The sequence below is a fragment of the Silene latifolia genome, chromosome 9 (assembly GCF_048544455.1).
Source record: "Silene latifolia isolate original U9 population chromosome 9, ASM4854445v1, whole genome shotgun sequence".
Classification (NCBI taxonomy): Eukaryota; Viridiplantae; Streptophyta; class Magnoliopsida; order Caryophyllales; family Caryophyllaceae; genus Silene; species Silene latifolia.
This window is the reverse complement of record NC_133534.1, coordinates 26,169,423-26,241,511: the sequence shown is the minus strand read 5'-3', so window position 1 is coordinate 26,241,511 and position 72,089 is coordinate 26,169,423. Positions and strand designations below refer to the sequence as shown.

Genomic DNA, 72,089 nt, shown 5'->3' with positions numbered 1-72,089 from the left:
GGTCCCTACCCGCAGATGTGGATGTATGACAGGGGAACTGAACCAGGTGGAGATGACCAGTAGCCTAGATACGAAAGATGAGTTAAGAACAAGTGCTTAGATACGCCTAGCCTCCTACAAGCAGTCATAAGCCAGAAGTTACAACAAGAACGTAAAAATTAGGCTACTGGAGGTAGGGGGCCTGGTTCTCCAAAAGGTATTTAAAAATACCACAAAGCTGGTAAATTCGCCCACAAATGGGAAGGTTAATACCAAGTGAAGAGTGTTGTTGGTTGTGGTGCATATAAACTAATGACCATGCAAGGCCAATTTATCGACAAACTATGGAACATTTTTCACCAGAAGAAGTATCATATTTGACCAAGTATGGAGATCTTATTTCACAGAGGAAGTTTTAATAGTCCAAAACTCCATAAAAGGGGGGTAGTAGACATACTACCAGTTCTTTATTTTTAAACCTATGTAGTTTGAATTTCTTTACTTCCTTTACTTTTTTAAAACCTGCTACCCTAGTTGCGAGTTCTGTGGCTTCCTGGGTCCATGGTTGCTCTGCAACCCCATGAGATAGCACCAGGTATCCTACGTTGCTCTGCTGGAATTTTTATTTTTGATTTAGGTTTTTTGGAAGAAAGACTCTGAGCTCTAGCCTCCATTACTCATTAGGCATTTTACATACAAGCAAGACTTACTCCTGAACACGGGCTGGCAAGGCGCATGACACTCCAACATGCCCAACCTAATTCCTGAATCAGGCACCCTCACGAGGCGGGCAGACACGAAAGGTGCGTCCTGCAACACTCCAGTGATCCTAGAATGATGATAAACTTACCTAAGGTACGTACTCGTTGGCCTAAAACATCATGAACACACCCTGCGTCATGAACAAGGTTAAGTAGTCAATAACACACTCTGCTCCCCGAGCAAAACATGAACACAATGTTCAGAAGTCAAAATTCCTCCCTTAGGCAGACATGACGATGTTTCAAAACGCTAAATTCTGCCCCCTAAGTAGGATACCGCATGCCATTCAAAAGTCTAAACATGCCCCCTAGCCAGACACGACAAAATTTAAAGTTAAAATTTGCCTCCTAGGCAGAAACAACAAACCAAAGAGTTTAGAATTTTTACAAACCTGCGCCACACAGGGCCAAGTCCCAAAAAAATGGATACATATAAAAAATAACAATTAAAAGAGGCCTAATCTACGACTACCCTCTCAACTTCTTCTACTCCCCCCAATAGGCTCTGGTTGACTCTCTGTTGCAGGAACAGGACCTGGTCCTACAGCAGCAACCTCCTGTCCATTGATAGCTTCCTCCATCACAACATCTTCAGCCATCACCGAAGAGTTGACTTCACCAACTTCAGGCATCATAAGGCTAAGGTATGGACAATAGGAAAGAGATTCTTCAGCTGTCTCTCTTCCTCCTCCGGATCCTGGAAAGTGAGTGCCCCCTCTATAGCTGCCCGTATGCCATTGACCTTGCCTTGCCAGATGGCGTGAGCGGCAATTTTGGTGGGCATTTCAATCTGCTTTCTGATCTTCAATTAATCCCTAGAGAGACTGTCAGTTAACTGCCTACACACCTCTTGGGTGTGAGCCATCTGGTCAGCATCCACATGCTCTTGTTTCTTAGCATGGTTCACCTTCAAGCCAACCACCTGCGTCCTCAGGTGAGCTCGCTGCCTCTCCAAATCAGCAGAAGTGGCAGCCAATTCCTTGTTCTTGTAATGAGTAGCCAGGCTCTAAGTTCGAGTCCTCCTCATCACCTTCCTGATGTAAAGGGCAGATTGCAGCGTCAGGGAAGCAGAAGGATAGAGGATCAGAAAAAGGCAAACAAGTTCTAGAGAGAAAAGAGTTAATGAAGCTGTCAAGCAGAAAACTTACTATGAAGCGTTTGCCACATCAACTTTAGCCATATGCTCAGGGGCAAATCCATCATACCCCTAGACATACTCGGGGAATAGGAGTTGGTCCATGTCAGGCCAGAAAGAAACTCGCTCGAGATTGCCAAACTCTTCAGAGAAATAGAAGGTGAGGCCTTTCTCGCCAGCACCGGGGCTGGATGGAGGAGTTGGTGGGTGACACGACAAAGGCATGACCTTAATTGGATGGGTAGAAGGGCGAGTAGCATGAGAGCTGGAGGTAGTGGGAACAGTTTGGGAGCCAAGTTCAGGTGCCTGCGTTTGACATTAGTAGGGGTGGAAGGACTTCCAGCAGCCCTTTTCTTTACACTTTGAAGAATAACCTCAAAGCGATCGGCCTTAGAATTTCTTGAAGACCAGATGATAGGAGTCAAAATCCTTCAAAGATTCTAGCCAACATTGGGGTATTGTCAGGCGTCCAATCACCAAGCAATTAATCAACAACAAAAAGGGAATGCAGAAGTCGTAAGCTTACAAGAAGACATTGTGCGTGAGGATTTCTGAGGATTTAAAGAGGTGACAGGAGAGAAACCAGGGAGCAGAACAGAAAACTTTCTTTATTTAGCAGGAATGCAGTGTAACTTCTCAAGAGAAGCATCCTCGTCTCCCAATGCCTTTGGGTTTCTAGGTCATGCACACAAATGAAAGGTAAGATGGGTAAAGAAAGAAGATCGGGAACGACAACAAGATGACTTACTCTTCTCCAGGATCCATATGTCAAAGATATAATCAGCAGGAACGCTGATTGAGTCCACCTTGACATAGAATAACTACTGAGACCACCTCACGTCCTTTGACTTGGACACCGGCTTTAATAAATCCTCAGAACTGCCCCAAGTCATGTAAGAGTACTGGCCCTTACCAAGGGAGTGAACCTCAAACTTGTGGGATAAATCCTCAAGACCAATGTTGACACCCATTGACTGATTCATAGCAAGAGCAGAAAGGAGTACTCTCCAAGCATATGGGGATAGTTGGCTCTTGGGGGAGATAATTCAAGTAAAGGAATTCCCGAACCATCACAGGAAAAGGAAAGCGAAGAATATACTTGAACGGGTACTGGTACATGCACACCCGTTCGTTTCTATAGCCATCAGCCTTCTTGCCCAAAGTAGTGATATGAATCTTTATCCCATTGCTAAGACCAAGACAATCCTTAGTCCTTGGAATGTCATCGATCAGTGGTAAGGGTGGAGTCGCAATTAAGAGGGTATTTCAAAAGATTTTGGGACGAAAAATACATGTTCAAGGGAAGAAGAAGAGGCTTGGCGAGCTTTACCCAAATGTACGGAGACGAAATTAAAATTGACTAATCAAGAAGGTGGGTTACCTGAAGCTGGGAATTGAAGAGCCAGCAAGAATGACGATGACCAGAAGATGGAAAGAACGAAGAAAAAAGGAAAAGCTGAAGGGTTTTGGGAATTTTTTGGGGTTTAAAGAATAATGGAGGAGAGAGGGAGAAAGTTGAGCGGTTGGGGTTTAAGTAGGAGAGAAAGAGAGAAACAGAAGGGATGTGAGGCAATTAATTAGGAAAGTGGAAGAATTAGTAGGGAGTGGTTGGAGTAATGATGAGTGTGTGGAAAGCCGAGCAAAAGACTACGACAAATCAGTCAGTTAATTTTCCGCTCGTCATTTTGAAGCGTGTCTCGTAAGAAATTAGGGGCAAACTGTTTGGGCCCTATTTTGCGTATTCGGCCAATAAAAAGAAGCTGAACTAAGAGCTTAATAAGCTCGCTTATTTAACAAAGGAGGTGGTTTACGGGTCACGGGTAGCAGGTCACGGGGAGCTGAAGAGAAGGCCCAACAGATGGAGAACGGCTACCTTGAAGAGCAAGTAAGCTAAACTCTATTAGGGTTAGGCCTAATATAAGGCGGAGGAAGGCAAGAGAAAAGGATTCATTCACAATACACACCAACTACCCTAGTGCTAGTAATAAGAGCCGATTTTCCCACATTGTACTCGTGACCTAATAAGATTATTTCTAGTGAACATTTTTGAAGGATTCCATCTACTTTCCGCGGTTGTTTTCCACGTTAGGTTTTCTGCGTCACCAAATATCTCGTGTCAAATCTCTATTTACGTTCATTACTTCTTGCATTATGTACATCCAAACGCATGCAAATCAGAAAATAAACATATTAGACCGCTTTTACCCCAAATTAATTTATCTGGTAAAATATACCAAAACACAACTACTCCAACATATGCATGGTATACATATAGATATATGGACAAATAAAAAGGATATAAGAATGTTTACCAAGTTTCAAACCAATCACAAACATATATAACCTGTAGGGATTTTTGGTATAGATCACACACATAATAATAAATATAAGAATCGGGAAAATAACAAGGACACAATATTTACGAGGTTCGCCAACTTGGCTACTTCCTCACCATAGTCCACACTAGGAATTTTATTGATCACTCAATATGAGGATAAAAATTACATAGCTTTTTTCATCCTTTTATAGCTAAATACCAAGCTATAACTCTTATGTAACTTTACTATATTCAATACCTTATCAATGTAGGAGTAAGTTATGGGTAAGTTAGTAACTCATCCACATTATGTTTCAATAAGAAACATCTACTCCATAATGGAGGGACTTAATTCTAACAATCTGCCACCTCTCGACAATTATGGAGGTAATACCAAAACTTACATTCGTCACCTAATGCAACCATGTTCCGCTCATGCCTCACGCAAGTGTCCAGCCGAGGTACTACCCAATCTCGACCCTTTAACATTCAAATTTGTTCCCACCGGCAACCATACTTGTCAGGCTCCATTCATCGTTTTCCGGGCGTGCACTCCCACCTAAACGAAATACCCTTACATGCCTGACTAGAACTTCTTGAATTTTTGCACACATTTCAGCGTGCCAGTTTCACCTTGTGCGTTCTCGGACCACCTTCTGCCTTCAAGCCACCGATTTTACTCCCACGGTGCTTAATGGAAGGCCCACTATGCATAGTTTTCGGATCCCACAACAAGTCTCGTGAAACAACTTCATTCTTCATCCCTCCCGCAGTTACACTACACATGTCACTACACCCTACACTGGTGTACAAAGTTCCACTCTTAGTCCCACGAGCTACAGCCATAGCTTCCTTGACTATTTTCCAGGAACTTTCCTCAAAGACAACCTTGTAGACTGCTTCATTGAGCTTTCCAACAAATGTCAATTTTTTTTTTCAAGTTCGGGATGAACATGACATCCGTTAGCTCCCACCTACCCCTAATCGAGGTCCGGATTTTTACTTCACATCTTCCTATAATCAGCATCGCCTTACTATTTACCAAGTAAGTAATACCACACCTTTCACCAATAAACTTATGAAAGGATTTTTTTTATATGGATACGTGTGAAATGATATACCAGAGTCTATCACTCAAGACTCAATAGGATCTTCGACATTCACTGCCAAATGATCACCTTCATCCTCCACACCTAGTGCTTGTCTATCCAATTTTCCCCATCCTTCCGTTTCCATGGAATCCGGCTTAGAGCCTTCTAAAGGAAGATATAGATTCTTTGAATACAAATAATAACCTCTTTGCATTTTACAGAAACAAAATATTTCCTCTCGAATATATCACACAAAATTTTGTCTCCTACCATTATTGTGAATTTTAGTGGATCACTCTTCCCTCACCCGCCCAACCGGGCTCTGATACCAGTTTGTAGGGATTTTTGGTATAGACCACACACATAATAATAAATACAAGAATCGGGAAAATAACAAGGACACGATATTTACGAGGTTCATCAACTTGGCTACATCCTCACCATAGTCCGCACTAGGAATTTTATTGATCACTCAATGTGAGGATAAAAATTACATAGCATTTGTCATCCTTTTATAGCTAAATAACAAGCTATAACTCTTATGTAACTTTACTATATTCAATACCTTATCAATGTAGGAGTAAGTTATGGGTAAGTTAGTAACTCATCCACATTATGTTTCAATAAGAAACATCTACTCCATAATGGAGGGAGTTAATTCTAACATAACCGATACACACATGCAAACTCAAGCAAATATACTGCAACCCCGTTGGGGCCATGCAACCCGATACGGGTCGTAACTTTACACTTCATAACACCAATAGGAGACATAGTATATTATGCGAACACTTAAAAAATGTACTTGAAACATGATAAGTTCATTTATCATAACCATATCGATTTTTTAACCCACGAACTCGACAATTCCGATTATATAAGCGTACACTTTGTACTCCCTTACTACATTATATCGATATCAAGCTCAAACTGACTTTGACATGAAAACCCGCATACAATTAAATGCTTTATGATCAAAATCACTAACAATTATACTAGTTCTCATTAGAGCAATCAGCTGGCCCAAAATGGAGCAATGAATTCTCTAAATCATATACAATGCGTTTATTCGCTTGTTGTACACTTCCCAAATACGTGACACCCTGGTTGTCGTCGTCGAAATTACTCTCAAGGAATTGCATGCAAACCATGTCCTTACCGCTCCTTGTGATTGTTTTAAAGAACGATTCTCTAACACCAACTACAAAATCAGCATTGTTTTCAAAATGGAAAGTGATCTTCGGAAGGGCTATAGTCTTCGGTAACTTGTAACGTTGGTAACAAAGATCGAAATTGATCAGTTCGCGAGGAGGTGCTCTCATCTTTCGCCAATTACCATTGTTATGATCTTTTATAAATGTTATTACCGCATCTTTTACGACGTCAAAGGCTTCCGTGACGATCCATGATGTTGCGGTGCCTGATTAATGTCAAGAGTGTCATATATACTGATTAGTATTGTTTCATTATGTTTAACTTTAAAATTTCCTTAATAAAATTTGTTTTATCGTTGTGGTTGATTGGTTGAATGCAATTTCTTAGTCGTATACCTGAATCGATAACACATCCACCAGTCCCATCAGTTTTTATTTCGAAAATTCTAGGGTCAAGTGGAAGTCTTTGAGTATCTACGGAGATGCCCTGTAAATGCAAGTAATATGCCCCTTGTTCCTCATACTTATAAATTGGCGTAGCCTGCATTTGTAACACTGGTTGCGGTATAACATCGTTCCCAAATCGAAGATACATTGGTGAACTTTCTGGGCTAAATATTGGTTGTAAGCAATATGAAAACTTTCCATTAAACATCAATTTTGTTTGCTCCATGAATCCATAATAGCCATTACTCATACCCATAATCCCGCTTATCTTATTGTTGGGGATATGTTCTGTAAAATAACATTTTTGGTTAGCATTGAAAATAACATCTAACATATGTTAATTTTCTACTCATTATTGAATTCAAATCCCATTAATTCAATAACTACTAATAGACGCTCACGATGAAGTAACTAATCCTATTAAAATTTTAAAATTAAGAGGTATAACAATTTAAGCATGTGTTAAAATAAGTGCATTTTACCAAATAAGTCAAATGTCATCTATATAAAAATTACAATTTTATTGCTATGAAAAATATTAAAAGAAAAATTAAACAAAAAAGTTTAGTACCTTCACGAAAGTTTTGCATATCAAACCCGCAGCCAAAAATAACATTATCGATTGTACGACTACTTTCACCTTGAGACGCAAAAGTGAAATCTTCCATAGCCACGATAGCCGATACTTTGGAGCCTTCAAAGTACTCCATATCGATTACACACTTATTACCCTGACATACACTGCCAGGTGGGCACTCTGCGCAGGGAAATGGTTGATAAGTTGCTGATTGAGAAGCGGGAAACTTAGGGCCGACTTGCTCAAAACAATGAATACACCCTTCGCATTGTGTCCATGTAAGTTGACTTCCAGTATCCAAATCCAGGTAATATGTTCTGCTTATTGGGTGCTCATCTAAGAAGGTGCCGATTCCTACTTGTACTAAATATGAAAATGATTGAGTACTTAGTTTAGGTCTTATTAAACCTTCATTAGGGCTTAAAGATGCCACACGCGACCTTCTAAAGGACTTTACTCTAGCAGTAGACATTTCAATGTACATTTTCATTCTCTCGTTATTGGTTAAGTTTGCGCGATACAAAGGCGATTTTGAAGAGTCTCTATGAATCATTTCAAGGATGAGGCCATTTGAGATTTTGTTAGCATAGATTGTCGTACTTAATAAAACAACAACCAACAAAGAGTGTAGCATTATTTGATTAACCATTAATTTTTTTTTGGTGTTTTTTTTTGTTACCAAGGCTTTAATCTAGTTCAAGAACATACTGATATTGTAGTAGGTTTTGATACAAAATTAAATCATACCATAGCAAACAAGGAAGGGTATATCGAGATACAATTCCTGCTACATATAGATCTAGAATGAATGGTAAGAAATCAGGAAATGATCATATTTACAAATTTATGATGTTAGCTTCCTACCAAAAAAAAGAAATATTTAATCCGTCTAATTTAATCCAATGTATCCATTTAGTTTTGGATGATTTTTTAAGTGATACTTTGACCTTATTTTTCTTCTTTTATGCATAGATTTGTTTTCGCAAAAAAAAAAAAAAGATAATATTTTGGAAGATATTTTCATAACAAAACTAAATATATAGATTTTATCATTCAAAGTCAAGCTTTTCAAAACTTTCCATTGAATTGGAGGGAGTAGAAAATAATTGTGACATTAGTTGTATTATCTTCAATATCTTGTCATCTTAATTCTTTATTAAACGTTAATTACTTGAACGTAACCTTAAAACAATTCATAAATCACTGTCACTGAATATATTAGTCTTGGAACCAAATAGTTGTGCCCTCTCGATATAATTTTTGTAAGACTACAACAAGGTAAAAAAAACGAGAGAAGAAAGTAAGAAAATAAATATTAGTATAATTAACTTACAAATTCTTAAATTTTAAAACTATCAATTGTAGCAAATAATTGATAAGATGAATGAGAAGTTTTTCGAAACACAAATTCTCATTATAGACGACGCATATCCGTCTATAGTTAATTAGCTATAAACGGACTAAATATCCACCCATTTTAAAGTTTGCTTTCAAGTGTGATAGATGCTCAATTGGATTGCTGTTGTAGATGAGTATATCATCATAGTATATTACAGCAAATCTCCTAAGGCAAGGCCTTAGCACCTCAGTCATTAGCCTCATTAAAGTGCTTGGGGCATTAGATAGACCAAATGGCATGACAAGCCATGCTTGGTCTTAAAAGTTGTTTTCCACTCATCACCTTCTCTTATCCTCACTTGATGATAGCCTTACCTGAGATCTATCTTAGAAAAGATCTTGGCTCCACTGAGCTCATCTAGCATGTCATCCAGTCTTGAAATGGAGAACCTATACTTGACTGTGATGTTGTTTATAGCCCTGCTATTAGTACACACCCTCCAGGTTCCATCATTCTTTGGCACCAGTAAAGCAGGCACTGCACATGGACTTAGTGACTCCCTCACAAAGCTTTTTGTCATCAATTCCTCAATTTGTTGCTGTAGTTCCTTGGTTACTGTGGGATCACATCTGTAAGCTGGTCTGTTTGGGAGCACATAACTAGGTACAAGATCTATGTGGTGCTCAATTCCCCTCAGAGGTGGTAATCCACTAGGCAACTCATCTGGAAAAACGTCTTTGTATCTCTAAATCAGAGGCTCCGCCTCTGTAAGCACATCAGTGCTCTCCTCATTGTTGATTTCTCTTGATAGCATAACTATCACAAGTTGTTCTTGCTTTATTTATTTGACCATGACTGCCTCATGTAGAAATAGCACTCCATTTACCTCCTCATGCATGTTAGGACTTCCATAGTCTCTTTGATTGGGTGGCAAGAGCGTTAGGGTGACTTTCTTGCCATTATGCTTGAAACTGTAAACATTATCTTTGCCCTGGTGAGTGGTGTTTGTATCAAACTCCCATGGCCTCTATAGCATCAGGTGGCATGCATCAATAGGGACCACATCACACAACACTTCATCTTTGTATACCTTTCTAATTGAAAAAGAAACAATGCATTCCTTATCAACCTTTACCTTAGAGCCCTTGTTCAACCACCTTAATCTGTTTAGACTTGGATGATCTTGGGTGGGTAAGCTCAACTTGCTAACCATAGTGGTGGAAGCTACATTAGTACAGTTGCCTCCATTAATGATCATATTACACACTCTCCCTTAAACAATGTATCTGCTCCTGAAGATTAGGGATCTTTGATCAGCTTCTAGAGGAGCTGGTTGAGAGTGTATGACCCTCCATAGGACCAAATTGTGACTTGTGTTAGGGTGGGTTACAATTTGTCCCTGGTCTGTCCCCACCTCAGTTTCCACTTCCTCTAGGACTAGTGTCTCATCTTTCTCATACTCAACTAGCCCTTACCTTTCCCACTCTTCAATGTCCATAGTTGTGAGAGCCCTATTAGATGGATAGTTCTTCTTGAAATGGTCAAAACCTTGGCACTGAAAACATTTGATTTTATCCCTGGATAGAGGTGGGTTAGCTTTAGGATACATGGATGCTTTTTCTTTGTCTCATGTGGGTAGGGTTGTTGGTATAGGTGTTTTAGTGATTCTAACACCAGTATAAGGTTTGAATGCTGGCTTGGTGGGGAATTTAGGTGTTACAGGTTTCACTTTTACCAACTTCTCAATCCTCAAAGTCAAATTGACAGCTTCATCAAATGACCAAATTTGTTGTATCCTTACTCTACTAGCAATCTTAGGATCTAAACCCTCAACAAACCTATCAATCTTTTGCTCAGGCTTTTCAGTGACCTCACATTGCAGGGTTAGTTATTCAAAGCTCTTAAGATAGGCTTCTACAGCTAGCTGGTCTTGCTTCAACTGAGTCAACTTAATAAATATATCCTAGGTGTAGTCTTTGGCTATAAATTTCTCTTTTATTTCTTTTTCAAGTTAGCCCAAGACCTGATTAGTTCTTTACCATCTCTAATCCTCTGGTGTTTCATGCTTTCATACCAAAGAGATGCTGTGATACCCCCATATACCAAGGAGCCTTCACAAGACCTTCTCTAGCATATAAGTGCATCACCATTTCGGTTGCCCGAGGACAGTAATAATTAAATGTCGATAAAAGAACAATTAAGTTACATTATAGCGATTAACAAAACTAAGATACATATATAAAGATACAAGTCAAACTACTGTCATCTATGTGGACTACTTCTGCCGTGACTCGTGAAAGACTCCTCCCGCCAAGCACCCAGCTAACATCCAGATCACAACCTCCTAAGACTGACTGCTCACCATAAGGGATCACGGCAGACACAACACAAACAAACAACAAGACAAACCACACAAGGTCGGTAACTGCAGGAACACACCAATAACCATAGATACAATACAGGCACAATAGAGCATACACACATCACATATCCTCCAACCAATCTCCGTTACCGACTATCCACTGGACCAGCCCTGTCAGTGGGGGACCGCAGTCGTTCCCACCTAAGCCCCGCTCATCATACCGAACGATAAACCCATGTCCATTAATGTGCACATCCCCTCCCGTGGCGGGTTCCACAGAGGGTGAACAACGGGCGTGAGGCCACTCCCGCAAGTGACTCCACTTAGCCGAGGACGCACCTCGAGAACCATAGACAAACAATCACAATCAGCTGCACCACAACAATGATAAACGAACAACACAACACCAACCAATTACCACAATCAATCAACCACACCGACACTACAACAACCAAACCACATCAAAAGACACTCTAGACACTCAACAGTATTGAGTAGGCGAACCTACTTTAGTGCACCGCAACGATTCTGCGTCCGATCACATGATACCAATCAACCAAGCAACACACCTAAACAAACAGTACAACCATAGAAGACACTCCAATAAGTTGCACCCAAGATTAATCCCAAAAATTCCTACTAATATTAACTAGATATGTAGTAGAAATGTTCCCTTAATAATACTAATATTTCTATTATTACTACTTCTAGTAATAGATTGATGTGTATTAGTATTTGTGAGAGATTTTAGCAATTGCATGTGAGGAGGAACTTTAGAGGAAACAAGCAAAAACTTCAACCAACAAAAATGAGCAACAAAATGCCCATTTAATAGGCACAAAACCGGTGGCCTTATGGCATGGGGAAATCTCTCCCATTTGTTTTTACTTGTTTGTAAAGTATAGGTAGAGTAGTGTAAGAATAGGTATAGTTTAAAGCTAGTATGTAGTGTCACAATCATGCTTTAATTAAAAACCAACAAAGACAAAAGAGCATCTTTTGCTCTTCCATTTGGCCGAAATATTGGACCCATTTTGGTCCATTTTTGCCTTTTGTCATTTGTCCCACAAATGCTTATAAGTCATATGCTTAACTATCTTACATAATTAATTATTAATGTAATCATTTAACACTTAAATATTATAATTAATAATATAATATACACTCCACTTTTTGAGTAGTATACTACCATTATATCAACATATAATGGGTCCCATAATTACTAGTTAGTTAAAATTACAACTTCTTGTAACTTTAAATAATTAATTACCTCTATCTCAAAACTTATATAATACCTCAACTAATTTAGTAATTTAACACTTAATTACTAAATTAAATCTTATTTAATCACATTACAATAAGACGCAAAATTGCACTCCCATAATTAAGGAATTAACTAATCTGTATCGCATACAATTAATTAAATATCTATTTGGGCCTCATCCTATAGGTGTGACCTAAAGGGATCAACTGACCATCAACGTCACACGACAGTAATGTCAAACTCTAGTTAGCCAATCATTACCGATAAATGACGATCAGTCGACTATATAAAGAATCATCTCTCACGTATTCTTAGTATGAAATTTAATTATGATATTAAATCATGTGATCGCACTATTGTCGAGTACACATTTTCCAACAATCTCCCACTTGTCCTAGACAAGTGTGCGTCACCATTTCTCTTGTCCTATTACAATCTCCCACTCAATGCAAGGTGTCTTGCAGGTCGTACTTACACTTGATCATATCTTGAGTGGTTTTCTCGATCTGGAGATTAACTGTCTGACCGGAATTATCTATCATAGATACCTTCCGAGCGTGGCCACGCATTTCCAGTTAACTACTCCTCGAGTGGCCTTGAGATTTCAAACAACCCTGACAAGGGGTGGACAATTCCTATCGCCCTATTCCCTTCGTTTAGCCACAGTCCATCATAACCCAAAATATACCCAGTTTGACCTCATTTACGAAATCGTAGAGTATAAATCAAAGCTAATCAGAAGTTGTGCCAACTTGGGCGAATAGTCTATAGTCAAAAGAATTGACTCGTAAGAATACTATAGTAGCTCTTGCCACGACCAGGCTTTATGAATTACCAGAACTCTATAAGCGGTCACTGCCCGACAGAGTGTCCCATACAGTCTGCCTATATGATCGACTAGTCATCCAATATAACTCTATGGCACTTGAACTTGCCATCAATCGCATCACACTCTAGTCACTTCAAGACGTCACCTCATATAAGTAACTAGGGGCGAATACCATGTCAATCCAGTTCACTTTAATGGGGTTCAGTTTGTCTCTACAACCCATTCGGATACGACAAGGTAGCGGGTGAGTTTAATGAAACTCAAACGATAAATGCGATTATCACATATGAATAGTCAATACACTATTACTACTTCATATCTTATAATCTTTAGTGTATTATTAACACTAGTTTATAAGCAATAAAAGCTTGGAAAATAGATATACCCGATATCCATATATTCCAACTTTATCAATTGTTATTTCCTTCAATTCAATGTTATCTCTAATAACTTGAATTCATTTCTAAGTATTTGTCTAGTCTTCTTGCTAAACTTGGGCTCTTTAACTTGAAAGATGCTCCCATTGTTATCGCATAACTTGTGATAAAGTCATTTGTAGAGGGATTCACCCTTAATCCATACATTGACGATTTTATCACAATTTACTTAGAATCCTTTTGTAGAATTTGCAATGCGCGAAACTAAAACACCTTTCTTAGTCTCTTACTCCTTTGTCAATAAGACATCCTAGGATTTCAACAAATCCCTTTAAGTTTGGAAACTAAAGTTTGTGCAACACTTCAACACCTAACTTAGTTTGTCATCCAAACATGTGAACGAATCCTTAATTCTTCTCAAGAATCTCAAGGATGTTCTTTAAGGCTTTCACAAGCCATATTGTGGGAATTATCCCTTTAATTGACTTATTGTGCTCTCAGCATATATTACATCATGGCACGTGTATCTGTTGGTATACATGATCATTCTAATGGCGGAAACATAAGAATTCGATTTCATGTGATCAACAACTTAATAGGTTCAATGAATGATTATGACTCCATCATAGTAATTCTACTTCCATCAACATGAATAGCCTATTTGACCTTGTTGTTGTACAACAGATGTGAAATATCTTATCCTCATAAGACTCTCTTCTCTATGCCAATATTCTCTCACATAGATTCAAAATCTAGAATACTTTGCATCCCATTCCAAGTCTCCCAATCACTCTTGCCAGAAGAGAGCATTGTTACATTATTCTCAATAAGTAATATGTTATCAACATATAAGACATGGAGAAACAATTCTAGCTCCCACTTAACTTCATGTATATCATGATTCTTCAATCATGTGAATAAAACAATTCACTATTATCACATGAACGAAAAGTATAATCCATTAATGCTTGCTTAACATCATTCTAAGATCACTTAAGAAAGCTACGCATAAGATGTTAGGACACTTAAATCTTTATCTAAGGTTTTGTGTTTAAAACACTTCCTTCTCTAAATTCCCACTTTAGAAAAGCGAATTCAATTTGCCATTCTTCATTAAAATGAAATGCGGCAATTCCTAACATAATTTATCTTGATCAACATCTTTATGTAAATCTTATGCATTTGTGTACTCTAAAGCTCTATTTACTTTTGAGGAGACCCTCGCCTTAAAGTAAATCTACTCTTGAGTAACAATTTTCGGATTGTAATGCTTCGGCTCGTATGTAAGAAGGTCATGATACTATCACTTTCACAAAGTAATATTCTTAAACAATAAGACATGTGCGATAAACTCCCACTGAACTATACTTCCATTCTATCTTCATAGACTATAGTTCATCTACACTCTCACTCTATAATTCTATTACTTTCACAAAGTAACATTTCAACTATAAGAGATGTTTGTGACGATTCAATCTACTCCCACTCTATCTCTCAGAAATACATCTATATTCTTGAGAGATAGTTTTGTGAGTCACAAACATATATATTTAACGGAGTATTAGAAGTTTACCTAGACTATGTATTTGCTTTCAAAAGGCCATCCTGACATGGCAGCTTGATAATATACGAGTCTTATCCATGTCATCTGTTTAATAGACTCTCTATTCTAGGTATCTCATGGTTGACCATCCGTTTAGAATAATGTGTCCATATGGTATCGTAAATTCCCTACTTGATGAGTTCAAAAACTCATTACAACTTTAATTGATCTTACATAAGTAAGTTGTTACTTTTAGTAATGATGACATAAGGAGAATCAAATTCATAGCTTCTGGACATATAATGATCCCATCATCATAATCGTCTATTTGATCAATTTAAGTTGTCTATCTAAGGTTTCTCTACGCAAGTAATTAATGATGATGTTTTTAGAACAAGTAATCATAATAAAACAAGTGACTTGGGTTGCAAACCAAGTCGCCAATATCCAAAATACAACCCGTGTTTAAAGGATACAAGCCAGTTTCCAAGTCACACAAGTGTTGGGGTTGGTGTCCTTAACAGTTAGTGCAAGGACTTGTAAACCTCTAAAAGGATCAAAGGGCATACTTTGGTATTATTATCAGTTGATCCACGTTTATCAATAACGGTTGGCTTGCTAGATAAGTTTGACGTTATTGTCATACAGATGGCGGTGATCAACTGGTCCCTAAAAGTCACACCTATAGGATACGTTCGAGAGATGTGACGGTATGAAAATACTGTCATGTAGATGCCAAATATTGACTAACCGTTAGTCAAGTTATTTGACTAAGTAATTAGTCAAATATGTGATGTTGAGATATTATATTTAATACGGATTAAATATCATGGGCTAAGGCGAATTAACCAGTTAATTCGTAAAATTAAATATACGTGATTTATATTTAATTAAATGTATATTAAAATAAATTATAAAATACTGTTTTGTCGGACACGTATTAATAATTCAGCTAACCCGCATTATTAGCTGATGCCTTAATTTCCGATAACCGATAACAGTTTATGATCAAACCGCGTCATATACATTTAGCCATTTGGGTTCGGACTACGAGTCAAAGAGAAGAGGAAATGGAAAAGCCCATTTCCTCCCCATGGACTCGGCTTGGCCGAATTAGGAGAACAAAAAGGAGAGCCTCCTCCTTCTGTGAAACCTAATGATCATTAGTGAAAGAATTGGGGTTTCAGAGATTAATTTTTCTCTCTGAAACTGAGATCTCTCATCTCGACAAAAACTCACAACAGTTCTCCCTATATTGCAAGGCAATCGGAGAACACTGTTCTAGCACAAGGGCATATCTCGGACCAAGTCTTGGGTGCAACGATTAGGAGGGAATCTGCTTAGATTTCTGATCTTTACGCCGCAATTAAAAGGACCCGAGGTTAATTTCTATACACTTATCGTTTCTATTGTTTTATCGTTTTATGACTATAAATTGCATGTAAATTTTACGTTATAGTCCTGCAATTTAAGGGGTAGTATACGGATATTAACCTACAAGTGGTATCAGAGCGAGGCCACGTAAATTTTTATATGTGTTTTTCATAAAACGATTTTTGAAACGATGTTTTTGTGCTTGAAAACCCGTGCCCAGTATACACGGCAGAATTTGTTTGAAACCGTGTCATGTATTACACGGCAATTTCATCTTTTTCGTTTTGTTTTGTTGAAACCGTGTCATGTATTACACGGTTTTATCATCTTTCTCGTTTTGGTTTTATGCATGTTGTTGTTTTATACAGAGATTATAACAATATGTCATGTTTTATCAATTATCAAATTTGTTTTGATGCGTTTTGATCAAAAATTTTAATTGATTTTATCTCGAAAATCGTTTTCACGAGGGTTTTGGTTTTTCCGAGGTTTTCACCACTTTTGCATTCGATCGAGCGTATTTCTACTCGATCGAGTGCTTTTTTTTGTCTTGTTTTTGATCGATCGAGTCCCTGTTGTACTCGATCGACCATCTCAAAACCTTTTGCTCGTCGAGTCCTTGCTTTGTACTCGATCGACCTGTTTTTCAAAACCCCTCTTTCGATCGAGTTGTCCTCGTACTCGATCGAGTAGATTTGTTGATATAGGTACTCGATCGACCACCGCATTGTCGATCGAGCACCTCTGATTAGCATACCTCTCGATCAACTTGCGATTCATCGATCGAAGCTCCCACATCCCTCGATCGAGCACTTATGTCCCTGGATCGAGGGATTTAAATCTTTTTACTGACATTGAAAATTTGTTTCTTTTGATTTAAATTTTCTTTTGGCTTTAATATGTACTTTATCCGGATATAGTACACTCGCTTAATAGTGAATCGGTTCACTCACGTACCATATAGTTGTTTTAAAGTGTCTTTAAAATGACGGATTATAATAGATTAAAATTAAATGATAGAAGCGGTTTTATCACACGAATTTTAATCATTAAAAGGTGGTTTGGATAAATTTAACATAATTACAGAATTATGTCACGAATGAATTTGTTTTAGTTGATGCTTTTTTATTTATCGTTTTGTTGAATGCCGTGAATGCCTTTTAATTACGTATTTAATTTTACAAGCGATTGTAACTTAGTGTGGCCTTAGTAGAACGTGTTACCGTAATGATGGAACACGGTCTTGGTTGTATTTTGAGATCTTGTATCTCCGTTTTGGATTTTTCACTTGTAATTACAGTTTTAATTAGAATGTAAATAGGTTTATATTTGTAATTTTAATTGTAATTTTTGAGAAGACCAAAGACGGAGACCGGATGCTCACTCCCGCTACTTGGATCAAGATGGAACATCAAGACAAGCTTTTCGGGTCCAACGGTGGATTCCAAAGTTGTATTATGTTCTTTTACTAGGATAGGCCACACTAGGACATTTTTATTTACGTTTTTGCATTCATTTATTTATTTTTCGCAACGATAATATGCATCATATTCCGCCTAAAAACCAAACCACCTAATTTATTGCATGAAAACTGACACATATAGAGGTCACGAGTTAGTTTTCATTGACATTCTCATGTCACACGTTTTAAGCCATCATCCAAATAAATTCATTCACGACAGACGCTAGTTATTCGTTCACTTAAAATGAATTATAATTTTGTTTGATGGGATCTTCCTCGTATAAACCAAAATTGAGAACGGTCTTTATAGGTCAAACTCCAATGAGTCCCTTCTTCGTCGGTAGGCATACTATGACCCCTTCTACGTCGGGTAAGTTGGAACTGATTGACCTATTTTATCTCAACACTATGGTCACTCGTACGATCCTGTGATCATGGTGGACTATAGATAGGATTTACGGAAATCTATCGACCAAGAGTTCTTCCGGAAGAATTAGCTAAACAGTTGGCTTATCAATTTACTGAAATTGAGTCTTGGGATCACTTGTATCATTCTTGAGGGAGATCAATTATGCAAGTGTGAGAGTCTACATGTTTAAAATAAATTTTAAAATAGACTTAAATCACCTCGATGAGTTGCTTATTTCGTCTTGTTTTTCTTTCTTTTTCAGTGTAGATCACGTTTTAAACTGCTAAACATCAAATGGCTGGTTCAAGTGATAACCCAATGCCAAGTGCCACTTTGGACCGTGAGTCCTGGCTTAGGATCTTCATGAATCAAATGAATCAGTCTACTCGACTGAAGAATGATGGATCCAACTTCGCGGACTGGGAGGCAGCATTACGGAATGCTTGCCGCTGCGACGAAAGCTCAAATATCTACTTGAGCCCATGCCGCCACACCCAGTTCCCACGGCTGGAGCTAACGAGATCGCTACTTATAACGATTTCGTCATGGAAGCGGGTGCGATTAAAAACGTGCTCATTTTTGCAATGGAACCCAATTTGCAGAAACGCTTCATAGCCCAAGGTGCAAACAAGATTTTCACCACGCTCACCAAGGAATTCTCGAAAGCACCGAGAATCGTGACCTATGAGCATACCACTCGCTTCTTTGATGCGAGACTCCAGAAGGGCCAACCGGTTAGCCCACACATTCTCAGCATGATTGAGAATGTCGAGAAACTGGAGACCTTTAACTGTAACATCAGCGAGAATATTGTTATCGACCGTATTCTTCACTCACTCCACGATGGTTATTCGCAATTCAGAGCGAATTACTATATGAATGATTTGAAGAAAACTCCCCATGAATCGCACTCCTCCTCGTACGGACCGAGAAGGACATGAAGTGCGGTGGGAGTTCAAAAGGATGTCCTCGTTGTGTCAAACAAAGGGAAAGGTAAGGGCAAAGCTCCGGCAAACCTAACAAATAGGTAAGGCGAAGTTCAAGAAGTCGGGTTCGGGGAAGAGTGGTCCTGGTGAGTCGAGTAACTCATCGTGGCATGACAAAGAGCAAGAGTGAAAACATGGAATGCCATCATTGCCACAAGACTGGGCATTGGAGACGCACATGTCCTGTTTATCATGAGGACTTAAAGGCGGGTCGTGTTAAACCTGTTGGTATGTCTTCTCTCTCTTCTACTTTTATTCATATGATTGAGATTAACCACGCAAGTTACGGAACTTGGGTACTTGATACTGGTTGTGGTTCTCATCTGTGTAATCATGTGCAGGGGCTCCGAAACATCGAACCCCTCGTAAAGGGTGAGGTGGACCTGCGTGTTGGGAATGGAGCAAGAGTAGCTGCCATCTCCAAGGGGACATATGTGATCCAGCTTCCAAGCGGATTTGAGTTGTCATTATATGACTGCTATTATGTACCTAGTCTTTCCAAAAACATTATTTCGGTTTAAGCGCTTGATAAACTTGGTTTTTCATTTGTAATAGAGAATAATTCTTGCATTTTCTCATTACACGATATGATTTACTGACAAGGCGTTTCCATGAATGGAATTTATGTTTTAGATCAGACCAATGAAATATTACACGTAATGAATAAAAAGTTAAAGGTTGGTGACAAAGATCAAACGTATCTATGGCACTGCCGTATGGGACACATTAATGAGAAACGCGTAAAACAGCTCATCAAACTTGGAGCTATCTCGGCCTTTGATTTTCAATCATTTGGCACGTGTGAATCATGTCTCATCGGTAAGATGACTCGGATTTCCTTCAAAGGTGTTGGAATGCGCGTTGCTGACCTATTAGGGCTCATACACACGGATGTATGTGGTCCTATGTCAATCACCGCACGAGAAGGCTATAGGTATTTCATCACTTTCACGGACGATTTGAGTAGATATGGCTATGTCTATTTAATGAAGCACAAAAGTGAATCCTTTGAGAAATTCAAGGAATACCAAAATAGGGTGCGAAACCTATTAGGTAGAAAGATTAAAACACTGCGTTCGGATCGTGGTGGCGAGTATCTTTCTCACGAGTTTGATCAACACCTGAAGGACTGTGGGATTGCCCTACAGTTAACTCCACCTGGAACACCTCAGTTGAATGGTGTGTCCGAACGGAGAAATCGAACACTACTTGATATGGTTCGATCCATGATGAGTCACACGGTTTTACCTGATTCATTATGGGGTTATGCTCTTTTGTCAGCCGCTCTAATACTTAACCGAAGTCCGTCTAAAGCTGTTGACAAGACTCCATATGAACTATGGAAGGGAACGGTCCCTAACTTGTCCTTTATACGGGTTTGGGGCTGCGAGGCTTATGTCAAGTGGAGACACGAAGATAAGCTCGGCCCGCGATCGGTCAAGACATACTTTATAGGTTATCCTAAAGGAACACGTGGTCATTACTTCTATTCGCCAACCGAACAACGCGTTTTTGTTGCGGCTAGTGCGACATTCTTAGAGAAGGAATTTCTCGAGAATGCAAAGAGTGATAGAACCTTCGACCCGTCGGAGATTCCAGAACCAAATACCGAGCAACTATTGGAGGAACCAATTCCTTCAATCCCGGTGCGTGAATATTCCCGAGGAACCTAGGAGGTCGGGAAGAGTCTCTATTCCTCCCACACGATACATCGGTATGGTCGAGGAACATGACATAGATGACGTTCTACTCTTAACGAGTAGTGAACCCGCAACATATAAAGGTGCCATGACCAGTTCGACTCAAAGCTATGGCTTGAGGCCATGCAATCCGAGATGGACTCCATGTATGAGAACAACGTGTGGGATCTTGTTGACTTACCTGCTAAGGTTCGTCCCCTTCAATGCAAATGGCTTTACAAGATAAAGCATTCTGTGGAAGGTCGGCAAGATATCTACAAAGCACGACTAGTTGCTAAAGGTTTCACCCAAGTGCCAGGTTTGCACTACGATGAGATTTTTGCACCCGTAGTTATCTTTGCGTTCCATTCGGATTATCTTAGCGATCGCCGCTTTTCATGACTATGAAATTTGGCAAATGGATGTGAAAACCGCCTTCTTAAACGGCTTTTTGGAGGAAGAGTTGTACATGGTACAACCCGAAGGTTTCATCGATCCAAAGACATCCTAAGAAAGTGTGCAAGCTTAAGCGTTCCATTTATGGACTTAAGCAAGCATCAAGGAGTTGGAATCATCGCTTCGACCAAGTGATAAAAGACAATGGATTTACTCGATCGGTCGAGGAACCATGTCTATATATCAAGTCGAGTGGGAGCAAGATTGTCTTCCTAATATTGTATGTTGACGACATACTCCCGATTGGGAATGACATACCTCTCTTAACTTCGGTGAAAGTATGGTTGAAAAACCATTTCCAGATGAAAGATCCGGGAGAGGCACAGAGAATTCTAGGCATCCGTATCTATCGAGATAGATCACGACGGATGTTATCTCTCAGTCAGGAGTCTTACATAGACAAAGTCCTAGAGAGATTCAGCATGACTAACTCCAAGAAGGGGTTCCTTCCCATGTCCCAGGGGTGCATTTGAGCAAGTCTCAGGCACCAGAGACACCGGAAGAGAAAGAGCGCATGACACGGATTCCTTATGCTTCGGCAATAGGATCAATCATGTATGCCATGATATGCACACGTCCGGACGTGGCATATGCATTGAGTATGACAAGTCGATTCCAACAAGCAAACCAGGTGAACCACATTGGTTGGCTGTCAAGAACATTCTTAAGTACCTCCGGAGGACTAAAGATTGGGTATTGACTTATGGAGGCTCTCAAAAGCTATGCGCAACCGGTTCTGCAGATGCTAGCTTCCAAACGGATCGAGATGACTCGAAATCTCGGTCGGATTCGTTTTTACTCTTAATAAATGGCGCTGATCACCGGAAGAGTTCGAAACAAACTGTTACAGCAGATTCTACGACTGAGTCCGAGTACTATGCCGCGTCTGAAGCAACAAAGGAAGCGATATGGATGCGTCAATTCTTACATGGACTATCTGTAGTGCCTAGTTCGAATGACCCGATCACCATCTATTGCGACAATAGTGGTGCCATCTTCCAAGCTAAGGAGCCAAAGTCTAGCAACAAGTCTAGACATGTACAACGGAAAGCTCATCTAATCCGGGATTACGTGGAGCAAAAGATAGTAGTGATAGAAAAGATTGCTAGAGATGATAACATAGCAGATCCTCTCACTAAAGCATTACGACAAGATAAGCATGAAGGGCACGTAAATTCCATGGGAATCAAACGTGTTACTGAGTTGTAGTACTCTTTTATGGATCAGATTCATTCTCCTTTGTACTCTATACGACATCATCGTTTTGATATTTTATATATATATTTTGTTTTTCATGTGGAATTGTACGACAATTTTGAACACCACAAAGTGAACTGAACAAACATCATATCTTGTTAGTCCTTAATTGCCCACATGAGCTGATAACTCGCAATTATTCGTGACGTTGGTTGATGGTGGGTTCAACGAGCCATAAGTCAACAGGTTGACTGACCAATCACAGAGGCGATTTATACGGATATTTCGTAGGACACAATTGTGACATCGACGTGGAGTCCTAAATGTTTTATAACATTCGTTGCCCGGTCGTGGATAGGACTTCCATGGTGATCCTAAGAGTCGATTCTTTGACTATCGATTGTCTCTTGAGACTACGGCAGATTTTGGGTGACTTTGGTTTCTTTCTCACGGTCATCCGTAACAGGGGCCAAGTAGATTTTTTCTGGTCATTTCATGCGTGCTTAGATCGGAAGGAGTCGAGTTGAAGGAAATATTCAGCCTTTATCGGTACTCGATATTTCTCGGGGCCACTCGAGGAGTCAGAATCGAAATGCATGGCCATGCTCGGATACGGATTCGTTTTATCAGTTAAGTTACTCTCTAGTCGGGGAAACCACTCTAGATACAGATCGATTGTAAAATACGACCTTTGTGGATCCAGATCTGCAAATTGTTTTACATTGAGTGGGAGAGATTTTAAATGAATATGAGAATCGGTTATCGCACCTACACTTGTTCGGACAAGTGGGAGTTTGTTGGAGCTTGTGTCCTCCAGTTAGTGCGGATAACGTCATTGCACATACACTTGTACGGACAAGTGGGAGCTTGTTGGGGTTGGTGTCCTTAACAATTAGTGCAAGGACTTATAAACCTCTAAAAGGATCAAAGGGCATACTTTTGGTATTATTATCGGTTGATCCACGTTTATCAATAACGGTTGGCTTGCTAGATAAGTTTGACGTTATTGTCATACAGATGGCGGTGATCAACTGGTCCCTAAAAGTCACACCTATAGGATACGTTCGAGAGATGTGACGGTATGAAAATACTGTCATGTAGATGCCAAAATTGACTAACCAGTTAGTCCGAGTTATTTGACTAAGTAATTAGTCAAATATGTGATGTTGAGATATTATATTTAATACGGATTAAATATCATGGGCTAAAGGCGAATTAACCAGTTAATTCGTAAAATTAAATATACGTGATTTATATTTAATTAAATGTATATTAAAATAAATTATAAAATACTTGTTTTGTCGGACACGTATTAATAATTCACTAACCCGCATTATTAGGCGATGCCTTAATTTCCGATAACCGATAACAGTTTATGATCAAACCGCGTCATATACATTTAGCCATTTGGGTTCGGACTACGAGTCAAAGAGAAGAGGAAATGGAAAAGCCCATTTCCTCCCCATGGACTCGGCTTGGCCGAATTAGGAGAACAAAAAGGAGAGCCTCCTCCTTCTGTGAAACCTAATGATCATTAGTGAAAGAATTGGGGTTTCAGAGATTAATTTTTCTCTCTGAAACTGAGATCTCTCATCTCGACAAAAACTCACAACAGTTCTCCCTATATTGCAAGGCAATCGGAGAACACTGTTCTAGCACAAGGGCATATCTCGGACCAAGTCTTGGGTGCAACGATTAGGAGGGAATCTGCTTAGATTTCTGATCTTTACGCCGCAATTAAAAGGACCCGAGGTTAATTTCTATACACTTATCGTTTCTATTGTTTTATCGTTTTATGACTATAAATTGCATGTAAATTTTACGTTATAGTCCTGCAATTTAAGGGGTAGTATACGGATATTAACCTACAACAAGCCAATCAAAATAGTTCTAAAAACTTCAAATACATCATAAAATTAAAGACAAAGCAAATAAAAGCCAAGCTTCCATTGATCCATCACCACGGTCGGCTACTCTAGCTTCCCATATGATCCTCTAGGCTTGCTTCTCCTTGCCTTTATCCTTGGTAAGAGGCCCTATTTACAATAAAAAGGGTAATCATCATAACTTGTATCAACATACCAAAGTTGAGATTGAAACATAAAAGATAGGGATAGTTATATACCTACTGGAATAACCTTTCCAGCTTTGATGTCGCCAAGGTATTTGGAACAGTTTCTCTTCCAATGCCCAACACCACAACAATAGTGGCACTTGTCCCCGGTGGGGGCACTGTACTTGGGCTTGGAGGTACTAGTTTCACAAGCTTTAGCTATATATATTCCCGGGAGTTCGCTTCTTCCCCTTCTTCCCGCCTTTCTTGAAGGTTCCCTTGCTCTTATGATTGACATTGAGCACATCTTTTGTGGTGCTAACACTTAGCCCCATGTCCCTTTCGGCTTGCACAAGCAATTTGTGCAACTCATCAAGGGAAACTTTCTTATTTTGCATATTAAAATTCACCCGGAATTGAACATATGCTTTGATTTTGTTGAGGGAATGAAGAATCCGATCAATTACGAGTTCATTGGGAATTTCCACCTTATGCATTTTCAAGGTCTCAACATGCTCCATCAACTTGAGCACATGAGAGCTCATCTTTTGGCCCTCTTTGATGTTAAGATCAAAGAATGCGGAAGCCGCCTCATATTGAATGACCCTAGGAGCTCGTGAAAACATGTTCACAAGCTTCATATAGATCTCATGAGCGGTGCTAATCTTTATAGCACTTCGTTGGAGTTCGGCCTCCATAGCAAAGATCAACACATTTTTGATCGCGGCCGACTCCTTTTGGAAAACCTCATAGGTTTGCCTAGCGGCGGGGGTGGACCTAGCATTAGGTTCGGAGGGAGATGCCTCGGTAAGGTAACGAAGCTTGTCGTCACCTTGCGCGGCCAAGCGAAGTTGCGCGTCCCAATCGGCGAAATTAGACCCATTCTTTTCTAACTTACAATGATCCATGAAGGATCGGAGCCATGACACATTGGTAAGCATGGTGGAACTAGTGGATGCGGACGTGATTGGAGTTGCTATTGCGGTTGATAAAACAAATTTGACTACAAAATAGGAAATGAAGGAATTAATTATCATCTATCGTTTTAATAATACTCGTAAATTTAACTACAAGTATTGGATTTATATAGTGACCTCCACCCAACTATATAAATGATTCCGAGATCCAAATTCATATCAAATCGGGCACGGTGATCCGATTCATCCCTTATTAATATAACTCGGTGGATTAACACTTTAATCGATTCTACTTTTAGAACTCTCGGTCGATAAAAATTACTCTAATTTTCATCTTTAGCCCGGAACACATGCGACTACGGTCAACAATACTTCCGTTGAGCTCAATCCAAATTTCGATGTAATAACATTTTACTACCCCATTTCGCCAACGTAACAAGGTTTGTATTAGGGTGAAGCCGGATTAACTCCCTTATGAAATTGGTACTTCATGGGTTCTACTATTTGGTAAGGCTATATCTCAATTATTATATGTGAGAGGTCTTGTCAATTTAATATCTATCACGTTTTAAGTGAACTAAAGCGGTGAACTACGATAATTATAATTGACACAGTCGATAACTCGATATGATATACATGTGTTGTTATGGCGATTTGGCAATGCATGCAACATATTAAAAGAAATGCAAAGCAATAAATAAAATTCCTAGTATGGCCTTTCCTAAAATAGAAAAACAAATAATCTATTACATATTCGGAAACCAACTCCTTTGGTCCCTTGGATCTTCAATTGGCACGCCTCCCAAGACACCGTCTTCGTCGGATCACCTATCCGAATGGCACCGTCTTTGAAGATGCTCCATAATTACAAATAATAATAAAAATACAAAGATATTCCTATTATACATTTGTAAAATGGAAAAACTAATAAAAATAAAAGTGATTCGAGATCACATTAAATTACAACCGAATCAATATTCTCTTTCATTACGGGTAATATCGATTAAACTAAGGCCATACTAAAATAAAATTACATAATTCAAAATTATATAAATAAAAAAACATTCAACAATTGAAATATGAAGCATTATAATATGTATCTATCATGCCAAATGATGTGCCAAATCGCCCTATTTAACTTATGTCGTACATATAACCCGGTTTTATGGGAATGCGTGATAATAACCTTTTAAAATCCCTAATTAACACTTAAATCACATCTAAGCTCAAGTTAATTATCCTAACACTTTTTAGGACTCAAAAATTAGTCATCACTAAAATTTTGACAATAATTCATCTTGATTTAATTTTATGCTCATTTTTTACCTTAAAATAATTATTTATATGAAATAAATCCAAATTAAATCATAAAAATTTCAAAATTTTAATTTTAAATTTTTGAACATTCTGGAATAAATCCATGACATTAATAATGTCAAAAATCATGGTTAACATTTTCGAATTAATTTTGAGAAAATATAGTTGCATTTTATCGGTTTTATCTCATAAAATACTTAAAAGTATCCGAAACTTAGTCCAATAATTTTTACAACTTTAGATCTAATTAGTGGGATATTTATGCAACTTAAAATAATTTTCTCAAGCCATGGAATACGTTTTAGCTAATTTTGCTAAAATAGTCACTATTTATGCCATTTTTACTCTAAAAAAAAATATTCATGTGAGGTCATATAAAATTTCCAAGGTCATAAACTTAGTTTAACTATTTTTAGCATTTTAATTTCTATTTTAGTCATAAAAATGTAATAAAATGACCAAAAATCATTAAAATGGGCAATAAATTTCCATAAATCATAAAAATGACCTAAAAACATTTTAGGACCAGAATATATAACATGCATGGTGATTTAGTGTCTTATACTTATAAATCACAAATTTTTAGTTTTATATGTTAACCTTTTAACTCGGAAAAACAATAACCGATTATGCATGCAACATCCTTATACTCTCATACCACTTGTTAGGTTCATATACCTATTATTAGACTCCTCTAATAGTGAACAAATTAACTTGTTAATTATATGTTCTTTAGATCTAGTGCATGCATAACAAAATGAAAGATTTATAAGAAAAACAATGTCCCCTTACATTGATGGTTGGTTCGAAAATATGGACACAAGTAAGGTCACCTTCCTTCACTTGTTCTTGAGCTAAATATGATGGATGATCCTCCTAAGACTCCAAGTATAGAAGACACTCCAATAAGTTGCACCCAAGATTAATCCCAAAAATTCCTACTAATATTAACTAGATATGTAGTAGAAATGTTCCCTTAATAATACTAATATTTCTATTATTACTACTTCTAGTAATAGATTGATGTGTATTAGTATTTGTGTGAGATTTTAGCAATTGCATGTGAGGAGGAACTTTAGAGGAAACAGGCAAAAAATTCAACCAACAAAAATGAGCAACAAAATGCCCATTTAATAGGCACAAAACCGGTGGCCTTATGGCATGGGGGAATCTCTCCCATTTGTTTTTACTTGTTTGTAAAGTATAGATAGAGTAGTGTAAGAATAGGTATAGTTTAAAGCTAGTATGTAGTGTCACTATCATGCTTTAATCAAAAACCAACAAAGACAAAAGAGCATCTTTTGCTCTTCCATTTGGCCGAAATATTGGACCCATTTTGGTCCATTTTTTGTCATTTGTCCCAGAAATGCTTATAAGTCATATGTTTAACTATCTTACATAATTAATTATTAATGTAATCATTTAACACTTAAATATTACAATTAATAATATAATATACACTCCACTTTTTGAGTAGTATACTACCATTATATCAACATATAATGGGTCCCATAATTACTAGTTAGTTAAAATTACAACTTCTTGTAACTTTAAATAACTAATTACCTCTACCTCAAAACTTATATAATACCTCAACTAATTTAGTAATTTAACACTTAATTACTAAATTAAATCTTATTTAATCACATTACAATAAGACGCAAAATTGCACTCCCATAATTAAGGAATTAACTCATCTGTATCGCATACAATTAATTAAATATCTATTTGGGCCTCATCCTATAGGTGTGACCTAAAGGGATCAACTGACCATCACCGTCACACGACAGTAATGTCAAACTCTAGTTAGCCAATCATTATCGATAAATGACGATCAGTCGACTATATAAAGAATCATCCCTTACGTATTCTTAGTATGAGATTTAATTATGATATTAAATCATGTGATCGCACTATTGTCGAGGACACATTTCCCAACACTTCGTCCCCGAAGTTCAACTCATCCTCTCCCGCGACACAAGACAACAAAACCAAGGTCACCACCACCGTTTATCCGACACAGGTCACATAACTGTTTAGAAATACCATCCCCTTACGTATGTTCATCAGACATTATCATCATCATTCGCCTTAGTACACAACACACAACACGACTCTCAGTTAATCACCCACTTCCTGTTTGCATCACTAAACACATACTAACCACAATAACGACTAACTCAATCATCACATGCACTCACTACACACTATTATTCAAACGTACACCAACACAAATACCAGACTATACTTTCTTTCATCACTCGTCAACAATTACCAATTACAAAACATACAAAACAACGGTCCCATCATAGATTCACAACAATACACGATTCATTCCACCCTATCACTTTAACCACGCAACAATTCTACCAAAAATACCACTATTGCTAATAACATCTAATTCTCAAACCCACATAACGAATAATTACTGAAAGTAAAGTATACAATATGCTATTTTATTAAACAATTATAAACTCTTACTCAATTGCACAATAACCACTATAGAACTATTCAAACAATTATTCACATACCTTAAAATACCACAAAAATAATGTAAAATTGTTATAATTACTTCATTTTTCCTTTGCGACATTATTCTTCCCCTCTTAAAAGGAACTTCGTCCTCAAAGTTCACCATCAAACAACTTTCCCGTCCCTCAAACCGATACATATTATACCATACTGACATTACTCACAACCACAAGGCAACCTTGACTCATACTTTTGACATTACACAAATTAACTCGTATAAATTTAAAATCACTGAAATCGTGTCCCACACCACAAGGTATACCTTAACCAACTAGCACACAAGTCATCCACTAACTGTTATATGATCACACCAATTATGCAACAACATTATAATCATTGTACACTACATCTCGAAGGTATCTTGATATAGAATACAAAATTATATAAATACCACCGAAAGTTATATAAATAACCAACCATATGCATGTTCGACTCATAACAACCACGACACTTTCTTGACATTACGTGAACATGACTCACATGATAGATATGTATATATGTATATATGTACAACCATATGCAGGTTCGACTCATAACAGCCACGACACTTTCTTGACATTACGTGAACATGACTCACATGATAGATATGTATATATGTACAACCATTGAACCTCATATAACCTGAAACAACATGCTTTATCATCTTAATTTATATGCATAGCATTGAAAATTGTATAAGTCGTACGACCACACGCAATAATATAACCACCGTTGAGGCTAAACAATGATATAAGGCACCCACGACAAGAAATAATAAAACAACACTTAAAGATATGATGATTCAACCATGTTTTAAAACGAAAAGTAGCTGTAACAGTGCTACTCGATCGAGTTGGTTAGGCACTCGATCGAGCTGGGCTTACTCGATCGAGTAGGCTGAGATGAAAACACTCCTCAAGTGTTACACCAGCAGTTACTCAATCGAGTGAGGGGCACTCGATCGAGTAGCCACAGGTCGAAAAGCCTCCGAAAACCATGTTAAAACCTAACAACTATATAAACACAAGTCGGAACACCTTCTTGACTCCAATATCCTGCATAAACAGTCACAAAGTATCCAAAATACGGCCTTATGGCCAACATACATACCAAAGTCTAATAAAGTACCACTAACAAGGACAAATACTATCCACTACAAATCCATGAAACGATAGAATAAGAAAAGGAGTATCATCAATCTGCATCCTGCTCATCCATGACCTCGTCACCACCACCACCACCAAATGTGCCTGCTCCTCCTGCATCATGACATGTGACACCACAAACACCAGCATCCGTGCCCATACGCCAAGGGGTCAAGCAATCGTAAGGATATGTCGAAGGCTCTCCCCAAGTGGACCTCTCCACGCCAAAGGAGTGAAAAACTCCGTTGTCGTCCCCAACGCCTCTCCACCACACCGGCTACGCTGCCTCTGCCCCGATGCCCTGCACATATACCATCTCGTGGAGGTTCTGGAGTGTCAAGGTAGCAGACACCCTCTCCGTGAGCTGGCTCACTCTCATCTCGGGGCTATAGAAGGGAGGATAACCAGGAAAGTGGTACTGTGGAGGTACAGGCTGCTCTGGCTGCGTCTCAGCCACCCTCTCCCTTACTCGGCATGGTCCTCTCCTCACCCTAGGCTGGACATACTTAGGTCTCACATGATCCCACTTCCTCGGCTCGGGCATCACCTCCAAGATATATGGGTCAATGAGGTACATCTGCCTCTCAGGAACCTCATCATCAGAATCGGCAGCCACTACTGCCGCCGGCAAAGGATCGGTCACTGGGAGGTGCTCAGGATCGGGTATCTTCATCCAGCTCATCCCCCAAACCCTCCAAGCTAACCCACCACCCTCAAAAGTTCTCAACCATTTATGGTCGAGGAAATACTCTCGGTCCAAGGTAAGCACCGCAGGGGTCAAAGGGGTATAGGCCGAGGAGGCCTCAAAAGTAGTCAGCCTCTGCCAACCGAGTAGCAATGGCACCACAACTCAGAAAACGAGTGTCGGAAGATTCCATCAAGGGTAAGCTGGCACATACTATGTCCGGGGCACTAATGGTGACCTTTTGAGATCGGGTGGGGTTAAGGTAGGCCGCAAGCAACATCACCTCATCTGACTTTAACTTACTCACATCCTTCCTCTCATAAAGCAGACAAGTCAAAGCACGAAGAAAGATCTTTAGGGTCACCTGTTGAACATCATTAATCAACATGTTGCTGGAGGTCGGGGTGGGTTTGCCGGTAAAATAAGGAATCAGGCTACTAGCCCCACACTCAGTCGGGATGCTCCTAAGAGCACCCTTTGCAGGTTTGGCCAAGCCGAGATGGGTGGCAAACATATCCATGGTAAGGAAGAAACTGGTGTTCATGAGGCGGAACTCAACGGTCTGTTCCACCGCATCATACTTAAAGGAACTCGTGAACTCAAGGATCAGAAAATCATAAGAGTGCTTCCGGAGGCGGTACAACCCATTCATCCCCAAAGTCTCGAAGATATGCCTAACATCGGTCTCAATCCCCAAGCCAGATAAGAGAGTTGTGTCAATACAACAGGTGGGTCTCATCTTTCGTCTATGTAAGGCAACAAAATTATCCCTTTGTGTAAAGTCCACAAAGACAACAGACGGGTACTGGGGTACTGCTGGGACCGTAGGTCCCCCACTCCCCTCTCCTACCTCGGGCTCAAAAGCCCTCTCCCTCTTGCTCTGACGGGTTCCCACAGTTGGTCTCGACATCTGTTTTGTGACACAATCTTAGATTCACATATCACATATACTTGGAAACATGTAAAACATTCATATATGATCATGGAAAAGAGTTACTACGTACACACTTTCACCAAACAATCCAGAATTTATAATTAGAACTCTCAAATTTATCATCAGACGATCTCACAGCTGTAAAAATTTATAACAAAGTTAACATCAATTAACAATACAACCATTAATTTTGAGAATTAAACCTTGAAATTAGCTTCACTAATAGACCAACTTCTCAAGAATGTAAGACGAATTTCAGTTTGGGGCACTTTTAAGACGGAGTTTTAAGGCAAAATTTTGAGTAAAAACCATCAAAATTAACTCTAAACATGATATATACAACATATATTACCCAATTTTCCCCCTTTTATATACAAAAAACATCCAAAATTCAATTCAAAATCTCAAACCCTAGAAATTTCGACACATATTCTCCCCCAAATTAATTCGGTTTTTGCATAAATAACATCAATACCCAACAAATTAAAGCAAATAGACCATGTGACAACAACTATAAACAAGATTTGGCACATATAAATCGATTTTTCAGCATACATTAACATCCTACATGCCTCTAATCAATTAAAAACATAGAAATAGGATAAACAATCTTACCTTGATTGATTGGCAAGCAAAGAGAATGAATTAGTGCAAGGAAAACACAAGATTTAAGCACAAAAATCACAAGGTTGAGAGCACTTTGAGAGAGTTTTAGAAATTAGGGTTTTTCTTGAATGAAAGAATAAGAAAGAAAGAAGATGGGAAAGGGTATAAGAATCCCGTATTTCCTCGGGTACTGTTCACTTACTCGATGGAGTAAGTAGGTTACTCGATCGAGTGGCCTCTACTCGATCGAGTTGGAGCTACTCAGTCGAGTTTCCGCTCGCAGATCCAACTTTTTCGATGTTATAACTTCCTAACTAGATCGAATGAGGTCTACTCGATGGAGTAGATACTCTTACTCGGTCGGGCAAAAACGATAACGAGGTCAAAAGTTACGGATTCAAGTAACGGTTCCTGCAAAACAACAATGTGTGTCGATTCCAAAATGAATTCGGGAATCGTCACCGATTATTATACTCATTCACGACATATTACCACTATACTAATGCAATGTATCGATCTAACAAACATATCACTTTGTTCAGCACATTTTACTTCATTCTATGACAAACATTACGCAACCAATTGACTTTACTATTAGCTTTCTCATGCATACATCCAACATTTGATTCCACTTCCAATCATGCATTTGTAACTTCAACAATACAACTAGCAGCTATATTACTCTAAACATTCATCCGACATCATACCATTATTTATCACCCAAGCTCGCTAATAATCTAACCATATCACAACAATTATCCACTAAATTACTGTCTTAACTATGTCATAACACGGAAGCATTCAACCATTCATCCACCACACTTACCAAGTACTACTTTGACAAACGTTACAACTGATTCAAAACTAACTACTTACTGCTATCACCACATACAAGACTCACAAGTCTTTTATACTAATGCACATAGGACGATTTAGAAAGCATTATCATCACTACATCAAACCACACTATCACGTATTATAACCATTCCACCACTTCCACTACTTTCATACACACTTCTACTCAATCACAGATTTTCACAGTTTCTCATCACAGTTACACATGCTAGCATCCAAAATACTCCATCACGAACATTTCCAACATAACTATTATACACACTAGGCACATAGTTCCCGACTTAACATCCCATAACCGGTGACTGGCTTAAGCATAATGGGGCCATGATTTTGAAATGAGGGCGCCTACTCAAGTACTCACCCAAAATCGAGCATCAGCTGGAGCTCCCAATATACATACACCAGGTTCATTTTATTAGACTCCCTACGTTCATTAGGCTCATTTGTTACAAGTTCCAAAATCATCGCTTTGATACCACTTTGTGACACCCTCATATACCAAGGAGCCATAACAAGACCTTCCCTAGCATATAAGGGCATCACCATCTCGGTTGCCCAAGGACAGTAATAATCAAATGTCGATAAAAGAACAATTAAGTTACATTATAGCGATTAACAAAACTAAGATACATATATAAAGATACAACTGAAACTACTGTCAGCTATGTGGACTACTTCTGTCGTGACTCGTGAAAGACTCATCCCGCCAAGCACACAGCTAACATCCAGATCACAACCTGCTAATACTGACTGCTCACCATAAGGGATCACGATAGACACAACATAAACAACCAACAAGACAAACCACACAAGGTCAGTAAATGCAGGAACACACCAACAACCATAGATACAATACAGGCACAACAGAGCATACACACATCATATCTCTTCCAACCAATCTCCGTCACCGACTTTCCAATGAACCAGTCCTGCCAGTGGGGGACCGCAGCTGTTCCCACCTAAGCCTCACTCATCATACCGAGCGATAAACCCATGTCTATTAATGTGCACATGCCCTCCCGTGGCGGGTTCCACGGAGGGCAAACAACGGGCGTGAAGCCACTCCCGCAAGTGACTCCACTCATCCTAGGACGCAACTCGAGAACCATAGACAAATAATCACAATCAGCTGCACCACAACAATGATAAACGAACAACACAACACCAACCAATTACCACAATCAATCAACCCCACCGACAATACAACAACCTAACCACATCAAAAAGACACTCTAGACACTCAACAGTACTGAGTAGGCGAACCTACCTTTAGTGCACCGCAGCGATTTCGCGTTCGATCACACGATACCAATAAACCAAGCAACACACCTAAACAAATAGAACAACCATCTATCACTATCACTACAACCCTAACTGAAAACAACAACGACAATGATGATGATGATGATGACATACTTACGCATAGCAATCCGGCGTCAAGACCGCTACCCGACTCAAGCAACCCATCCCCATGGCACAAGCATCCTCAAGGACTCCAATGGAAGGAACTATGGTGAAGAGAAGAAGGAGAGACGGCATCGAGGTTTAGGAAATAAGGTGCGGAAATGTTGAGGTTTCACGAAACACGATATATAATTCTTCGCTGCAAACCCGTTACTCGATCGAGTAACTGGCTTACTTGATCGAGTGAGCCCTACTCAATCGAGCTCCCAAGCTACTCGATCGAGTAGCCTCCGCTAGATCGTCTACCACCCAAACTAAAGTTCACACCGTCACCAGTCATCGCTCGTAAAATTTCCGAAGGTGAAGATATGTGTCTAAGGTAAGTCAACGTCGTTCAACGGGCCCCTAAAAGGATGGGTATTACAGATGCATATCCTTTGAGTTTTTAAAATGGAAACCTTAAAGGCTTTTCTGTCATTATACTCTTTAAACTCAAAGACTCTCTCAACAGTCCTAAGCCAATCTAGCAAATCCTCAGGATTTAAACTACCATGGAAATTAGGGATTTCTACCTTAACATCTTTAACTCTAGTTAAGTAGTTACCATCTTCCATCATATACTATGACTCTGAGTTGATCTCTTCTTCATTCTCGTGTTGTGGTTGGCCTATCCCTGCTCCAAAGAAACCCCTACCCCTGCCTCTTCCTCTATAGGGTGGTGGCCTTCCTCTTTCTGGAGTGGGAATGTTTGCCATGACAATGTTCACAGCTTCCAGGGTCACATTAACCAGGTTGGTTAATTGATCAATCTTTGCTTCCATTCTTGCTAGTTTCTCTTCACTCATGGTTGGTTTTTGTAGTTTTGATGTAGCTGGGAAAATGAACTCACTTTTCTCTCAACTCTCGCTCAGGACTAACAGAAGATGGAATTGTGTTATAACCCGTGCTCTGATTACCAGAATCTGCAGTGCAATATGCAAGGGCTTACACAAAATGATAAGCCCTGACAAACAGACCAAGGATAATTTCAGAGAATGCAATAATCATCAAGAATTTTGTAAAAATAGCAAATGGCCTTAACAAATCATGAAACTTGGTAACAATATAGCTAAATTCATGAACTAAATCTACACCAAAAATTAGGATTTTACAAGCACTCTAATTAATTTTAATAAATTGAAAACCAGTATGAAATCAATGAAATTTCAGATAATTTTCTTAGCAGAATTGTGTGACTGTGTGTGTTTGATTTTTGTAAATAAAAATTGGATAGTAAGCACGGAAAATTAATTTGTTAATTTGGAAGCTTAAGCTAGATTAACTCAAGTAAGCATAGAGCCAAATCTAATTTAAACAGACAATGTGACTCAAAACAGTTCAAGCAGGCATAAACTTGTTCTAAGACATACCACATATCCCTAATCACCTTCTAAGCAGGCACAAGAAGATATTAAGTCTGACTTATAACTAAGACTCGGCAAAAATAATAAGATTTGCAATTTTGAGAGAATTCTCAAGGTTTTTTTCATTAATCAAGTCTGCCTGAATGCAGTGGGGATAGAGGTCCTTATATAGGCCTCTTCTTTGAAATCTCAGTACACGAAACCCTATATAACTCTATCTAAGGGCTAGGATTTGATTTACAAAGCAAACAAAAGCAATAAAAATATATTACAATGGATACAAAATGAATTAAAGGAAGCTGAAATAAGAACAAAAAAGTTACAGTCATGACAGTGACAGGTTGCTCCTTGATTTTTGTTTCTCTTTGGCTGAGAGTGTAAGGTCAAATGGCCTTGATCCAGGCACTAACTGATGCTTAAGGTGCTATCTAGAAAGTGTTAAACAAGCCAAGAGATCCTTGTTAGAAGTTTTTTCCATGTCTGGCCGGAAATGGCAATTCTACTTTATACATTTTGTATTCCTACAACTTGTTTTCAACTTGATTTTCTGTGAGATGTATTGAAAATCAGGTCTGGCTCCCTAGGATTAATTTGAACCTAGTTGAATAGAGATTCAGCTGGCCAATGTGGCAGCTGATGGTTAACCTGGAATTTGTACTTTTGGCCTGGTGAAGTTGGACCGACAGTTGAGGTGGCCTGAACATTGCTGCTGTGTTTGATAAAGGTATGTTTGTGGCTTGTTGTGGCTATTGTGGCTTGGTCAGTGCCTGGCAATCCTAGGCCATGGCTTGGTAGTTTAAGGCGATGGCTAGGCTGTCCCTGGCTACCCTCCAAATGATCACTGGCACGGCCTTCAGCTCCAGCTGTTGTACCAACTCATTAGCATTTTCTTACAGTGCACGCAGTTATGGGTTGGCAAAGCACATATACCGTGTTGGTCTAAACTCCCAGGCTTGTCCAAGTTAACCTCGTATAATCGTATTCTCGAGCAGTCGTCAACAGTAAGCGTGTGAGTTTTTTTCTGTTCATCGCTATCATTTTCTTACACTATCCGTATGAGTGTACGACCACTACTTGAGCATCCTACTAAGTATATCAAATTAAACATGTTTCAATATTTTAGATCCATATCACAAGGGATGAGTGTACTACCACGCCTTTTCCATTTCACTGAGGTGTGTTTGATATACATATTTGCTTACACTCTGAATCTCATATTTATACAACTTTCCTTTTTTCATTTCCTACGATATTCATCGTGTTATAATGATCTCCAGGCCACAATCTTGCCGTGTTAAAATTCGATTCGAAATTGGTGGTTTCTTTTGACTGGAAAGACTAGTATTGAAATAGTAATCAGATACCCCGTGTTCCTCGACATTTCAGCATCTTCATCGTTTGATTAGTATTACCTTGAATTATAAACTTCAAAATGAAAATTTTAATAATGAAAGCGTGTGGTGGGCAGTGTTGTTATGTGTGGTAGTGAGAATATCTCATGTTGGGCCTCTGCTGTGTCAGCATTCACTATATATAATAGTACGATATTGTCCGTTTTGGGCCAAGCCCTCGCAGATTTACTCTTGGGCTCCTTCCAAAATGCCTCGTACTATTATATTTTGTAGACACTTATAAAGATGAACTTCCGTCTTTATTCTACCGATGTGGGACATGAGTTTGCACCCTAACAGCCTCCCTTCAAACCAAGGTTCATCATCTTGACTCGGACCTTGACCTCCATGGAGAACTCCCCACACCTTGCAACCCCAACTTCTAGGCACCCTCATCACCAAGTCTTAATAACCTCCCCTTAAACAACACACCACCTTGTGTCTTACATGGCTTGTGCTATAGGCGTTCCAAACTCTTCTGCATCTAATAAACCTTGAACTGGATCTGAATACACTACCTTAGCGCATCACACTGGACCACCTTTGGACATATCCATGGACCGCTTTTGTTGCCTCTAAACCTCAGCCCACCTCACCGGGTCACTGACGATCTTTTCTTCGACGGTCTACCGTCTCACCACTGTGAGACCAATGTCACTTCTCACAAACATATTAGCTCTACATCAAGCTATAGGAGTTCCACAACTTATGGTATAGACCACCTTCATGTCTTAGGCCTGATGCATCCTCGTGTCTAGCCCAAGTCAAATATGGCTATAATACCACTTCTTGTGCAGAAGCGTGAATATCTCGTGTTGGGCCTCTCCTGCGTCAGTCTCCACTATCCATAATAGCACATCTGCTTTGGGCCAAGCCTTCACGGATTTACTATTTGGCTCATTTCCAAAAAGTCTTGTACTATTATAATTTCTAGACATTTATAAAGATGAGTTTTCATCTTTATTCTACCGATGTGGAATATGAGTTTGCACCCTAACAAGCAACCTACATACAATAAAACTTATGTTAATAGTGGGATTCGAGTTTGTTGCATTGGGATTAAATAATATTTTTTTAAATATGATAAATTTAATCATAAATTTCCGCCCATTACAATCGTTTGTTTACTTTTAATTTAAAAAATATCCATGATAAGGAATAGAAAAAAAAAATTAATAAGGAGGGAGAAAGTACTTGACTTGTTGATAAGAACACCACTAAGTGCATGTGCACAAGTATTCCTCGAACTACAAATATAAGTGTTCTGGTTTCCTAATCTAATTTAAGGAAGGAGATAATATTCACATGAGTAATCATTTTCCTAATTTAATACAAATATTTACCTTTAGGAAGTGTAAATCATTTGGAAAATAGTAATAGGGCTGGAACTGACTTTGTTTAAGAATTGGTTTTGTGCCCTACTACGCCCGGGCTAATACCATTTAAATTTTATTTTCTATAAAATTTGATTCGTTAAATTTGGTTAACACATATATTTAAAATTTATATCTTGAAATTGTGATGAAATGTAAAATTAATCAACAAATTATGAGACACGTTCACGACTCCCGTTGTTAATAGTATACTTTCATTACATCCCATGTTATTACTATTACGTTCACTACTTATTCGGTTAATGTTGTTTCTTTAACTACTCCTGCTATATTTACTGTTAACCAGTTAGTTTTGTCAAACCCATATAGTTAAATAAATTATTATTTTTCTAAAATCGAATTGTAAGTGAATTTTTCATAATCTCTACGTTGTTCCTACTGTTACTTTCATTATATGTGTTCTGAGTCATTTGTGACTACTATTACTTTCACTTCTCCTGCCATCATTATTTTTTTTTCACTACTCCCGCATTTACTATTGTTAATTTCACTACTCTCGTTGCTATTATTGTTGCTTTTACTACTAACATGGAATGATAAATAAATGAAAAGGTTATCGAGTAATTGAAATGATAAATAGACGATATAATAGGTCATTTAAGAAAATAAGTTAGTAAAGACAATAAATAAGGTCATGATATAGACTTATGTATAGAGTTTAGAGGTACATCGTAGAATATAAAAAAAGAAAGGGTACAACGTGGAAAACCGAAAACCACGAGGGTACATCGTAGAATATCACATGTATTTTTCTATAACATATCCTAAAATTGCGATGAAATAAATTTTGAGACAAATTAACTACTCCCGCTATTAATATTTTACTCTTATTAATGAAACAAAATTAATAACATTTCACTACTTGCTCGTAATCATAGTTAGTTTCACTACTCCCGTCGTAATTATTATTACTGTCACTACTGCGGCATTAATATTAATAATTTCACTACTCCCGCCGTAATTATTGTTACTTTCACTATTGTCACATTAATATTGATTATTTCACTACTCCCGTTGTTTTTACCACTTTCACTAATCTCGTTGATAATATTGTTACTTTTACTATTCAAATGAGTGATTACTATCATATAACTATATCTAATGTTAGTACCATTCTTTTCTTTACTGACGAAATGATTTTTACTACTTAGTCATGCAATTTGAAGAGGATTATATATTTATATATAAATATATTACATATATACTTTAAATCAAATCGAAAGAATTATGCAATATTATATATTATGGAATCTAACTTGAATTGTTTATAACCTACTTATTATATTTTTGTATGTTAAATAATTAACATCTCTATACATCTAATAAAATATAAAGTTACAAAAAATGGAGATTTTAGAGAGAGGTTTCTCTGGCTTCTCTCTAGGATTCTAGGGTTTCCATTGCAATATGGCAAGGAAATCTGTTTCCAAAAAATCTCGTAATAATAATAAAAAAAACTAAAATCTAAATCAAGAGCCCGTATTAGACTTTCTTTTTTTTTGATAAAATGTGAGTATATATATATCAAAAATATAGGATTTACATGAAATTCAAATCCTTAATTACATAAGGTTCTTATGGCATAGCCAAGATACATCATTAGCACTCAAATTCTCCCTCCCTCTTCCTCTAACTCTAGCCTTCATACTATCATTTAGTTGCAAAACAACCTGTCTAGGGTGCATTAAGACCATTTCATTCCTGCATTTGTTCCTCTGGAACCAGATAGCATATAGAGCCCCCAAGAACAACGCAACCTGAACTCCTTTCTGAACAACAGTGCCTCCTCTATTAGCCCACCACATAAAATCAGCTGCCATAGGAAAGCTGCACCCAGTGATCTGCTGCATTGCCTGCATCACTCGTCTGCTATACTGGCAATCAAAGAAAAGATGAGCCAAGGACTCATCTGCTTGACCACATAAAGTACAGCAAGCATCAACATCCATCCCATAAGTTATCAGCTTATCCATAGTATTCATAGCTTCATGTGCCACTAACCATCCCATGAACTGATGCTTAGGGAGTGCCCAACTGTTCCACACAACCTTACTCCAGCAAGCAGGTGGACTATCATTCCTGAGCCACTCATAGCAGCCACTAGGAGTGTACCCCGTGGATTGAACCACCCACACCCCATCCACAAATCCCTGAGCCAAGTCTTGCTTAACCTTACAAATCCTCCTCCAAACCCAGCTAGAGTTAGTTGAAGGATTGTACTCAAACCATTCCCTCCCTCTGAGATAATTACATTGTACCCACTGCACCCATATGGAGTCTCTCTTCTCTGCAATCCAGTTCACCAGACGACCCACCATTGCTTTGTTCCATACCTCCTGATCCTTCAGACCTAATCCTCCTTCTTCCTTAGGCTTACATATTTTGTCCCAAGCCACTAAAGGGACCCTCCTATATTCTGTGCCATTTTCCCATAGAAAGTTTCTACAAATGGCTTCTATGCTCTTAATGATGCCCTTTGGGAGGACAAACATCGAGGCCCAGTAAGAGTGCAGGGTATTTAGGACTGACTTAACCAACACAAGCCTGCCTGCATAAGAGAACTTTCTTGCTCCATAGTTATGAATCCTTGCACAAATTTTCTCAATGAGACAAGCACAGTCAGAGATCTTAAGTCTTGTAGTTTGGATAGGCATACCCAAGTATTTAAATGGGAGAACACCTTCAACAAAACCTGATATCTTTAAGATATCAGTCTTAATGTGATCAGGCACTCCTCGAAAGTAAGCATTGGACTTAGCAGGACTAATTTTGAGGCCAGATGCTTTTGAGAAGGTGGAGAAGGACTGTAAAAGCAGCATCATAGAGGTAGTGTCACCTTTCTTTGAATAACAACACATCATCGGCAAACATCGGCAAAGCCATCTTTGATTTTTGCACATTGGATGGAAATGAAAGTCATATTTGGCAGCTGCATATTTCAAGGTTCTAGTTAAATACTCCATACACAGGGTAAAGAGGAGGGGGGATAGTGGATCTCCTTGTCTAAGCCCCCTCTTGCCCTGAAAGAAGCCAAACATATCCCCATTGAGAGATAATGAGAAGGAGGCAGTGGTCACACACTGCATAATCATGCTATGGAAGCCATTAGGAACTTTCAGCATCCTCAGTAACTGGTCCACAAATTGCCACTCCACTGTATCATATGCCTTCTGCAAGTCAATCTTAAATAAGCATCTAGGTGAAGCATTTGGTCTCTCATACAACCTTATAAGATCTTGGCATATTAATATATTCTCCTGAATACTCCTGTTTTGAATGAAAGCACCCTGATTCTGGTCCACAATCTTTGGTAGCACATCTGCAAGCCTATTACATAGCAATTTGGAGATGATCTTGTACACAACATTGCAACATGCTATAGGCCTGAACTGAGTAACATTCTGAGGTCGCTCACACTTTGGTATCAAGGTGAGGGTGGTGCCGTATTAGACTTTCATTTACACAAATTCCTTAACATAATCTGGATAATTCTATAATGGATCAAGCAAGTTCGTCTTCTGTTGTTCCAAATTATGCGGATGCTAAAGGTACAAAATCAGTCAACGAAATTGTTGGGATTCCAGAAATTGATCTTGGATCCATTGTTGAACCGATTGAAGAAGTTATTGTTGAAGATGCGAGTGAATTAAGTAGTGAGGAAGATGAGGAAATTCCTGAAGAAGGATGGACTACTGTTGGTAAGAAATCTCCTTCTGTCCCTTCTTCTTCGTCTATTCTTCAGTTTACTGTTGAGGATGTAAAACCTGAAATCGAGTACTGGAACACCATTGTTATATGTTATGTGTTAGGGAGCAATCCTCCTTGGGAACTCATTTCTGGTCATGTGAAACGAATTTGGGGAAAGTACAAGTATGACAAAATCTCGTTTCTTCCTAATGGTGTTTTCCTAGTGAGATTTCCCACGATGGAATGTAAAGAACTGGTTTTACAGCAAGGATTCCCAATGTTTGATAATAAACCTATTATTGTCATGCCTTGGACTGAGTCTGCCACTCTTCATAAGTCTCTTGTGCAACATGTTCCTATATGGATACGTTTATGTGGCTTAGGTCTTAAGTTTTGGGGTGAACAGTGTCTGTCTAAACTAGCCTCTCTGTTGGGCAAATACATTAAGGCAGATACTGCTACTCACGATAAAACTAGGCTGGGATATGCTAGGCTGCTGGTTGAGGTTAAAGTGGGACAAGATTTCCCGGATAAGATTATATTCAATGATGAGCATGGTCAGCAGAAAAGTGTCCTGGTAGAGTATGAATGGAAGCCGTTGATATGTTCTCTCTGTAAGGGTATTGGTCATCATTAGAGTGTATGTAAGAAGAAAACTGTTGTGCCTAAGCAGGTTCCGGTCTGGAGGCCAGTGGTTAGGCCTGCTGCTCCTCCACCTAAGTCTCCTACTAAAGTTGCAGTTCCTGTGAGTCAAGTGGTGCAGTCAGGTGGGAGAGTAGTTACAGCAGATACCACTTATGCTTCTGTAGTTACTTCCCCTCCTGCCTCTCCTACTAAACCTCCTGATTCACTTGTTTCTACTCCACCATCTCCTATCAAGCAGCCACACACTACTGAGCCTATCCAGGGTGGGGTTCAACAGGAAGGGGGAACTGTCTCTAATCAAATTAATATTGAACATGGATAATTTAGGGTGCTGGAATGTTTGTGGCATTAATAATATAAATAAGCAAAGTGATATTAAATGCTTTTTGCATCAAAATAAAATTGGCCTTTATGGATTAGTAGAAACTAAGGTCAAAAGTCATAATTTCAATTTTGTGCTGAATAATATTGGTAATAGGTGGTTTGGTATTAATAATAATGTGCATCATCCTGGGGGGAGAATCTGGATCATTTGGCTTCCTCAGGTTTTTAATGTTCAAATGGTGAGTGCCTCTGATCAGCAGATTACTGTAGCTGTGGAGGATCTTAATGCAGGAGAGAAATTCTGGTTTACTGTAGTCTATGGTTCTAATTCTGATAGTGATAGAATACATCTCTGGCATGATTCTAACACTAGGGTGTACTCCAGAATTGACAGGTTTCTTATCAATCATGAATGGCTCTCTCTATATCCTAATTCATATGCTTATTTTCTGAATGAAGGTCTGTTTGACCACAATCCTTGTATATGCTATAGAAGATTGGATAGAGCTATCAGGAAAACTCATTTCAGATACTTCAATATGTGGGGACAAGCATCAGATTTTCTTGATATAGTTAGAAGTGAATGGGAGGAATCTATTATGGGTTGTAAAATGTTCCAAGTGGTATCCAAGCTTAAATGTCTCAAGAAGCCTTTGAAACAGCTTAATAGAGCTAAGTTTTCTGATATTGAAAAAGCTGCTGATCTGGCTAGGCTCTTATTGGATAATATCCAGACCAAGTTACATCAAACACCTCTGGATCAGGATCTGTTAGCTGCTGAGAAAGATGCTGTGCAGAAGTATACTACTCTACATAAAGCTAGAATGAGCTTTCTAAGACAAAAAGCTAAGGTTGAGTGGCTTAAGGAAGGGGATGAGAACACTGCCTTCTTTCATAGGCATATTAAAGCCCGTCATATGCATAACAAAGTGCTTAGCATAACTGATATTCATAGTACCCACTACACTTATCCTGTCCACATTGAGAGCTCCTTTTTGGAATTTTATCAGGAACTCTTGGGTAGTAGTAAGGTCACTTCTCCTGTCCACACTCCTACTGTCAGGAGAGGTAGCCTGGTGAATGATGCTCATGTCCATATTTTAATGAAACCAGTAACTGACACTGAAATCCAGAACTGTTTTTTCTCCATTCCTTCCAACAAAGCACCTGGCCCTGATGGCTTTTCAAGTCAGTTTTGTAAAGATGCTTGGCCTTTAATTGGAGCTGATATTTGAGCTGCTATCCAGGATTTTTTCTTAACTGGTAAGCTTTTGAAGAAACTGAATGCTACTATTATATCTCTTATTCCCAAAGGTGAACACCCTTCAACTGTGCTTGAGTTCAGACCCATTGCCTGCTGTAATACCCTTTATAAATGCATCTCCAAGCTTCTATGTAACAGATTGAGTGAGGTCCTACCTGATATTGTGAGCCCCAATCAGGGTGGGTTTGTTAAATGAAGACAAATTGTGAAAAATGTACTTATTTGTCAAGATTTGGTAAGGCTTTATAACAGGAAGTCTGCATCCCCTAGATGCCTTCTCAAAATTGATCTTAGGAAGGCTTATGATTCTGTTGAGTGGTCTTTCCTTCTGAGTATGCTTCAAGCTTTAAATTTTCCTCAGGGCTTTATTGATAAAATCATGACCTGTGTCACCACTCCAGCATACTCTCTTTCCCTTAATGGTAATTCTTTTGGTTTTTTTCATGGTAAACGTGGACTTAGGCAAGGAGACCCATTATCTCCTCTCCTTTTTACACTCTGCATGGAATATCTCTCAAGAATCTTAAATGTGGTTAGTGAGCAGGAAGACTTTAAATTTCATCCTCTGTGTGGGCCTATTAAGTTAAACCATCTTCTTTTTGCTGATGATTTGCTTCTATTCTCCAAGGGTAATTCTAGCTCTATCATGTGGCTCCTTAGGGCTTTTTCTACTTTCTCTAAGGCAAGTGGACTCTGCCTCAACAAAGATAAGTCTGATATTTATTTCAATGGTGTTGCTCCTGATGTTATGAATGATATTCTTCAAGTCTTTGGTTTTAGGAAGGGGTCTCTCCCTTTTAAATATTTGGGGGTTCCCATTTCTTCCAAGAAACTGACTAAGAATGATGGAATGCAGCTTATTGATAGAATTTGTGCAAGAATTAGATCATGGGGCACTCGACATCTCTCTTATGCTGGAAGATTGGCCCTTGTAAACTCTGTTCTTACAAGTCTCCATTCCTATTGGTCTAGCATGTTTCTCATACCAAATGGGATAATGACTAAAATAGACTCAATTTGTAGGAATTATCTTTGGGGTGGCAAGGATGCTTATCAGAGAGCTCCAAATGTTAGTTGGCAAAGTTGTTGTACTCCCAAAGTTGAAGGTGGACTTGGTATCAAAAATTCAAAACTTTGGAACAAGGCTCTAATTGGTAAGTATATTTGGTGGTTGGCTAGTAAAAAGGACCATCTATGGGTCAAGTGGATAAATTATGTTTATATGAAAGGCACACATTGGTCCAACTATGATCCTCCTGATGATTGTAGTTGGACATGGAAGAAAATTGTTCACACTATGGTTCCTTTTAAACTAGCCTATTCTACTGATCGTTGGTTGGATTCTGATCAGTCCTACTCTGTTGCTGAAGGATATCAGTGGCTTAGACAGCCTCAAGCTCCTGTGTCTTGGCGTTTTACCTGCTGGAATCCCCTTAATGTACCTAAATGTTCATTCATATACTGGGCAATTCAGCTGCAAAGGCTTCTTACTCAAGATAGAATTATGAATATGGGTTTTGGACAGACTAACAGTTGCTACTTATGTGTTGTTGCTGTGGAGAATCATGCTCACTTGTTTTATCAGTGTGCCTTCAATCATAAATGTGTGACTATACTCCAGAAAATGCTTGGTGTTAGCTTTGTCCCTGAAGGTTTGAGTCATTGGTTTTCTGTGGGTGGAGGAAGAAGTAAATTGCAGAGAAGTATAATCAGTGCTTGTCATGTTAGTCTTGCATATCATATTTGGAAAGTTCGAAATAAGGCTCGGTTGGATCAGTATGTTGCTTGGCCATGGAAAATTTGTCAGCAGATTCTCAAGGATGTTCTTTCTCGTTTCTGGGCTCGCAACCATTCTGCTGTAGTTGATAGGGATCGTACTTGGCTGCTGCAATTAGCTCATCATTAGTGTTGCACAATTTTGTCATTTTTGTTATCATTTACTCATAGTTATAGTTTTCAAAACTCTCATATACGGGATGATGTATCTCTTTTGTTGATATCAATATATACTTACCTTTTACCAAAAAAAAAAATATACAATATAAAGTTTAATAAAATTGCATAGATTTTAAATTTAACATATAATTTTATGATGATAATAATTAATACCATAAGTGTGCACATTTATACTAATTAATTATTTTATTTTATGAAAATTGACCATCTTCTAGTCTTCTATAAATATTTAGGAAAATTACTAGGCATCTTCTTTTTTTTAGTCTCCTTTAAATTGACCATCTTAATTAATTATTTTATTTTAAGAAAATTGATCATCTTAATTAATTATTTTATTTTAAGAAAATTGACCATCTTAATTAATTATTTTATTTTAAGGAAATTGACCATGTTTAGGAAAATTACCAAGCTTTTATATAATTTAATTTTAACCCAAACTATATAATATTTGCATTGAGATCCCTTAATCGGGTCCATCAGACGGTGTTATTGATTTAAAAATATATAGTATAATTAATTTTTATAACTTTATTTAATTACATTGAAGTCCCTTGTTTCTGGATTTAATATATAGTATTGATTATCTTGCCAATATATCTGTAAACTATTGTCATCCAAACATAATTATCAAAACTCAAAACTGTCTATGATAGCAAAGGTTGTTAGGTAAAAACAATGTATTTCTGTTAAATTACTAGTACTACATTGTTTTCAAACTTTAAATTCTTGATTTTTTTTCTAGATCTGTATACTATGATTATTAGGAAACAAACTAGATTTGAAAATGTGCGAATTTGTTATACTAGTTCTCGTTGGAACAATCAGCTGGCCCAAAATGGAGCAATGAATTTTCTAAATCATATACAATGCGTTTATTCGCTTGTTGTACACCTCCCAAATACGTGACACCATCGCCGCCGTCGAAAGTACTCTCAAGGAATTGCATGCAAACCATGTCCTTACCCTTGCTCGACTTGCCATGATAGAACGATTCTTGAGTATCAATTTCAAAATCGGCATTGTTTTCAAAATGAAAAGTGATTTTAGGAAGATTTATAGTCTTCGGCAGCTTGTAACGTTGGTAGCAAAGTTTGTAGTGCATATCGGGAGGTGGTGTCCTCATCTTTCGCCAATTATCATTGTTATGATCTTTTATAAATGTTATTACCGCATCTTTTACGACGTCAAAGGCTCCCGTGACAATCCACGATGTTGCGGTGCCTGATAAATATCAAGAGTGTCATATACTCATATATACAGAGTATTTATTAATATTGTTTAGATATGTTTTACTTAAAAATTCCCTAAATAAATGCAAAATATTTTGGGTTGTCATAAATACACGAAGAAAACGCACCGGGTCGCGGAATTTATTGTTAACTTGCATATTATGCCCTTGTTTTTCATGTACGCATGCGGAGCATTATATCTGGTTACTAATATATACGTCTTTAACTCTTTATCAATGCATCAAATATTTTTATAAATATAGAATAAAAATGTGTAGGTCTCCTGAAATACCGTGTCCTACAAAATTAGTGGGAGATATAACATGGATAATAGAAATTAAATAACTCACTCCCTTATCATGTGATAGGTCTCTCAATAATGCTATTGAGAGACCGTCTTCCTAAAGTTTTTTGTGTAGAATAAACTTCTTGGCAATCTCAGTGCATTCTGTTTTTATCTTATATATGATATTTGACTCATCTTAAGGTTAAGCCGTATAAGAATGAGGAAAACCTTAGATCCGATACACTTTTTAAAACAGTATATCTGGATATACTAGATCAATAAGTGACTGATATACTATACGTCTAGATGTTTCGTGGTTTGCTAATTTTATTATAATATTTTTCATTAGAAAAAGGAACCATGTTGAAAACTGTATATCCAACTTCAAATTCTATCGGTACGTATCCTATATGTTTTTATATAAAAAATATCGTATATACGAAAAATCGTATATGTATATTTAACATGGTATACTGTATCGGTTTTGGTATGCGTACACGATACGGTTTATGCCTATTGTTACAATACGGTAGTGTTCTCCGTATACGATACGATATATGGTTTCAATTATACAGATTTCCGTATATCCGATACAAATTTTCGTATAAACAATACAGTTTATACAAAAATCAGATCGGATATGTATCAACATAATTTGAAACGGGATATACGGTTTCAAATACGGTTCACTTTTTTATTACAAAATATTACAATAAAATAAAAAAACCACGAAACATCTAGTATATCGATGAGTCATTCTTACTACTCTTATCCTTTTTTTTAAATAATACTTTTATCCTTTTTTAAGCTATTTACTCTTGTACTATTTAAACTTTTTTTAAGTTATATAAAGAAAAATCATAAAATTACCATAAGTAAATAAGACATAAAATTACATAAATTGAGCAGTAAACCCAATACCGGATATATGAAAAAACCGTATATATAGAAAATTCATATTGGATAAATATACTTAAATGAGACTTTGCAAAATGGATATCCGGATATAAGGTTTTAAATCGTATCGGATATACAGTTTTGCTCATTTATTCTATCTATTTTAACCATAAGACGTGTCAAATATCATAAGTAAGATAAAAACATAATGCATTTTGATTCAAGAGATTTGTCCTATCTATATAAGCGGGATACTGAATGTAATTTGAGTATTTGACCCATTCTATTTTTAAGACGGATATATCCATCTAAAGAATATATCCATCTTAAGAAGGATTTATTGGTTTAAAATTCATGTTCCGTAAACTATCTGATGCGTTGATATAAAGACAAAATTGTTTAGTGGCCCAATATAATGCTTCGTAAATTGTTCTGTGAGTCAGTGTACTTGAAAAACAAGGGCATAACCGCATAGTAGACCAGTGAGCAGTAAATTCGTGTTTCTGTGTGTTTTCTCTGTGGATTTATGACAGCCCTTTTTTAATCGTATAACAAGTACAAAGAATTTACGATACCTGAATCGATAATACATCCACCAGTCCCATCTTTTTTTATTTCGAATATTTCAGGATGAATTGGAAGTCTTTGAGTAGCTACGGAAATTCCCTGCAGATGTAAGAAATATACCCCTTGACGGTCATATTTATAGATTGGCGTAGCCTGCATTTGTAACCTTGGTTGCGGTAAAACATCGTTCCCAAATCGAAGATACATTGGGGAGCTTATTCCTTGTGTAAATATTGGTTGTAAACAGTATGAAAACATTCTATTAAATATCAATTTTGTTTGCTCCATGAATCCATAATACCCATTACTCATACCCAGAATCCCGCTAATCTTATTATTTTCATCTGTAAAAGAACATTTTTTTGTTAGTATTTGAAAATAACATCTAATATGTGTGAATTTTTAACTCATTAGTGAATTCATATCCAATAATTTATCTATATCTATATCTATTCTATCTATATAGTTAATCTCAAACACATCGATTTTTTTTCATGGGTGCAAAAACTAATTCAGTAGCTAAAATGAGTTCTCTCTCGGAAAACTTTGGACTTACATTAATCCAAATTCGGTAACTTTCATTAATTCATGCTTATCATCTTCAGTAGGCCTCTTGAGAGATCGTCTCCCACTAATTTAGTGGGAGACATAACATAGAAATTAGAAATTAAATAACTACCTCCCCCATCATGTGATTGGTCTCTCAAAAACGATATTGAGAGACCGTCTCTCTAAAGTTTGTGTGTATCATCTTTACTACCTATATACGCGCACGATGAAGTAATTAATCCTATTAAAATTTTAAAATTGAGGGAGTATAACAATTTAAGCATATGTTAAAATAAGCGCATTTGACCAAAAAAAGTCAAATATCGTTTGTATAAAAATTGCAATTTCACTGCTACCAAAAATATTCAAAAAATACTAAACAAATAGGCGTAGTACCTTCATCAAATTTTTGCATGTCAAACCCGCAACCAAAAATAACATCAATTTTATGACTACTTTCACCTTGAGACGCAAATGTGAAATCTTCCATAGCCAAGATAGCTGATACTTTCGAGCCATCAGAGTAGTCAATACTGATTACACACTTACCATCCTGACATATAGTGTCAGGTGGGCAATATTTGCAGGAAAGCGGTAGATAAGTTGCTGATTGAGAAGCGGGAAAGGGAGGGTCGACTTGCTCAAAACAATGAATACACCCTTCGCATTGTGTCCATGTAAGTTGGCTTCCTGTATCCAAATATAGATAATATGTTTTGCTTGTAGGGAACTCATCCATGAATGTGCCGATTCCTACTTGTACTAAATATGAAAAATCTTGCTTGCTTAGTTTAGGTCTTATTAAACCTTCATTAGGGCTTAAAGATGTCATGTGTGACCTTCTAAAGGACTTTACTCTAGCAGTAGACATTTCAATGTACATTTTTATTCTCTCATTATTTGTTAAGTTTGCGCGATATAGAGGCGATTTTGGAGAGTCTCCATGAATCATTTCAAGGATGAGTCCATTTGAGATGTTGGTAGCATAGATAATTGTACTTTGTAACACAATAATAACCAACAAAGGGTGTAGCATTGTTTTATTAACCATTAATTTTGTCTCTAGCTTCTTTTTTTTTTTTTGTTACCAAGGCTTTAATTTAGGTTGGGAACATGTTGATTGCTTTTATACGAAATTAGATCAATACCATACCAAATAAGGAAGGTTATATCGAGATATATTTCATGTTGCATATAAATGTAGAATGAATGGTAAGAAATCGGGAAATGATCAGATTTCCAAATCTGTGACATTAGCTTCGTTCCGGTCATTTGTTTACCTTTACTTATAGCACAAAGAGTAATGAAATGGGAAGGGATCAGTGGAGGGTAGTGTTATTAGATGATAAGTGTATACAGTAATGAAATTAGATCATCAAATTATCCTTTAAAGGTAGGCCTAATATAGAAAGGTAAATAAATGAATTAGGCGCTCTAAAATAAAAATGGTAAGCAATGAACAGGACGTAGGGAGTATAAAATTATGACATTAGTTGCATTATCTTGTTATCTTAATGCCCTGTTCTTTTTTACTTAATTTCAGTTTTAATAAGTTCAGTTTAGTTCAGATCTAGTAAGTTCAATTCAGTTTTAGTTCAGTTTTTAGATCTACTAAGTTCATTTCAGTTCAATTCAAATCTATTTTCATTTCAGTTTTCCTCAAAAAAAAAACCATTGTAGTTCATCAGTTCAGTTCAGATCCATTCAGTTAAGTCTAGTCCATCTATTATTATTATTATTATTTTATTTTTTTAACACCCAACCAATATCTTCTTCTTCTTCTTCTTCTTATAATTATTATTATTCTTATTATTATTATTATTATTATTATTATTATTATTATAAAAATCCATGACTTTTATTAAGATAAATCAAAATTTACAAGAAATTAGAGGGCAGGTGACAACAAAGCTAACTCTAGTAAAAACATAAGTGGTAGTACGAGGCCCGGCATCTTAAGACACATAGAATTTCTGAATCCGCTTGAGCAAGACAACAACATTCGTACCCAGCTCCTCATCGAACAGAATGAGAAGGGTAAGAAAACATAACCAATCGATGTGCGCAAATCCCAGTACTTGGTACACTTATGCTGTGTAGCATCAACGACAACATGGCCGACACAAAATCAGACATCCCAGACTGAGTCTAAGGGGAAGACCTCGCCAGATCGACACACACATCTCGCCCCTTGTCCCAAGAATAAAGTAAAAAATTCGTCGGACGAAGGGACTTGTTATGTGCCCATCAACCAAACTGATATCAACCTCCTTATCGGCAGAAATCCAAGACCTAAAGCAGATATCCAATAAGATGTCACGAACGAGCTTATGCCGATGCTTAATGTCCACGGTACCAGCACAAGACACATCATGATCGCCATAGACATCACCATCAAAGACCCTAAAACAAGCAGGACATGGCCTAGACACCGTGAACAACGGAGTACCTAGTCGATAGCTAAGCACACTATGAAAGGTCATTATGCATAGTCTGCCCCAACCCAGAAATAGGAACTGCACGCAACAAATCAGAGGAGTGAGCACCCTGTTGAGACTTCCATAATCCTACTTGTCGCGGAGCCAAGGAGAAAACAGTCCGATGTAGCAGCAACCTTCACGAAATATAAAAAAAGGCGAAACTTTTATTGAGAGATCAAAACAATATTTACGAAAAATTGGTATGCAACCGAGATACAATCTGAGCTCCCACTCCCTTAACAATAGTAAAGCTAAGTCGAGTAAAAGTAAAAGCAGCAGTACGTGCCCCGACATCCTGAGATACATAAAATTTCTGAATCCGCCATGAGTAAGGCAATAACATCCGTCTCTAACTACCCCAACGAAGAGAAAAAAAGAGGTAAGAAACCATAATCGGTCGTCGTACACAAGCCCTGATACTTGGCATATTTGCGCCAAGCAGCATTAACCACCACACGTTCGGGCATGAAGTCAGACATCTCGGACTGAGTTAAGGGGGAAGACCTAGTCATATCCACACACACTTTAACACCCCCACTTACCAATGAGCCTTCACAAGACCTTCCCTAATAAGTAAGGACGTTACATCTTGGTTGTCCGAGGTAATGTATATAAAATAAATCATAAAAGAACATTTAATAATTGAATTATTTACTATTTATACAAACATAACCAAAAAGGGAAACAACTCTGAAGCGACTGAAAAGACAACTAAAGTACAAGTGATAACGGCAGCTAGATAGACAGCATGATGACTCGACCCCATCCATATCTCGCAAGCAACATCAATATCTAATACCTGCTAAGCCAACTGTTTACCATCCCTGAATGGATCACCACAGTTTTGAAACAATAAACGGGGTCAGTCAACTCTGCAATCAAAATAAGAAATCACGAACACAACCAATGTATAATCCAACCCAACTGTAGTAACCATCCTCCAAACTCCAATAGTAACCAGTAACCGACTACACACCAAAGTGTAGTCCTGCCAGGTTACCCATCACAACAACTAAGGGCGTCTTAAAAATAACATAGGCCCGGTGCACCGAGAAAAAATGAGGCCCCAAATACGAATGCACAAGGACATTATACTTCGATTTTTGTATTGAATTTAATCAATAAGGCCTATAAATTCGGTGTCCAAAACCGGAGTCCCGGTTCCTCCGCCCGTGGTTACACGAGGTGTCAGACGGCCTTAGCAACAAGTAACCCATACTGCCAGTGAAGGACCGCAACCTTGCCCACCTAATCCACGCTCATCGCAACGAACGAACATGGATCAGTAATGCGCACATACCCCTTTGTGATGGGAGCCACAAGAGGCGAACATGGGGTTAGAACTATCTCCCAAAAATGGTCTCACAACAACAATACCAATCAACAATGTAATCTCAACCAATCTCAATCCAATTAAACATGATATACAATCAATCACAATAAATCTCAAAGCAATTAGACAATTAACTGAGTAGGGAAACTCTACCTTTCCGCAATTCGTAGAACACATCAATCACACCACGTCAAACAAGACTCCATATCGTATCCTACAACCACAATCGTACTCTATCACTAAGATATTCAATATTTACGGCAAAAATAGACAATTAATCACAAACTCACCTTGAAAAACAACCCGATGCCGGTGGCGGTGACAAACCCAGCTTGATGAACTCATGCATAGACCGTCTACATTCCCGGACTAATGTTCAAGGCTACCCAAGATATGTAGAGTGAGATGAGATAATTGGGAGAGAGGAAGTCTAGGTTTTAGAAATTATAAAAGGAACCGTCGAAATGATTTATTTTTCGATCACCGGGTTTTATAATAACACATTGCCATACGAGGTACTCGGTCGAGTATGGACATAATCAGTTGAGTACACCGTACTCGGTCGAGTACCCTCGCTAATCGGTCGAGTGACACCTACTAGGTCGAGTAACACGTTATGACGACAACGTAGTCTCCCTTTGTCTCCCTTACTAAGGCCTCTCATGTTCAGTTGTTGTGGGTTGGCGTATGGGCTACTTCCAACCCGTTTGTGTATGTGTTGTTGCGGCCATCGTCATTCATTGTTGCAGGCTGCAGTTTGTGGCTAATATTGCGGCTACTTCGGGACAGTTATGAGGGTCGTGTTGAGAGTGCATGCTGGTGAGCATGGTGGTGGTTTTGAATGAGTAATGGGGATATTTTAGCCGTATGTATGGGTTGTTTGAGGTCCTATTTTGGGGGTGTTCAAAACAGGTTCAGTTGAGTTTTTTCGGGCCTTTGGGTAGAATTTAAGACGGCCTTACTTGTTCATTTACGTGTTATAATTTAACTAGAAGAGTTTTTAATTAAGCAATTTTTACACCATCTTATACAATTGGACTAGTTAGTAATTGTATTTTATTAATTGATATGTTAGGTGACGGATTTGTTGAAAAAGCTTTTTAATTGCTTGGATTACATAGCTCGGATTTTTGCTAAAAGGTATGCTAGCTACTCAATATTTGTATGCGGAGTTTATTACGTGTTTCCTTATCTTTAATTGTGTTGTTTGATATTGTTGTTAATCAGCATTTGTGAAGGCCTTAGGTCGCGTGTGTTGTAGCTATTAGAAATTTGTTTTGCTGGTTGTTTTTATTATTGTGGCACGTTCATCTTTGGTTTACATTTATTTGGATCGACTTGCTCCTTGGCATATTACGTTTGTAATAAAGGAGCTTGGCATTGAGGTAGTACACACTAGGATTCCGTATTATTCTTTTGGTTATATATTGTGTGAATTCGTATTATTTGTATTGGCACTATAATGAGATGAGATGAGTTTGGATAGGTCGGGCACGGGGATGTTGAAGGGTCGTGGACCTTGGTTTGGATAGGACATGCAGGACATACATGGTGTTCGGAGTTAGCCTTGGACCTGGCGTGGCTAGTCCACATGGTGTGGTTAAGCTCGGGCTGAGGGCCTTGGCAACAGACTACTTGTGACTTATTACTGAGACAGTGGCCGAGTGACTTAACATTTATTTCCATTGTTTATTTTGCATTACATGCATTTCGTCCTTTTTATTTTATTATGGTTCATAGATTGTTGACTTGTGTGTTCATTGTTGTCATTAAATTGTCTATTTTCGTCATGGGAATAGATTTATAAGTAGGTATAGCTGATGGTTGTTGCTTGGCTGGGAAATGTGAGCTGGGACTCGAGTCATCACTTTTATTTATCATTATTAGCCGTACTTTACTTATTAGTTATCACTTAAATTTGCCAGTTATAATTAAATTTATTTAATACTTCATATATTGGTGGCTTTAGCCTTGGGAATTATAAGTATATTTTGTTTAATCACTCAGTATTTTTTTTTAAAAGTACCTTTGAATCGGTTGTTTCTTATACTATTTGCCTAAGGTAACTAAGATGGTAACACTGTCTTTTATCTGAGGTGTATAGCTTAAGACTTTTAGATCAGCGAGGGTGTTACAAAGTGGTATCAGATTGACGGTCCTAGGGTGTAGATACCTAGTATCTGCACCTTTCAAAAACCCTTTCAAAAACCACCCTATGATGATTGGACTACAACGTGTTTTTGATATGCGTGCGTGGATTGGCTATACATGAGACGGTTTAATGCATTACTCGGATATGAAAAATAATTTTAAAAATTATTTTCAACTTCATTTGCATTAAAACAACACTATTTAGAGTAAAAACTGTCTTCAGAACTAAAATCGACTCAGAAACCCGCAACTCGAGTCAATCTGAGTCAACCCGAGTCTCGAATGTCAAAAATAATGCCATAAATTGTTTTATCTGAAGGTATTAGACCCCTAATTAGACACCTCTTAATTAGTTACTAAATTACTTGTTAATTTAGTCTTAATGATCTAGTTACATGCAAACTTATAAAATGACTTAAGATGATAAGAGTAAATAATCCTTACAATGCTTAAGGAAAAATTTGGGCGCAACACAATGACTCCTTCCTTGTGTTATTCTTGTGCTAAAAACTCAAAGATGAACCTCCAATCTTCAAATCACCAAAGTAGGTGATCTCCTCTTGAAGGCACCCAAGATATCACCCAAAACCAACTAAATTACTAACTAGATAATTTAGTTGATAACCTTAAAATAGTATTACAAATTATTATTATTATTATTATTATTATTATTATTATTATTATTATTATTATTATAATTGATGTATAATATTTAAGTGAGTTTTTGTATGAAGATAAGAAGGAAAAATGAAGAACAACTATTGTTCATCAAGCGCTAAAAAAACCGGCCAATACTATGAAATAGAACAATTTTCCTTCTAATTTTTCTAACCCTTAAAATGATTAAGTTGGGGGGGGGGAGGTTGTAAGAAAATGAGGGACATTTGTTAGTGGAAAATACCAAACCACATGTGATGACTATCATCATCAACAAGTGGCAGCACTTGTAATTATCGAGTCCATTTCGACTTTCGACACTTTGTCCCACAAATACTTATAAATCCTATATTTAATTATCTTATATAATTAAATATTAATTTAATTATTTAACACTTAAATAATATAAATTAAAAAATAATGTACACCCAATATTTAAGTATTATTAGACCATTTTATCAATATAAAATGTGTCCCGTAAAATTCTATTAGCTAATTTTACAACCTCCTGTAAATTTAATTAGCTAATTACCTCCGCCTCAAACTTAATAAACTCATCGTATTAAAACTAATACTTTATCAGTAAATAATACTAATTTAGTCAATTAACTATTAATTACTAATTTTTTATTTTATTTAATCACATTAATAAAATATAATATTTATTACTCAATTATCACATAATATGATAAGAAATATACTTAAAACTCACTTCACTAACCATTAGTCAATATATATATATATTTCAAGGAACTAACTATCCAAATAATTAGATTTCCGTTTGGGCTCCATCCTATAGGTGTGACCTCGAGGGATCAACTGATCACCGCCATCATACGACAGTAACGTCAAACTTTAGTTAGCCGAGCGTTACCGATTTACAATAATCAGTTGACAAATAAAATATTATTTCCTTGATATTTCTTTTACGAGATTTATTATGTAGACGCACTATTGAAGAGGACACTACTCCAACATTATCATGCCATTTGTATTAAAATGACACTAATTAGAGTTAAAATCGACATCGGGCCAAAAACCGACTCAAGATTCAAATCCCGACTCAATACGGGTCAAACCCGAGTCAAGCACACAAAATACCTACCCCAAATAACACCCAAGAGCAAACTCACACGGCTAAGCAATCATATACAACCACAAATCACAACTAACAAAACATTGGTTAGAACAAAGACCACGTCCAAATTGAAAAGGACAAGACACCCCTTTGTATCACTAAGTGGCTCGCGCCTCTTTAGGCCTCCTCCTTAGCCTCCAAGCAAACTCAACCGACCTACCACACCGCATTTCTCTATAAATACCCACCTTCACACACCATAACACTCACGCGAGCCTCCGCCTCCTCTTTTTCCCATAAAATTCTAGAATCGACTTCCTAAGTCAACAATCGACACGTGTTTTCTAGCTACCGATTGAAAGCACAAGCCTTACACATTTGTTTCATACTGTCGTCGTGCATTCGACAGACTCATTCGACCAACTCAACTGATTAATCAACATGTTTTTCAAAAACATATTTTCAACACATTTTCAAAACAAAATCCTTTTTTTAAGGCACTCTTTTAAACTTCTTTCTGATACCGAGTAATCGCATAACGAGAAAACCGTCTCTAAAGTCATCTATCTCGCAAACATCATAACATGTAAGTTTGAGGGTGTAAACAACTCACTTATTTCATGTCTTTACTATTTTTATTAGTTTATAAGCATGAACAATGCATAACACGATTCAAAACCTGAAAGATCGAGCCAAAATTGGATTTTGACCGGAGATAGAGGCTGGTAGTCACCACTACCAACCTTGCGCCTCTTATGGGGTCTCTGGTCAGAATCCAAACGTGTTTGTGTTCATCTTTTCGCAATATTTTTATCTTTGTTTCATCTTCTTTTCTTTATGGTTTTTACCATTTCAAATCATTTTCTATGACAAATATTTTGACCATTACAAAAATCATCATTGGTTGCTTATACCATGACGGTTTATTCCATGACTCGATGATATTATTGGTTAATTACAAATAAATGGGTATTTTAACACCTTTTTCTTTTATTTACCCTTTTTCTCATTTATTTACACTTGCAAATATATTAGTCATAATTCATAATCATCCTTGGTTCTTTATACCATGTCGGTTTAATCCGAGTACGGTGATAAATATCGACTAAATAAATGAACTTAACATAATTAGTTCAAATCTAACAATTTCCTTTCACTTTTATTTCATTTTTTCTATCTTTATCTTGGCCATATTGCATATCACCCTTGGTTAAAATAAATACCATGTCAATTTAATTCGGATGCGGTGATGAAACGGTTAAGCACACATATATTACATATTTATTTGTAAACTATACGTTTCAAACTTGAAAATCCGACAATGAATATTACTAACATAATAGTAATTATTCCGAGTCATGCAAACAATACTTGCAAATCATTAAACACAAAATCGGTCTTGATGACCTTTTCAATAAAGGCGTTTTTTAATGACCTTTTAAAACGGTTTTTCATAACCTTTTAAACAATCAGGAGAGGTCCCTTGGACTGCCCTATGGCTCGCGCCCCAAGGAAGTTCATGTTTCCTGTATTTCAAATCTAAACAGGCCTTGTTGCCTCGCCGTATGTCTCGCGCCCCAAAGGGGTTGCCTGGCACTGTTCTGTTTCATTTTTAGCACTTATCTAGGACGATATTGACTTCGGTTAACCCGAATACATGACGAGTCAGATTGACAAGTTTACGTCTTACACTTAATCATTTAAACACACTTCTTTTCCAAATAAATGGATCGTGTTAAGCACCATAATCCAAACTTAGTAAATGGATGTTTAATTTCCTTTTTCACATGCAAATCAATCTAACCTAACTCGACATCAATTACTTGATATTTAGATAAACAAACCGACTTAGCAAACTTTCACATGTTATGTTAAAATTTTAGATGCGTATTCATGCATTTAAACCGTTTTATCAACTCTTGCATTTAAACAACCACGATCGATCAGTAGAAGCCGCTAACGCAGGCTGGATTGGGTGTTCGGTTAAAAGGCTTCTCAATACGTACCCTCACCTCTTACTCAGAACCTTTGGATAGTGGACGACCTTATCCATGGCAACGAGAACCATTCTAGAGATAGGATGCTAAAAGGAGACGAGTCTTTCTCTTTAGTACCTATGTCAAGCACTGCTTTTTGCCTTGATTGATCGAGGTATAAAGTGGATTTCGAACTGTTTCCAAGCATCCCATAATTTCTTAGTGGCGACTCCGAACATCTCTAACATCGTTTTGAGACCCTTGCCGAGACGAAACCGACCGATCTAAAATGATACAGTCGAAAACATTTATTACGCCTCTAAACGTGGCTTTCAGACCGCTGAATGTCCACAGGTTGGCGTGCAGATGGACCGTGACTACAGATTGGTAGGTGGCCCGTGTCCACAGACTGGTAGGTGGCCTATGTCCACAGATTGGCGAATCTGCTAGGGAAAACTAGGACACTTGTGTCTTTGTGATCCTTAGAGGTGAAACTCGAACGAGGTCGTGGTTAATGTGTATTAATTTATATTACGGTCATAAGTCGAGTTATTTATCCGGGCCTACAACCTAACCTTTATCGACCAACTGGCTCGTCCCGTCGGTGTGAGTTTTCTCATCCCCGCGTCTCGACTACCGATTGCGTAGAGCATACCATTGGCGTTACACATTTCTGTTTCGTTAAAAGGCTTTCATTTCCTACGTGAAAGAGGCTAGGACACCAACCTTACACATTTTGTTTGGATTGGTATCCGTCTCAAAGATCGGGGTTTGATCGGTAGGTGTGTAACCACCCTTATTAAGCCAAAACCCGTGTCAGCATTATGCATAATATAATGAACTGTGCGTGCTTATGTGCTATGTGATCATAAGTCCTTCCGTGTCATTTTCAAAACTTTCAAAACACCTTTTCGCGCCGTCATAATGGCCATTTCAAACCTCGGTCTTTCGCCGACCGTTGCAAACCTTTCTCATACCGTCGTAATGACGATTTTCAAACCCGATTTTTACAACCGTCTCTAAACACTTTTTCGAGCCGTCATAATGGCCATTTCAAACCTCTGTCCTTTGCCGACCGTTGCAAACCTTTTCATGTCGTCGTAATGATGATTTTCAAGCCCGGTTTTTTACAACCGTCTCAAAACACCTTTTCGCGTCGTCCTAAAGGTCATCTCAAACCTCGGTCATTCGCCGACCATTGCAAACCTTTTCATGCCGTCGTAATGACAATTTTCATAACCGGTTTTTACAACCGTTTCAAAAGCACCTTTTTATGCCGTCGTAAGGACGATTTTCTAACTGGCTTTTACAACCGTTTCAAAAAGCACCTTTTTATGCTGTCATGATGACAATTTTAAAACCGGTTTTTACAACCGTTTCGAAATCACCTTTTTTAAAGCCGTCATAATGACGATTTCCATTCTCAAATTGCAACCATATTTCCAAAATCAAGTTTATCTTTTCTAAGCCGTCGTAATGACGATTTTAATTCTCATAATTTTATATTTGCATACCACCTTTCAAATGTTAAAACGGTTTTATAACCCGTCATAATTACAAATTGAATCCTCACAATTTCCATTTTCAAATCTCGAAAATGAATTTAGCCGTTTTCAAATCTCAAATCAAAAATCAAATCATTGAAAACAAATTAAATTGTTCTCAAATTTCCAATCAAAACCCAATCGTTTGAAAACAAATTTAACCGTTTTCAAATTCTCAATCCATTTTCAAATCTTTGGAAACAAATTTACCCATTTTCTAATTTTCAATCACAATTTCAAAATCTTTTGAAAACAAATTTAAGCCATTTTCTACGTCGACAAAACATCAATTTTGAAACTCGATTTTCGAACCATTTCAAACAACACGTTTTGCGTCAACATAACGACCGTTTCAATTTCCGAAAACCTCGATTTCGAAAATTGTCTCCGAAAATAGTGCACTGTTTTCTAGGTCGTAGCAATTTCAACATTTTAAATTTTTAATTCTCGATTTTCAAACCTGTGATTCTAAATTTCGAAACCAGTCTTTGAAAATAATGTACTATTTTCTAAGCTGTTGCAACGCCCGATTATTTCAAACCCGTTTTCCGAAAATGAACTCAACCTTTTTCGAAAGAAAGCCCTAAGAAAACTCTGCCTTTTTGAAAATTTCTAGTTTCGAAAATCCTTCATAAATAATAGCAACACGTACATATCAGTCCACCATTCTGATTCAGCCTCGAGTCGAGTCAATTTGTCTAAATGACGAAGTGTGTCCACCAAAGTTAGCCCTACCTTCTGGCCTAGGTCTTGTCGCCCAATTGTCAAAGACATATCCAACCGCGTTAGTAGATTAAAAATATGTCGGGTTTTAAGCCCCCATTTCTTCTATATTATGGGTAAAAGGTCAAACATGTATAAGCGCCTCGTCCAACGGCGTCACCCTATCGACAAACCTCTAAATCCCGTTAGAAGTCGTTTGTCTAGGCATCACTATGCCAAAGTCGACACTCGAGTCTAAGTTCAAAGTCATGCACCAAGAGTTCAAACACAAGAGGTCATTCACGATCTTTAATGAACTCATAACCTAGTCACATTGTCGCGTCTTCACGACATAACTGCCTTTTATACATATGTGTCGTACTTGTCGTTGTTCGTGCAATTCCTTGCCAAGACAAGTTATAACGCCTGTTGTTATGTCAAATAAAAATACCTTGGGTGCCATCGATCGCCAACAAGAAACTCAAGGAGCCGATCAACCTACATCCGCCATGACTTCCGCCGAAATTAACAACATAGTCCTTCGACTCCTACCTACCGTGGGAAACTTGAGCACTCGTCTCTCCCAAGTTGAGGACAAAATGATAACCGGGAATGTTCTCTCTTCTGATATTGAGCGAAGGGTTAAGCTCCTTGAAAGCCGACTACTTGCCAATGACAAAACCAACCCTTAGTTGGAAGGCTACCAAAACCACTGAAGCAAATACCTTAGGTGCTCTACCACACAAACCACAAGACCTCATAGGTTCTTCGCTGATTTGGGTATCTCTTATGCCACAGCTTTGGAAAGGCTAATCTCCAAAGGACAGCTCAAACTGATTGGTCCAACTCCAGACCCTCTACCAAACAAGCGAGGACGTAGATGGGACGGAAAACTGTTCTGCCAATATTACCAAGGTCGCGGACATGAAACTGAAATATGTCTCCCTCTAAAAGGTGTCATCCTTGATATGATCTAAAAGGGAAAATTACCACTACCTCCCTCAGCAAACGACAAGAACAACTATCCTGAAAACCCTATTGAACACAGTTAGGAATCTTTCCTAGACTTCTCTCACCTCATCTCTCCTAACGATGGGAAAATTCATGCAATTGAGGAAGATGGCATACAAAGCGCTATAATTATGCTCTCCGTCTCTATCAACAATATATTCTCAAAGATGCAAGTGGCTATTGATGATTTGAAGACTCGGGTTGCTAACGTGGAGAAAAGGTTTGGTAATGCCGAAAACAAACCAAAAGCAAACCACCAAGAAGAAAATCAACCCTTCGTTAACCAAACAATGAGTGATGAGAATGAGGAATTGTCTGATGGTTCCCACATCCATGAACCCGCCAATAAAGAATGCGAAATTGCCTCGCCAAATCCCCCTTCAAAATGCCAAGCAACATCCCAAAAACTTCTCGTTGACAACGACCAAATCCTGTTTCCGCTCAGGGTTGACAAAAACAAAACTCACAAAAACATCCCAAAAAAACACCAATGTTGGAACCATGGGAAAGCATCAAAAGGTATTCACGGATCTGGGAATAGCATACGACACTGCTCTGGAAATACTTGCTTCAGAAGGAATGCTGCAACCCATTGGTCCGACTCCGGACCCACCTAAACACAGGAGAACCTGATTATGGTATGGTAATGCTTATTGCCAATATCATCAAGGCAAGGACATGACACCGAAACCTGTTTTAAACTCAAGCATCTCATTCAAGATATGATCGAAGTTGGCGAAATCATAATCGCACCTCTCAATCAAGACAATCCTCGTGAATGTCTCAAGCCAAACAACAAAGTCGAACGTTCTCAAAGGACGTTCACTAATCTTAACACAACTTATGTTGCATATATTCAAAGGATCATGACTGAAGGGAAACTACAACCAATCGTGGCCACTCCGGACCCGCCTGAATGCAGGAAAACTCGTTTTTGGGACGGCAGTGCCTATTGCCAATATCATCAAGGAAAAGGTCATGATACTGAAACATGCTTCAAACTGAAACATGCTATTCAAAATATGATCGGCAACCATAAACTGATAGCTTCATCCCTAGGCCAACCAAGTGATGAAAACAACCCTAATGAACATCCCATTCTGCAAGAAGATAAAAGCCTCATGGACCATTGTCCTCATATCATCCAAAATAACGAGAGTGAAGTGCTCAAGTGGTTCAATGTTCAAGACCAAACATTCAAGCCACTGGATACTGAGAAGGAGACATTCGAAGAGGAAGTGATGATTAGGAGTTCGTATCTGAGATCGAGTCTGAGTGTGAGTCTTAGGCTTTCTCATATCTATCCCCATGAGTCAGATGTATTCCTTGAGTCTGTGCTAACCTCTTATTTATCTAACTAAAAGCACAACTTTTAGGTATATTCTTCTCTCTTCCTTTACCAAGTTCCGTTGACAACGAGAATTGATTTGAGTATTGAATTTTAAAAAACAAATACCACATTCCTATTCAATGTGAGTACACTCAAGTGACGTTCCGTAGTTAGTAAAGGACCTGGAACACCGTGTCCATCTCTTAACCTATTCTGTGTCTGGAAATAGAAACCTTTCATTAGCACTCAATTTAGAACGAGCTTTTATCAAAGGGATTCTACGATGAACCCAGATAACAAACCAGAACATCTCCTTGTTCATGATCAATGACGGAAGGTAAACCCATTCCCCACAAAAACATCCCATCACAAAGAATCCATATCCCACCAATGGGTACATCCCCGCTTTCACCTTCACCATCCTCTAACGAATGATAGCAAAGCACGAGTAGGTCTAAGCCTACTAATTCCCAAAAACGAAGCAAATTAAACCACCAAAACAAAGCTAGCCCGCATGCAACAAACTAACAAAGTAAACAACAAACCAACAGGAAACACATGCCTCCAAGGTGAGATTTGGACCCACCAACTCAAACCCTTTTCCCACAAAAAAACACCCTAAAAACACAAACAAACGTCTAACAAAAATGCTAGTCTAACCCAAACAAAATAAACTCCAAAACCTTAAAGCGGTCTACTCTTCTGATGCCCTCGAATGAAGATCCGTTAGACTGGAGCTCCATAATGTTCGTGAATTTGACCGTGACCCAGTGCATGAATAAAAGATAGCACCGACATGTCAAAACAATGACAACACAAAAGAGACAAGCCACCTTCTTAATTTCCCAAAACATAGGTCACATTCAAAAGACCTAACATCATAAACCAACAACAAGACCAAAGCTATTTAGACAAAGCCAAAAGGTAATTCACCAAATGCAAAAGCAAAACCCATAACCAAATTAAAGCTACTCACCCAAGGCCCAAGCCAAAATCAAAACAAAACCAGATTGAAACCCTTCTCGAAAGGCCGAAATCCAAAGAAAGCATCAAACACAAAACCCCCGACCAATGAGTTCAACGTAAAACCTTCGGACCAATGAGTCTAACCACCAAGTCTAGGACCAATGATTCCGAAGCCCAGGACCAATGAGTCCAACACAAAAACCTCAGACCAATGAGTCCGACCACCAAGTCCAGGACCAATGAGTTCAAAGCCCGGGATGTAACACCCCCATACTCCGAGTGCCTTACCAGGACCACTCAGGTATGAAGACATCACCATCTCGGTTGCCCGAGGTATGATAATCAAATAGACAAAACAGAAACAACATTTATTATAAGTAATTTAATGAATAAGTACAATCCTCGAAACCAAACTGAAAGTACAATACATTATGCCAAACTATCTGTTCTCAACTGAAATGTAAATAAATACTAAACTACAAATGGAAGACTCTATCGTCATGTCGTGGCCATCCCAAATATCCCAAAGATCATCTCTATACTGTTCAACATCTCGCTCACCATCCCCGAATGGATCACCGCAGTTTTACAAAACAACAAAGGGGTCGCATTAATCACACAATCAATATAGATAACAACAATAAGACAAACAGACAATGACCGAATCACACACACACACACACACCAACTCCCATCGTCTCAATCTCGACCGTCCACTGGACCACCGCCAGCTGGGGGACCGCACCGTTCCCCACCTAAGCCCCGCTCATCGTACGAGCGATAACCCCGTCCATTAATGTGCACATCCCCTTTCGTGGCGGGTTCCACGAAGGGCGAAACTAGGGCGTGAGATCACTCCCGCAAGTGACCCCACTCAACCGAGAACGCATCTCGAGAACCATCAACAAACACAACCACAATCACAATCACAATCACAATCATCATATCAAACAACTAACTACAAAGACATCACCAATATCCCATTATGGGACTAATACTGAGTAGGAAATCCTACCTGGAAAGCACAACACGCAGACGGTATCTACAGCTGTCTCAAAACGCCTCTTCTACAAATTCTCCTCCTAACAAATAACACATAAAGGCTACCAATTACTTACTATTCACAAAACCCCAAATCCTAAATTAGGGTTTGACCAAACCTAGCAAAACATTATATAAATTATATTAAAAGCTTACCCTCGACGCAAGGAATCCAACGACACGAACTACGATACGAACCGACCGTCTCGAACTCCGGAATTGTTAAGGATGCGATTAGGAAGATGATCGATCGCTTTCTCTCTTAAACAGGTTTTAGGTTTTGGTAAAAGTGAATTAAAACAACGACGATTATGTTTAAATACCCTAATCGCATAATTAACAAAACCCGCGAAAAACTCCCCGTAAACCGGACACTCGATCGAGTACCCAAGGTACTCGATCGAGTACCCCCCCTACTCGATCGAGTGCCCCAGCTACTCGATCGAGTGCCCAACAGGTCAGAAACTATTTTGCTTCGCCACTTACCCTTACTCGACAGAGTAAGGCCTACTCGATAGAGTACCCCCAAGACTATAAATACGGAGTATTACAGTCTTCCCTCCTTAAAAGGAACTTCGTCCCCGAAGTTCAAACCACTACTAAAACAAAGGTACTCCAAAACATTCCCGACTCAACAACCAAAACAAAACTCAATATAAAACACGCTACTTACCCCACTCATCCCGATAACCTACCGACGCAACATATAAAAAGGTGTATAAAACTCTTAGAAACTGCTCGCGATCATCTCCTACCCCCCTAAAAGAAACAAGGTTACGTCCCCGTAACCATACATACCTGATCAAAAAGGAAAGGGTAACGCTCTTTTATAGCTTCCTCTGGCTCCCATGTAGCTTCCTCGGTCTCGTGGTTAGACCAAAGGATCTTGAGCAAAACTGTCTCACCACCCCTAGTCTTTCTAACCTTTCGGTCTAGGATCTGCTTAGGCACCTCAAGGTATGATAAAGACTCATCAAGCTCTAAGTTCTCTGCCTCCAACACATGTGACGGGTCACTCACATATTTCCGCAGCTGCGATACATGAAACACATTATGCACTCTCTCCACCGCAGCCGGTAAAGCCAAACGATAAGCCACTTCCCCAACTCGCTCTAAGATCTCATAAGGCCCTATAAACTTCTGACTTAGCTTGCCTTTCTTCCCAAATCTCATAACTCCACGCATCGGAGACACTTTCAGAAGAACCTTGTCCCCAACCTGAAACTCTATGTCCCGACGATGTAGATCTCGCATAACTCTTCTGCCGATCCTGGGCCGCTTCTCTCATCCGTTCTCTGATCATCTTAATCTGTTCCACCATCTCATGTACCATCTCTGGTCCTAAAACCACTTTGCCTCAAAGACTATCGTCCCAACAGATCGGACTCCTACATCTCCTCCCATACAAAGCCTCAAACGGTGCCATACCAATGCTTTGGTGTGATAGCTGTTGTTGTAAGAAAACTCTATCAAGTCCAACCTCTGCTCCCGGCTACCACCAAAATCCATCACACAAGCTCGCAACATATCCTCAAGAGTCTTGATTGTTCTCTCGCCTGCCCCGTCTGTCGCAGGATGAAAAGCTGTACTCATCTTCAAAGTCGTTCCCAACGATTCCTGCAACTCCTTCCAAAACCTCGATATAAACCTCGCATCTCTGTCAGACACTATGTCCTTAGGGACTCCATGTAACTTAAGCACGTTCTTTCGATAGGCCATAGCCAATTGTTACTTAGTCCATGTATCTTTCATTGGAACAAAGTGAGCTGACTTGGTCAGACGATCCACTATCACCCAAATCATATTGTTACCTTGTTGACTCTTCGGCAAACCCACAATGAAATCCATGGAAATGGATTCCCACTTCCACTCAGGCACCTCCAAAGACTGAACCTTACCTTGTGGTCTTCTCTGTTCCCCTTTAACTCTCCGGCATGTCAAACAACGGGACACAAACTCAAATGTCTCTTTCTTCATCCCAGGCCACCAAAACGTTTTCTTCAAATCTTTGTAAAGCTTGTCTCCACCCGGATGAACTGAATATGGTGTGCAATGCGCTTCTATCATGATTGTATTTTTCAACTCCTCGTCATTAGGAACACACCACCTACCATCAAACCTCAAGCTACCATCTGTATGAATGGAAAACCGAGACACTGTCCCTTTCTCTACTCCAGCTCTCCACTCCACTATCTTAGGATCCAAAGCCTGCTTGTCCCGAATGTCATCATAAAACTCCATGTGTACTGTCATATCACCCATAGCATCTCCTTTCTGCATCATATGAATCTCAAAGCTCGCTACCTCATCCCTCAGCCTCTTCAAAGATAGAGTTGTACGCAAGGAATGTACACTCTTTCTACTCAAAGCATCAGCAACAACATTGGCCTTCCCTTCATGGTAGATGATTTCCATGTCGTAATCACCAATCAGCTCCATCCACCTCCTCTGTCTCATGTTCAACTCCTTCTGCGTGAAGATGTACTTGAGACTCTTGTGATCAGAAAATACCTTAAAGATTGCTCCATGAAGGTAGTGCCTCCAAATCTTGAGAGCAAACACCACTGCACCCAACTCCAGGTCATGAGTAGGGTAGTTCTCCTCATAAGGCTTCAACTGCCTAGAAGCATAGGCAATCACTTTACCATTATGCATCAACACACATCCCAACCCATTCTTCGAGGCATCTGTATAAACCTCGAAATTCTCGCTCCCTTCAGGCAATGCCAAGACCGGAGCTGTGGTCAAACGCTCCTTTAAGGTTTGGAACGCCGTCTCACAACTCTCATCCCAACGAAACCTGTTCTCTTTCCTCATCAACGCTATCATCGGTCTAGCTATCTTGGAGAAATCTTTCACGAACCGCCTGTAGTATCCAGCTAAACCCAAGAAACTCCTCACCTCAGCAACATTCTTTGGTGCTTCCCACTTTGTCACTGCTTCAATCTTCGCCGGATCCACAGCTACCCCATCTTTAGAGATTACATGCCCCAGGAAGGCAACTTTCTCCAACCAGAACTCACACTTGGACAGCTTAGCATACAACTCATGATCCCTCAAAGTCTGCAACACGATCCTCAGATGCTCCTCATGCTCCTCCTTAGTCTTAGAGTAGACCAAGATGTCATCGATAAACACTACTACAAACTGATCCAAGAACTGTCTGAAGATCCTATTCATCAAATCCATAAACACTGCCGGTGCATTAGACAACCCAAACGGCATCACCACATACTCATAATGGCCATACCTCGACGTGAAAGCTGTCTTCGGTATGTCCACCTCTCTAATCTTCACCTGATGGTACCCCGACCTCAAATCAATCTTAGAAAAGACTGTTGCACCACTCAACTGATCAAACAGGTCATCTATCCTTGGCAAAGGATACTTGTTCTTTATCGTCACTCGGTTCACTCTCCCTAATCTATGCACGACCTCAAGCTCCCATCTTTCTTCTTCACGAAAAGAATCGGCGCTCCCAAGGCGATACACTTGGTCTAATGTATCCCTTCTCTATCAAATCATCCAACTGCTTCCTAAGCTCCTCCATCTCCTTAGGACCCATACGGTACGGTGCCTTAGATATTGGCCCCGTCCCTGGCTTCAACTCAACGGTGAAATCGATCTCCCTCTTTGGTGGCAACCCCGGAATCTCCTCCGGGAAAACATCTGCAAACTCTCCCACCACTGGTATCTCATCAACTGCTGGACTTTCTATCCGGTCATCTCTCACATGGCATAAGATCAACGGACATCCCTTCCTCGATACGACTTCAAAGTAACAATTTCAATCAACTTAACTTTGGGTTTGACTAGAAACCCACGATAAGACACACTAACACCCTTAGGACCTCTAAGGGACACTCTCTTTGATGACAAATGATCTATCTTAGCCTTATACTTTCCTAACCAATCCATCCCAACTATCATCTCAAAACCATTAAAAGGAAACTCTAGCAAGTCTACAGGGAAATCGACTTGCCCAACTATCAAAGATACATCTCTAAACAACCTCCCACACGATACGGACTCACCTGAAGGTATGAAAACTTGCTCCCTAACAGACTCATATACTCTCAAACCCAACTGTTTTACATGACTCGAAGACACAAACGATTGAGAAGCCCCCGAATCAAACAAAACAAACGTAGGAATACCATTAACAAGGAATGTACCGGTGATAACGTGCGCATCCTCCTCACCGCTTTGCCTTCTTGTCCATCATGAACAACTTGCCACATCGGTCTTCCGCCCACCTCCCGGACAAGATTAGGCGATGCGGTCGGCTTAGCACCCGACCCTTGATTGTTGTTGTTGTTTATCGGTGTCTTCGATAAGAATTACCGCCGTTGCGGTTGCCTCCACTCTGTAGTTCGACCTCGCCGGTTTGGCCATGATCCACCGGGGTCATTTGCTCGCAAAGCTCGTGCGGTCTCGAAAAGATCCCGTGCGCTCGTGCACTCATGTCTCTTGTGGCCTACGCCACCACAACCAAAGCAGTCACTCCCCCACTTGCTCACACTCCCACGACCTCGCCCAAAGGAAGTTCCAAAGACTAAACCCACCCGAAGAAAATCCCTTAGATTGATTGTGGTTGCCTTTCTTGAAATTAGATTGGCCACCACCCTCGCTCTCCGACTTCCTCTTCTCTCCACCCGACCTCTCCCGAGCCATCTCCACTAGTCTCTCGGCTCTCCCGGCCCTCTCATATGCTTCCTTCACATCAGTAAGGACTCCCACGGGTAACTTATCCATAATCTTCGTGGTTAGCCCTCTCTCAAACCTCAAAGCCGATTCTCCTCACTCAAACCCATGTCCTCGATATCTGGATTTCTCATTGAACCGCCTGTAGTACTCACCCACCACGACATCTCACCGTCATCTTAAACTTGTCGAACTCCTCTCTCAACTTACTCCTCACATGTTCTGTACGAACTCCTTCCTCACAGCCCTACGAAACTCCTCCCAAGGTATAGCGGGTAACCCCTGGTTGGTATATATCTCCTTGGCACTCACTTTCACGGAATCCCACCACTTGCCAACCGCCTCCCTCGGATAGAATG

At 38.6% G+C, this 72,089-nt stretch overlaps 2 protein-coding genes across 2 annotated transcripts; one reads left to right on the top strand and one right to left on the bottom strand.

The window, feature by feature from the left end:
* The first annotated feature begins 44,245 nt into the window (after positions 1-44,245).
* LOC141600765 (uncharacterized) lies at positions 44,246-45,244 on the top strand. Its single transcript, XM_074421014.1, has one exon. It carries the CDS (start codon positions 44,246-44,248, stop codon positions 45,242-45,244), a length of 999 nt encoding a protein of 332 aa, XP_074277115.1.
* A 2,787-nt stretch (positions 45,245-48,031) lies between these two features.
* On the bottom strand, positions 48,032-51,640 carry LOC141600764 (aspartyl protease family protein At5g10770-like). Its single transcript, XM_074421013.1, has 2 exons — positions 51,154-51,640; positions 48,032-48,450 (listed from the first exon to the last, which is right to left on the bottom strand). The coding sequence occupies exons 1-2, from the start codon at positions 51,638-51,640 to the stop codon at positions 48,032-48,034; spliced, it is 906 nt and encodes a 301-aa protein (XP_074277114.1).
* Positions 51,641-72,089: the final 20,449 nt, after the last annotated feature.

Excerpts from the sequence above, each read along its gene's own strand:
- LOC141600765 (XM_074421014.1), top strand. The coding sequence starts at position 44,246 with ATGGTGAGTGCCTCTGATCAGCAGATTACTGTAGCTGTGGAGGATCTT.
- LOC141600764 (XM_074421013.1), bottom strand. The coding sequence starts at position 51,640 with ATGTACATTGAAATGTCTACTGCTAGAGTAAAGTCCTTTAGAAGGTCA. Across the intron at positions 48,451-51,153 it reads CATGCAAAAATTTGATGAAG|GCACCGCAACATCGTGGATT; the intron begins GTACTACGCCTA and ends GATATTTATCAG.